Source organism: Narcine bancroftii, chromosome 2, assembly GCF_036971445.1.
Source record: "Narcine bancroftii isolate sNarBan1 chromosome 2, sNarBan1.hap1, whole genome shotgun sequence".
Lineage (NCBI taxonomy): Eukaryota > Metazoa > Chordata > Chondrichthyes > Torpediniformes > Narcinidae > Narcine > Narcine bancroftii.
In genome coordinates this window covers 210,924,064-210,996,152 of record NC_091470.1, presented here as the reverse complement: position 1 = coordinate 210,996,152, position 72,089 = coordinate 210,924,064, and the positions used below count along the sequence as shown (strand labels likewise).

The window sequence follows — 72,089 nt, the reverse complement described above, 5'->3', positions numbered from 1 at the left end:
GCAGGAGGAGGTTAGGGGAGCAATGGATCATAGATGACCAGCTGCCTGTTATTACTGATGATGAAAAGAACTGACGGAATTTCCCGCTCCTGCTGCAGTTGCTGGACATCCAGCATGGCACTGAATGGGAAGGTCAAAGATCATTTTGTTTTCCCAGGTCTCTGAACTGAGTAGAAGAACACAACCTTTCCAACAGAGCAGATGTAACTTGATTGTCACATCCAAGGCTGCACTGGTTCGGGTAAAAAACATTAACTCTACTTGCAAGACCACTTGCAGCTGACACATAAATATTGAGTTAGAAGGGCATTCAACAATGATCTGATTCTCAGATCTGAATCCAGAGAAACAATAAACCACAAGATATGTTTTAGGTTCCAGGATTTTCTTTTTACTTTTTAGCAATTTGGGTATCATCACTAATCACAAAAGACGGAAGTGGTGAAACTATCAGGCTTTTATTAAGGGTAGACTGGAACAGCATCAATCTCATTGACTGATCGAGGCAGAGTGAAATGGGCAGCGGGTAAAGGGCTATGGGTAGGATCTGTCTCAGGAGACGAGTCCAGCCGGCAGCTGCCAATCACAGCCCAACAGTGGTTTACCACAGGTATACATTACTTCCACTTCCTATTGAGCACTTATTTCCACTCTGCTTCCGAGGAGTCAAAAGATCTGTCTTGTGACAAAACGCAAAGAAATTCAGGGTGCATGAGGCTGAAATATATTTTTTAAAATTTAGACATAGCACGGTAATAGGCCCCTCCGGCCCACGAGCCCGTGCCACCCAATTACCCAAATTGACTGTGGGCAGACAGCAGAGCACCCAGAAGAAACCCACGCAGAAACAGAGAGAGTGTACCGAACCGCCCGACATAATTTTGGTTGACATGCAGAAGTGGCTCTAGTGAATTGTTACAAGCTTGGCTGCAATTTCACAAGAACTGGCTACACAGCTGCAAAGTCACTGATTTTTAGCACTCAGATAACTATGAATATCCATCTGCCTTTTGCATTTGTTGTCTCTTTTAATTTAATTTATGAATACCATTGTATATTTTTTAAGTACCTACTCAGCTGCAGCAAGTACAAATTCCACTGCAGATGTATCTTGTACAATGTGCATGATAATGCAAACATTATTGTCATTCTATGGAAATACCAGTGTGGTAGAGGCCCTTCAACCCACAATGTTTTGCCGCTCTATGTAAACTGACAGAGAAGTAAGATGGGTATCTGAGTGTCCATCCCCCATTCTTTACTCATGAAGAGTTTTGGCACAGAGTGACAGGGAGCGTCTGCAGAATGGCTTTGAATCGGGTCACTGGAACATATTCAAGAACTTATCCAGAGACTTGAATCAAGACATGTGTGGATGAGTGTGTGTCCACATGCAAATACCAGGTGTTCCCCAACCAGAAGCCTTGGATGGATCAGAGAATTTGTAACCCGCTGAGGGCAAGAACAAGGGTGTTTAAGGCTAGGGATCGAGATCTTTACAAGATATCCAGGTATGAGGTGAGGGTGGCCAAGTACGCGCTGAGGATGGCCAGGTACGAACTGGGGATGGCTAGGTACGAGCTGGGGACAGACAGGTATGAGGTGAGGAAGGGCGTCTCTGAAGCAAAGTGGCAATTCCGGAGGAAGCTAGAATCAGAGACAGAGACATGTCGGCTATGGCAGGGAATGCAGGACATTACAGCCTACAAAGCGAAGGTGAACATGATAGATGGCTGCGATGCTTCATTAACCAATGAGGTGAACACTTTCTATGTCCTCTTTGAGAACAGTAGCTACCAGAATCCCTGATAAGCCTGAGGACCCTGTGATATCTGTCTCTGAGGGCAACGTCAGAACATCATTCAAGAGGGTGAACCTTCACAAGGCATCAGGCTCTGACGGAAAACCTGGCAGGAGACTGAGAATCTTCATCAACCAACTATCTGGAGTGTTCACAGACATTTTCAACCTCCCATTGTGTCCGTCAGAGGTTCCCATCAGCTTCAAAAGGGCATCAATCATCCCAGACCCCTAGAAGAGGAGCGTGGGCTGCTTCAACAAAACCGCCCAGTAGCACTAACTTCTACTGTGATGAAATTATTCAAGAGTCTGGCTATGTCCAAAATTAACATGTAGCGAACCAAAGATCTAGACCCACTGCAATTCACCTATCATCAAAGTCGCTCCACAGCAGATGCAATATTGCCAGCTCTCCACTCAGCTCTGGATCCATTAGAAAACAACAATTCATACATACAGCTGCTCTTCATCAACTACAGCTCAGCCTTCAGTACCATTATTCTCTTAGTCCTGGTCAAGAAACTACAAACTCTGGGCCTCTGTACCCTCCTCTGCAACTGGATCCTTGACTTTCTCATCAGAAGACCAATTTGTTAGGTCTGCTTTGTTCATGAATGAGTGAGTCAAACACCAGACTGAGTCGAAATCAAGGTTCTTTGTTCTTTATTGTCGGATTGTAACACTTGCAACTAACAGTGTTAGTTGGAGAAGGCGCATTCTGCCGTTATCAGCAAGTGGTGTTTTTTATATACCTTAGGATACGTACTTAGTAAATTATCATACCATGACATTGTCCAATGAATAAACTGTTGCTGTCCCTCTCTGCTAGCCTCCTGCACATCAATTTGTCATCCCCACTCTTATCTTGAGAGTACAAGGTCACAACTGCATCTTGTTATGGCCCAGCACTGGGTGACTCCCTCTACATTCCCAGCTCATGATGTTTTTACCTAACAAATTCCAAGTACGAATTGGAAACAATGTCTCCTCCTCTCTAATCATCAAGTAGAGCCCACTGCTCTACTTGTTATTTACCCACATCTGTGTGGCCAGGCAGAATTCCAACGCCATATACAATTTGCTGATGACACCACAGTTGTCGGCAGAATCACAAACGACCATGAAGAAGCGTACAAGAGGGAAATAGATCAGTTTGTTGAATGGTGTAATGACAATAACCTTGTGCTCAACATCAGCAAAATCAAGGAGATGATTGTGGACTTCAGGAGGAAGTCACGGGAACACGATAATGCACCAGGCCTCATTGAGGGCTCGGTAATTAAGAACTTCAAATTCCTGGTTGTCCTGGAGCCTACATGTTGATGCAATCACAAAGGCTTGTCAGTGGCTATACTTTGTGAGGTGACTGAGGAGATTCGGTATGTCATCAAAGACTTTCATAAATATCTACAGGTGTACCATGGAGCATTTTGGCTGATTGCATCATTGATGTGCAGTATGGAGGCAACAACTCTCAGGACAAGAATAAACTCCACAAGGTTGTTAACTTGGCCTACGACACCACAGCCACCAGACTTCACTCCATCGAGGACATCTACATGAGCCGGTGTCTTAAAAAAGCATCCTCTATCCTCAAAGACCCCACCACCCAGGCCATGCCCTCTGCTACCATCGGGAAAAAGGTACAGGAGCCTAAAGGCAAACACTCAATGGCACAAGGACAGCTTCTTCCCCACTGGCATCAGATTCCTGAATAATCAATGAACTAAAGACACGGCCTTACATTTCATGCATTGTTATAACCATATAACAATTTACAGTACAGAAACAGGCCATATTGGCCCTTCTAGTCCGCACCAATTTACGTGAAACTCCACTAGTTCCACCTACCCACTCTCATGCCCATAACCCTTCAACCCCCTCACATCCATGTACTCATTGAGCCTCCTCTTAAATGACAGAATTGACCCTGCCGCAACTACTTCTTCCACTGAGCCACAACTCTCTGAGTGAAGAAGCATCCTCTTATATTACTACTAAAGTTTTTCCCCCTAACCCTTAACTTATGACCCCTTGTACCAATCTCCCCTACCCTCAAGAGGAAGAGCCTATTCACATTTATCTATTCCCTTCATAATTTTAATTACCTCTTTCAAATCCTCCCTCAACCTTCTACTCCACAACGAATAAAGTCCCAGTCTACTCAGTCTTTCTCCGTATTCTAGATACTGCAATCAGGGAACATTTTTGTAAACCTTCTTTGCACCCTCTCAACCTTATTTATATCCTTCCTGTAATTTAATTTTTATAGTATTGTTGTATGATGGTTATAAAATGAATGTTTGCACTACAAAGCTGCCGCAAAACATCATATTTCATGACTTGTTCATGATTCCGATTCTGAGGTCATGACCTAGGCCGTTAATAATGAGAATGCTGCTCTATCAATTTCTACCTTTCTCAGCGTGGGGATTCAGATGGACAAAGCACAGCAAGTCTGACTGTAAGAGGTGCTTAAGCAATTTCTGCCAGTGGCGAATGTGTCCACCTTGTAGCAGGTAAAAAGGAATTTCATGTAACATGACACTGTTTTATTGCCATGATAATAAACTGAATCTTGAATCTAGATGCTGCAGTTTACGCCCTCTTGTTTTCACAGGAAGGAAATCCCCTGTGAGTACATTGTGTGTAATGAATAACTGCCCTCCTGCATTACTGGTAGACTGGCATTTTCTTCATCATCTGCCATCAGCCACGTGCACTCCATAGCATCCCTGGGAACTGTGTGCTCCTGCTGCATGTTAACTCACTGTTTAGCTCCATGACTTAGGGAACTGGAGCTGGAGCTGGATGAACTCTGGATCATTCAGGAGACAGAGACAGTGATAGGAGAGAGTCACCTCCACAAGTCAGGAGGCACATAACTGGGTGACTGTTCAGAGAGGGAACAGACATTGCAGAGCACCCCTGAGGCCATTCCCCGCAACAAAAAGTATATTGTTTTCCTAACTGTTGGGGGGACAATCAACCAGGGACGTTGAGGTGGTCACGTCTCTGGCGCAGAGGCTGGCCCTTCGGTTCAGAAGGGAAGGTGTGAGTAGAGGAGAGCTACGGTAATTGGGGACTCATTGGTTAGGCGAATAGATTGGAGGTTCTGTGAATGAGATCGAAGCTCCCGGATGGTATGTGGCCTCCCTGATGCCAGGGTCTGGGATGTCTCGGATCAAGTTTACAGCATTCTGGAGGGAGAGGGTGAGCAGCCAGACATTGTCATTAATGTGGGGACCAATGACATAGACAGGAGTGGGGATGAGGTCCTGAAGGGGGAATATAGGGAGTTAGGAAAGAAGTTAAAAAGCAGGACCTCAGGGATGGCGATCTCAGGATTGCTGCCCGTTCAACACACTAGAGAGGGTAGGAACAGAAGGTTATGGCAGATGAATGTGTGACTGAAGAGAGGTGCAGGGGCAGGGGTTCAGATTTGTGGATCATTTGGAACTCTTCTGACCTGTAAAAAAATGATGGGCTGCACCTGAACTGGAGCTGAACCAATTTCCTGGTGGGCAGGTTTGCTAGAGCTGTTGGGGAGAATTTAAACTAATACTACAGATCTGGCCTCACCTGCACCTTGTACAGTTGCGGCATAACCTCCCTGCTTCTAAATTCAGTCCCTCCAGCAATGAAGGCCAACATTCCATTTGCCTTCTTGATAACCAGTGAGGTATCAACTCTGTCCAGATGCTCATAGATCATATGGATAGTTTTGTGATACACTTCAGGAGCTGAGCCAATTCTGAATGGTAACCTTAGGAATCAGTATCTGCCAAATGGACTATTGAATGTGCACAGTCTTGAACTTGCTTCATCTAATTTTAACTGCCAAAGTCCTGAAGATGCATCTAATATGCTGAAAAATTTTGCATTTTCAAACTGAGACATGATTTCTTCACGTGTTAGAAGCTTAAAGTGTTCTCTCTTTATTGCTCTGTTTAGATCTCTTGGATCCAGGCAAATTCTAAGCTTTCCATTCTTTTTGTCCACAGTGATGAGCATAATGGTAACTTTTAGCATGTTTTACCATATGCTGGACACTTTCTTGGTAGGTGTTGTGTACCACATTGATGACATGGCTTTCAATTGTCCCTTTCATTTTTGTTCACTGGCCACGCCTCTCTTTCCATTTTGGTGCTCTTTTTGTTAAATGGTTTATGTCTGTTCTTGCTCACTGCATCCATGTTGCAGCTAGTTTCACTGAACAGCACTTTTGCCTGTGATTGTACAGTTTCTGTAGCCCTACAGAGTGCTATGGCTTTTTCCATGTCTATATTTTGCTCTCTTAGCAGTCCTTCCCTGACCTGGAATGCACACACAAGTCTGTCTTTTATCAGTGAGTCAGTCAATCCACCAAATTCACATGTTTTGTTTCTGATTCTCAATTCAGTCACATACTGAGCAAAACTTTCTTCCATTTTCTGTACACATGAAAAATCTGTGCCTCTCAAATGCCACGTTATATTTAAGTATGCAGTATGCCTCAAACTGTTCTATTGTTTTTTCCAGTTCCATTTTGTCTCCTTCAGCAGCAAATGTGAAGTTATTATACACCTCCAGGGCTTCATCACCCATGACGTAAGAAAACTGACACTTCCACTTTATCATTTTTCTCATCAGCTCCAACTGCTACTAAATACAATCCAAAACATTGTTTAAATTTGTTCAAATTTTCAGTCACATTACCTGTCAGCTGAAGTTTCGCTGGTGGATGTAATCCTTCCATTTCTTATTGTGTTAGTTTCTCTTCACTGATCAGTTGCCGACTTTAGATTGTACCTTTTAAAGTATTTCCTTATAATTTCCTTCATCCCACTTCTGACACCATGTTTCATCTTGTATTCATATGTGTGAGTTCTTAGACAACACATGGATGAAGGAAAAGGTTCTTTACTTTAAAGTTGATATGAACAGCACATGTCAGGAGGCTGCAGTCTCCATTACAGATCTGCATACTGTGTGTTAGCCCCCTGTTGGCAGCCAAGTCTAATCAAACAGTAAAGCATTGCTAGTTGCCATGCAAACGTGATCACTATTGTTACAGGGGGTTTCCAGCATTTTACCCTTCCATGAGTGGAACAGCATCAGAGTAGTCAGGGAGGTCCGATCATTTATGGTCATAATCATCAATTTTATTTATTATTGTAACAGAGGTGGAAACATGATTAGAGAGCTTCGATGAAACAACCATAGATCTGGATAATGACGTTCAAAAGTGGAAAGAGGAAAGGCAGATTTTCAGACTGGAAATTTTCAGGATTACAGATTTTGAAGCTATTTAAATAAATCGAGATAGAAGGAATGTGTGGATTCATAAATTTCAACAATAGTCTCTGTACCTGAATTTAAAATGGAACTTTTAATAAGGAATTGTGAAATGAAGAAGTGAGCTTGCAGTTTCTTGTTTCAGGGAATGAATTATGCTTATTTTCAAATAGGCTGCCTGCGTCAAATTTTGACGAGCCCCTTGATCTTGATGTAATTGACAAAGAAACAAATGCATCAAATAATAATAAAAGTGTTTTAGTCTGAAGAAAATGGTTATGAATTATGGGAAATTATGAAACCATTTCTTGCTGGCAGATTTGTGTTGAATGTGTACAATGTCATTCCACAGTTTAGCAAGGTTAATGAAACAAATGATTTGAAATCTGGTTGACATAGCAACAATCTTCAACAAGCCACTTGCTTTAGATAAGGAAAAAGCATGAGAACAAATATTTGGCCATTTAAATGTTATATGAAAATTAAATTTTATTTATTTTATTCTGTCACAGTCAAAATTGTGATCATAAAATTATTGAAGTGAAACATGAAGATCTGTGGACATTGTGTTTGGAGTAAAAACAGAAATGCTGGAGGAACTCAGTGGGTCTCGCAGCATCCATGGGGGTAAAGTACATTACCGACATTTCCGGCCTGAGCCGTGTCCTGAGATAAGAAAGACACAAAACACCCTTGGTATATCTTTAAACCCTATGGACACCGTGAGATCCGCTGAGTTCCTCAGCATTTCTTTATTTTTACTTACCATAAAATTATTCACAATTTTTCAATGTACACAGAATTTGGAATGAATGGACAGTTGCAATTACGTGTGTAGTACATGGAGAAATAGAATTTTACAGCACACTCTGGCCCAACTCATCTATGCCGATATGAGCTAGTCGCAACCTGCTTGTGTGTGGCCCACATCGTTCCAAGCCTTTCCATCCATGTATCTAAATGTTGTATCTGCTGGCAGCTCAATTCCCATATCCACCACCCTCTGCATGAACAAGTTCACAAGATCACAAAATCACAAGTTAAAGAAACAGAAGAAGGCCATTTGGCCCATCAAGTCTGCTCTGCCACTCTACCCAGAGTTAAACCATTCTCATATCTAATTGTAAGTTTCAGCCTTTTCCCCTTATCCCTTGATACCCTAACTAATTAAATACCTATCAATCTCTCCCTTAAACTCCCCCAATACAGATACCAAAAGATCCCAGAATATTTCTGCTTGGCAATTTATATGATATCGACACTAAATTGAAGTTAGACAAATATCAATGAAACTTTTTGAGTGTGGAAATAGTGGTGGCATGGAAATGTATGGCAGTAACATGGAAGTCAGATAATTTTATAAGGTTGGATAGATGGCAGATGGAAATTCAAAATTGTATACCATTGGAAAAGATTACTTTTAATTTATGAACCTGAGAATTTTTGTATGATTTGGAAACCATGTATGCATTTCATCAGTAAGAGTCCATCCACATCGTCCATAACACCCATTCCTCCCAGTTAATATGTACAGGGTAGAATAATAGTTAGGAACATACGAATAGTGAATGATAAGTAAATTCAGGAGTTTTCTCTTTTTTCTCTCTTCTCTTTTTCTTTTTCTTTTGGGGAAGGGGAGATAAAATAAAAAAATATATATATAATTTTGTATCATTATATGATGAAGAATTGTATGTATGTATTGATGCAACGATCTGGCCTCCACAGCTGTATGTGGCAATGAATTCCACAAATCCATGACCCTCTGGCTAAAGAAATTTCTCCTCATCTCTGTTTTAAATGAATACCTTCTCATTCTAAGACTGCACCCTCTTGTCCTGGATTCACCCACCAAGGGAAAAATCTTATTCACATCTACTCTGTCCAATCCTTTCAGCATTTGAAATGTTTCTCTGAGATCCCCTCTCATTCTTCTATACTCCACTGAATAGATTCAAAGAGCCACTAAGCAGTTCTCATATGGTAGCCCTTGCATTCCAGGAATCATCCTGGTAAATCTTCTCTGTACTCTCTCCAACATTATTACATCCTTTTTTAAAACAAGGGGTCCAAAACTGCACATATTACTCCAAATGCGGTCTCACCAGTACCCCATGTTGCCCCATTAACAACACTTATACACTATTCCCCTTGAAATTAATTTGCTTTCTTTACTGCCGATCCAATCTGGTGGTTAACCTTTAGGATATCCTGCACGAGAACCCCCAAGTCCCTTTGCACTTCTGAATTTTGAATTTTCTTCCCATCCAAATAATAATCTGCCTGTTTATTTCTTCTTCCTAAATGTCCAACCGTACGTTTCTCAACATTGTATCTAATCTGCCATTTCTTTGCCCTCTCTCCTAAACTGTCCAAGTCTCCCCACAACCTTTCAGTTTCTTCAACACTTCCTACTCCACCACCCATCTTGGTGTCATCTGCAAACTTCGTCACAAAACCATTCAATCCATAATCTAACTCATCAATGTACATTGTAAAATGAAGTGGCCCCAACACCGACCACTGCAGACACCACTAGTAACAGGCAACCGACCAGAATAGGATTCCTTTATTCCTGCCCTTTGATTCCTGCCTATCAGCCAATGCTCCACCCAGACTAATATCTTTCCTGCAATTCTATGGGCTCTCATCCTATTAAGCAGCCTGTTATGCAGCACCTTATCGAAGACCTTTTGAAAATCCAAACATCCACAGCATCTCACTTGTCCATCCTACCCAAGATTATCTCAAAAAATTCCATTAGGTTGGTCAGGCAGGATCTTTCTTTCATGAACCCATGCTGGCTTGGTCATGCACCTTGAGGTCTTTCATAACCTCGTCCTTGAGGATCGACTCCAATAACTTTCCAACTACTGACATCAGACTAATTGGCCTGTAATTTATTTTTTTCTGCCTCATTCCTTTCTAAACAGTGGAATTACATTTGCGACCTTCCAATCCTCGGGCACCGTACCTGAGTCTTGATTCCTAGAAAATCATTTCGAATGGCTTCACAATCTCTAAAGTCACCTCCTTTCCAGTCCGGGAGACTTAGCTACCTTTAGTCCATTCAGTTTACTGAGCACCATCTCTCTAGCAATCCCAAATGAACTTCATTCTATTCCCGGAGACCTTTATCAGGTATATGGCTATGGTCTTCCTCAGTGAGACTGACTCACAAAACTAATTTGATTCCAGGGTTGGTGCCAGAACAAATGTCAGAGGGGGACATTAGCGAGTTAGAGGGGGGCTCATTCAGTGGATAGTGGATGGGGGGGGTGTGCTAGCTGGCACCTACCTGCCAATGGGGGGGTGGTTTGGGGCAATGGCAGTAAGTGCTAGCAGGAACTACCTATCTGTCACTGTGGGGTGGGGGGGGGGGAGTGTGATGGAGGGAGGGTAACGGGGAAGGGGATGGTGCGAGCCGGGACCTACCTGTCCACTGTAGGGGGAGGGTATCAGCAGGGACCTACCTGTCAATGGGGGAGGAGCTAGCTGGGATCTACCTGTCAATGAGGGGATGACAATGGGGGAGGGGGATCGATGCTAGCAGAGACCTACCTATCGATGAGGGGGTGAGGATGCCAGGACCTACCTGTCAATGGGTGGGGGGAGGGTGCCAGCCGGGACCTACCTGTCGATGGGGGGGTGTCCTACTCAGGACTTACCAGTCGATTGGGGGGGGGTGCTAGTCGGGACCTACCTGACTTTTGATGCATGCTAGAGGCTCAGCTGGGTGCTGGTGGAGAGTTGTTCGCATGTGTCAAGCTAGACGCTAGTTACACGAGAGGGGGTGGGCGTGGGTCTGATGGCAGGTCTGAGCGATGGCCGCGACCATATTAGGGGCACAGCATCTTTCTTTAGGGGCAATGCCTGTGGATCCCGCCCACCCCCACCCCCGGCGCTGACCCTGTTTATTTCCTCTGACATGTTTTTGTTATCATTATAATTTTTCCACCATCCTTTTCTATCGGTCCTATATCTACCCGTGTCTCTCTTTCACTCTATATATTTTTAAATACTCTTCCTTTTGTATGCTATTTGCCAACTTCACTTTTTAATTCATCTTTTCTTTCCTAAGTTGAGCTCAGAGTCCCATTAAATCTTTCCCCTTTTAAATCTGTGTCCTCTCATTTTAGATTCTGCGACACTGTGATAAAGGAGGTGACTATTTGCATTGTCCAGGCCTTCATGATTCTCCATGAAGTTCACCCTTCAGCCTTCTATGGCCCTTTTTCTCCAGCCTCTCCTTATAACTCAAGTCCTCGAATTCCGGTTACACCCTGTGAACCACTCTTGCCAGCGTAATGATGCCATTCCTCTAGCTGACCTCCCCATGATCTCAGACAGTTGTAACCTGATCTTCCGTCGGTAATATATCTTTCCCTCCTATAGACGCTAGGAGATCAGCTGACCTCCTCAAGCATCTCTGTGTTTTGACTCCCAACTTTTGTATTCAGTGTCCTGACAGCTGAAGGCAAGAATGCCAAATGTCTTTTCTGCAATATCATCTCCCAGGGACCCCTCGATCTCTCTGTTCTACAACATATCCAGGGCCCTGCCATTTACTGTAGAGCTTACTTGGGAGTGGATTGAATGTCAAATCTAACAGAAAAATAACAGTTGCTGTTTTAAAGATGGGAATTAGATTAAATAAGTCAATGGCCCAGTCTTTTCCAGGAACAATGAACAAAACAAGGTAAACAGCCAGAAAATGAAACTTATGCAGGAAGTATTTTAAATGAACGCCCTGCTTTGAAATACTCTTTCAGGAGATCTGCCTCAGGTATTAATAACTCAGTGTTTGGAGTGAATTGCAGGTCTGCATTTGGTCCATTTTCATCGATTGCTTGAACTGTCCACTTGGAACACTGGAGCCCCCGTCATGAAAACCATCTGTATGAAAACAAAATCTCTTTTCCATTCTTGTTTGGACTCTGGCAACCACCACCCGCCACCCACCCCCCCACCCCCCATTTTACTTTCAAAATAGAAATGTCACTTAGTGGCTGTGAGTGCAGCTTCTTTTGTAATTGAAACATGGTCAGAAAATTAATCCATTATGTTGTAAGACCTTAGGAAACAAGTTATGATAAAATAGTTGTTTCAGGTTTTTTTGAACCTCCTTTTTTTTAACATGTATGAACATGATCAATGGCTTCATATATTTAAAAAAAGAGACATCCCACTTAACTCTCAGAACTAAAGGTAACATGAGTAAAAAGATAGAATCCACACAGAAACATTTAAGAAATCTCCAATCAAAACCACACAACAGTAATCAAACGAGAGAGACAAAGTGCCGAAAATATAATACCTGTCGCCAAGTCTATTGGATTCACTTTTCTCAGATGCCAATATTTTCACCAATCCACAAAAAAATTAAATTAAACTATATTATGTATCCCTCATATAAGGCATAATTTTTCTACCCATTTCATTCTACTTTCAACACAGACTAACAAACGTAATAATAAGCTACCATTACATTTCATTATTATTGAATTAATTTTGAAAATGGAGGTACAATATTTTTAAAACTGAGAACATGTTGAGTAATAGATTTTCATTCTCAACATGGATTTACATGTCTAAGTACACAGAAGTGCACAATTTTTCATACCCAGGGGGTGGAACAATGAATATTGAGATGGATTCATACTGAATGCACAATGGGCCACATTGAATTCATATTTATGTTTTCCAATGGAGACCTTCTCAAGGAAGCCATTATTTTTCCAGTTGTCATGTATGGCCACATGAATGAAAAAGATCAAGTAACTCAATAGAAAGACGTGGACATATGATTTGGTGAAGTTTTCCTCTGAAGACAGTCTGAAAACCATCTTCAAATATGTGGTGCTCAAAATACTTCCTGAATTCCATATACAAAGTTGGGCTTGAGCATCATGTGCCCTATATTTGTGTCAATATCAGATGTTTACCTTTAGGTTCAATCAATGATACATTTTGTGTTTAAAATAATGCAAGTTTTATGTTGCAAATGTATAAAAATAAAGTTTCTTCTCGCACCAAAGTTAGCTACCACTTTGAAACATAATTGACAATTTTTCTTTTGTATTCAAAAAATAGAGTGGTATTGCAGTGTGAATTTCTTAAACCTTTTGAAGGATGATTGATTATAAAAACATAATTTCTGGGTAAGAATGTTTCTTTACTTTTGTTTAGATATTCAGCATGGTAACAGGCCATTTCGGCCCACGAGTCCATGTCACCCAATTAACCTACACCCCCGGTATATTTTGAACAGTGGGAGGAAACTGGAGCCCCCAGAGAAAACCCACGCAGACACGGGGAGAACGTTCCAACTCCTTACAGACAACGCGGGATTTACACCCCGGTTTGGCCCCGATCACTGGCTCTGTAAAGGCGTTGCGCTAACCGTGCCACCCAGAATTCAGTCTTGTCTGAGTCTTTGGCTTGGCTTCGCAGATGAAGATTTATGGAGGGGTAATGTCCATGTCAGCTGCAGGCTCGTTTGTGGCTGACAAGTCCGATGCGGGACAGGCAGACACGGTTGCAGCAGTTGCAAGGGAAAATTGGTTGGTTGGGGTTGGGTGTTGGGTTTTTCCTCCTTCGTCTTTTGACAGTAAGGTGGGCTCTGTGGTCTTTTTTTTTAAATTTTTTTATTTTTCACACCATAAATCATTTTTTCCTTTTCACACATATACAGTGCCATTTTCTCGCCCCCCCTCCCTCCTCCCATCCCACTCTCCCTACCTCTCCCCTCCCGTCCATTTAAGGTATACAATCTAGGATACATTAAACCAGTCAGACAATGTTGTCATTCAATAAAAATACGCCAGAAATTCTACTGAGTCCATTCTTTTCATTTCCTTTTCCTTCCGTTAACTTAGGTAATGATTGTCCCCGGTAGGTTTTCGCTATTGTATTTAATGTAAGGCTCCCATATTTGTTCGAATATTTCAATATTATTTCTTAAACTATATGTAATTTTTTCTAATGGAATACATTTATTCATTTCTATATACCATTGTTGTATTTTCAAATTATCTTCCAATTTCCAGGTTGACATAATACATTTTTTTGCTACGGCTAGAGCTATCTTAACAAATCTTTTTTGTGCATCCTCCAAATCAATTCCAAATTCTTTGTTTTTTATGTTACTTAGGAGGAAGATCTCTGGATTCTTTGGTATATTGTTTTCTGTTATTTTATTTAATATCTGATTTAGATCTTCCCAAAATTTTTTTTAATTTCTCACATGTCCAGATTGCATGAATTGTTGTTCCCATTTCTTTTTTACATCGAAAACATCTATCAGATACTGTTGGGTCTCATTTATTTAACTTTTGAGGTGTAATGTATAGCCTGTGTATCCAGTTATATTGTATCATACGTAACCTCGTATTTATTGTATTTCTCATCGTTCCGGAGCATAACTTCTCCCATGTTTCCTTTTTTATCTTTATATTTAAATCTTGTTCCCATTTTTGTTTAGTTTTACCATTTGTTTCCTCATTCTCCTTTTCTTGCAGTTTAATATACATATTTGTTATAAATCTTTTGATTATCATTGTATCTGTAATCACTTATTCAAGGTTACTTCCCTCTGGCAAACTCAAACTGCTTCCTAATTTATCCTTCAAGTAGGATCTCAATTGGTAATATGCCAGCGCTGTATCTTGAGTTATATTGTACTTATCCTTCATTTGTTCAAAGGATAAGAATCTATTTCCTGAAAAACAATTTTCTATTCTTTTAATCCCTTTTTTTTCCCATTCTCTAAAGGAAAGGTTATCTATTGTAAAAAGGAGTAACTTGTTTTGCATCAATATTAGTTTTGGTAATTGATAATTTGTTTTATTTCTTTCTACATGAATCTTCTTCCAAATATTGAGGAGATGATGTAATATTGGAGAACTTCTATGTTGTACCAATTTTTCATCCCATTTATATAATATGTGTTCAGGTATCTTTTCCCCTATTTTATCTAATTCTAATCTGGTCCAATCTGGCTTTTCCCTTGTTTGATAAAAATCTGATAGGTATCTTAATTGTGCGGCTCTATAATAATTTTTAAAGTTTGGCAGTTGTAAGCCTCCTTGTTTATACCATTCTGTTAATTTATCTAGTGCTATCCTCGGTTTCCCCCCTCTCCATAAAAATTTCCTTATTATTTTCTTTAACTCCTTGAAAAATTTCTCTGTCAGTTGTATTGGCAATGCCTGAAATAAGTATAATATCCTTGGAAAAATGTTCATTTTAATACAGTTTATCCTTCCTATTAGTGTTAGTGGTAAATCTTTCCAATGCTCTAAATCATCCTGTAATTTTTTCATTAGTGGATAATATTTGAGTTTATATAGTTGGCCGAGATTTTTGTTTATTTGTACACCTAGGTATCTTATTGATTGCATTTGCCATCTTAATGGTGATTCCTTCTTAAATTTTGAGAAATCCGCATTATTCATAGGCATTGCTTCACTTTTATTTACGTTTATCTTGTAACCCGACACTTCTCCATATTCCTTCAATTTCTTATATAATTCTTTTATTGATAGTTCTGGTTCTGTTAAGTACACTATAACATCATCCGCAAATAAACTGATTTTATATTCCTTGTCTTTTATTTTTATTCCTTTTATATTATTATCTGTTCTTATCAATTCTGCTAGTGGTTCTATAGCTAACGCAAACAATAAAGGTGATAGTGGGCATCCCTGCCGTGTTGACCTGCTTAAGTTAAATTGCTTTGATACATGTCCATTTACTGTCACTTTCGCTAACGGTCCCTTATATAATGCTTTAATCTTCTCCGGTAAACTGAATTTTTGCAATACTTTGAACAAATAATTCCATTCTACTCTGTCAAAGGCCTTCTCTGCGTCTAAAGCAACTGCTACTGTAGGTGCTTTATTCCCTTCTACTGCATGAATTAAGTTAATAAATTTACAAATATTGTCTGTTGTGCGTCTTTTTTTGATAAATCCAGTTTGGTCTAAATTTACCATTTTTGGTACATACTCTGCTAATCTGTTTGCTAATAGTTTAGCTATTATCTTATAATCTGTGTTAAGTAAAGATATTGGTCTATATGACGCTGGTGAGAGTGGATCTTTCCCTTGCTTTAGTATTACTGTAATTATTGCTGTTTTACATGAATCTGGTAAGCTTTGTGTTTTATCAATCTGGTTGATTACTTCCAGGAGGGGCGTAATTAATAAGTCTTTAAATGTTTTGTAGAATTCTATTGGGAATCCATCCTCTCCTGGTGTCTTATTATTTGGTAATTTTTTTATTATCTCTTGTATTTCTACTATTCCAAATGGCTCTGTTAATTTATTTTGTTCCTCTATTTGTAGTTTTGGTAGTTCAATTTTAGTCAGAAATTCATCTATTTTCCCTTCTTTCCCTTCGTTTTCAGTTCGGTATAATTGTTCATAGAATCTCTAAAGTTTTCCTTAATTTCTTTTGGATTATATGTAATTTGTTTGTCTTTTTTCCTTGATGCCAATACCATTTTCTTAGCTTGTTCTGTCTTAAGCTGCCATGGTAGGATTTTGTGCGTTTTTTCACCTAGTTCATAATATTTCTGTTTTGTCTTCATTATATTCTTCTCCACCTAATATGTTTGTAGTGTTTCATATTTTATTTTTTTATCTGCCAATTCTCTTCTTTTAGTTGTATCTTCCTTCATTGCTAATTCTTTTTCTATATTTACTATTTCCCTTTCCAACTGCTCTGTTTCCTGATTATAGTCCTTTTTCATCTTGGTTACATAACTTATTATTTGCCCTCTAATGAATGCTTTCATTGCATCCCATAGTATAAACTTATCTTCCACCGATTCCGTATTTATTTCAAAATACATTTTTATTTGTTTGTCAATAAATTCTCTAAATTCCTGCCTTTTAAGTAACATGGGGTTTCATCTCCATCTATACATTCTTGGAGGGATGTCCTCTAACTTTACTGTCAATATTAAGGGTGAATGGTCCGATAGTATTCTAGCTTTATATTCTGTTTTTCTTACTCTATCTTGCATACTAGCTGATAACAAAAATAGGTCTATTCTTGAGTATGTTTTATGTCTAGCCGAGTAATATGAATATTCCTTTTCTTTTGGGTGTTGTTTCCTCCATATATCCAAAAGTTGCATTTCTTCCATTGATTTAATTATAAATTTGGTTACTTTGTTCTTGCTGTTAATTTTTTTCCCAGTTTTGTCCATATTTGAATCCAAATTCAGGTTGAAATCCCCTCCTATTAATATGTTCCCTTGCGTATCTGCTACCTTCAAAAAGATATCTTGCATAAACTTTTGATCTTCTTCGTTAGGTGAATATACATTGAGTAGATTCCAAAACTCCGAATATATCTGACATTTTATCATTACATATCTCCCTGCTGGATCTATTATTTCCTCTTCTATTTTAAATGGCACATTTTTACTAATTAATATAGCTACTCCTCTTGCTTTTGAATTATACGATGCTGCTGTTACGTGTACTACCCAATCTCTCTTTAATTTCTTGTGCTCCAATTCAGTTAAGTGTGTTTCTTGCACAAATGCTATATCAATTTTTTCTTTTTTCAGTAAATTTAGCAGTTTCTTCCTTTTAATTTGGTTATGTATTCCATTAATATTTAAAGTCATATAGTTCAACGTAGCCATTTTATACTTTGTTTATCTTCCCTTTCCGTTTCTCCATCATTAACTTTCCTCCTTATCCATTTCTGTTTTCTTGTTTTAAACCCTTTATAAGACAACATTCCTATAACATCAAACATTTTCCTTATTCTCCTATTTAAAACTTCTTTAGCCCCAATCTCCCCTTCCCCTCCTGAGTTGTCCTTTATCCCTTGTCGGACCACCACATCTCCCCTCTCCATTTGGATTTGCGAATTCACTCGCAAGCGTCAGCTGATTTTGCAGTGACCGCAACTCCTCCCCACCCAGCCCCCCCCAGAAAAGATTTCACTTTTCATATGTAACAAAGGTCACTCTTTTAGTTCCCTCCTTATTCCCTCTATTCCATTTCCTTCCCTTATTAATTCTTGTCTATACTCTCTATATTTTCCTCTAAATACGGATACATTCATGTATGCACATTATACATATACACACATATACCTCTTTACCCACATACATATAAATCGTGGTCATTTTTACTCTTATTACATACCTTCATCTCTCTGGTTGTTTTGTAGTTGTTCTGCAAATTTCCTTGCTTCCTCTGGATCCGAGAATAGTTTTTTTTTCCCATAAGATCGTTTTCGATGTATTGAACTCCTTTCTCTTCTTCAGGAGTTCAAAACTTATGTGTCTTTTTAGTTCGCAGTCTTTTGTACTCTCGTTACATGTCTTCATCCCTCAGTCTATTTTGTAATTGTTCTGCAAATTTTCGTGCTTCCTCTGGATCCGAGAATAATCTGTTTTGTTGTCCTGGAATAAATATTTTCAATACCGCTGGATGCTTTAGTATAAATTTATACCCTTTCTTCCATAAAATCGCCTTTGCTGTATTGAACTCCTTTCTCTTCTTCAGGAGTTCAAAACTTATATCTGGATAAATGAAGATTTTTTGCCCTTTGTACTCCAGTGGCTTGTTGTCCTCTCTTACTTTTTCCATTGTCTTCTCCAGTACCTTTTTTCTTGTAGTATATCTTAGGAATTTTACTAAAATAGATCTTGGCTTTTGTTGTGGTTGTGGTTTAAAGGCCAATGCTCTATGTGCCCTTTCTATTTCCATTTCTTGCTGTAGTTCTGGACATCCTAGGATCCTGGGGATCCAATCTTTTATAAACTCTCTCATATTCTTGCCTTCTTCATCTTCCTTAAGGCCCACTATCTTTATGTTATTTCTTCTGTTATAATTTTCCATTATATCTATTTTCTGAGCTAACAGTTCTTGTGTCTCTATAACTTTTTTATTAGATTCCTCTAATTTCTTTTTTAAGTCCTCTACCTCCATTTCTACTGCTGCTTCCCGCTCTTCCATCTTGTCCATTCTCTTTCCCATTTCTGTTAAGGTCATATCTATTTTATTCATTTTCTCTTCTGTATTGTTTATTCTTCTTCTTAAATCATTAAATTCTTGCGCTTGCCATTCCTTAAATGACTCCATGTATTCTTTAATAAGAGAAAGTATATCCTTTATCTTGCCTTTCCCTTCTTCTTCTCTTTCACTGTACTCCTCCTCTTCCTCTTCTTCTTCCTCTGGGTTGGCCATCTGTTGTTTCTTTGTTGCCCTTTTCTTCTCTTCTTTCTTGTTTTCGTTGTCTTCTGTGTTCTCCTCTTGCTGCAGGTGTTCTGCAGCTGTCATTGCCGGCTGTGGAGATCGACTCCCCAGCTGGTCACCCCTCCCGTCGGTGTGTTTTTTTGCATGCGCATCGCGCATGCGCGAGGAGTCACGCATGTGCGGTTGCGCACTTTTACTCGGCTCAGCGAGCCATTTTTGTAGTCCACTTTCTAACGACCTGAGGGAGCGGGTTTCTCTCTCCACCGCGGGTCTCTTCAAACAGGTAAGGCCTTCTCCTTCTTCTTCCGTTGTCTTCTCTTCCTCTCTTCTTACCGTTGATTTTGATTTTTCTTTTTACGTCGCCATTTTCTTTCCACCTTTATACTCACTTTTCTTTACTTTTTATTTTTGTGCCTTTGTGTTTTCCTTCGTTTTTTCCGACTTTTCTGGAGAGAGCCGGAGTTCACCGTCCGGCCACTACTCCATCACGTGACTCCTCCCCGCTCTGTGGTCTTCTTCAAAGGAGGTTGCTGCCCGCCGAACTGTGAGGCGCCAAGATGCACGGTTTGAGGTGATATCAGCCCACTGGCGGTGGTCAATGTGGCAGGCACCAAGAGCTTTCTTTAGGCAGTCCTTGTACCTCTTCTTTGGTGCACCTCTGTCTCGGTAGCCAGTGGAGAGCTCGCCATAGATCACGATCTTGGGAAGGCGATGGTCCTCCATTCTGGAGACGTGACCTACCCAGCGCAGTTTGATCTTCAGCAGTGTGGATTCGATGCTGTCGGCCTCTGCCATCTCGAGCACTTCAATGTTGGAGATGAAGTCGCTCCAATGAATGTTGAGGATGGAGCGGAGACAACGCTGGTGGAAGCGTTCTAGGAACCGTAGGTGATGCCAGTAGAGGACTCATGATTCGGAGCCGAACAGGAGTGTGGGTACGACTAATCTTTGTGAAGTTTTTCAGTTGGTTGTTTTTCCAGACTCTTTTGTGTAGTCTTCCAAAGGCTCAATTTGCCTTGGCGAGTCTGTTGTCGATCCTTGCATCCGATGAAATGGTGCAGCCGAGATAGGTAAACTGGTTGACCGTTTTGAGTTTTGTGTGCCCGATGGAGATGTGGGGGTGGGGCTGGTAGTCATGGTGGGGAGCTGGCTGATGGAGGACCTCAGTTTTCTTCAGGCTGACTTCCAGGCCAAACATTTTGGCAGTTTCCGCAAAACAGGACGTCAAGCGCTGAAGAGCTGGCTCTAAATGGGCAACTAAAGCGGCATCATCTGCAAAGAGTAGTTCACGGACAAGTTGCTCTTGTGTCTTGGTGTGAGCTTGCAGGCGCCTCAGATTGAAGAGACTGCCATCCGTGAGGTACCGGATGTAAACACCATCTTCATTGTTGAGGTCTTTCATGGCTTGTTTCAGCATCGTGCTGAAGAAGATAGTAAAGAGGGTTGGTGCAAAGACACAGCCTTGCTTCACGCCGTTGTCAATGGAGAAGGGTTCGGAGAGCTCATTGCTGTATCTAACCTGACCTTGTTGATTTTCGTGCAGTTGGATAACCTTGTTGAGGAACTTGGGGGGGGGCATCCGAGGCGCTCTAGTATTTGCCAAAGCCCTTTCCTGCTCATGGTGTCAAAGGCTTTGGTGAGGTCAGCAAAGATGATGTAGAGTCCTTTGTTTTGTTTTCTTGGAGCTGTCTGAGGGCAAAGACCCTGTCAGTAGTTCCTCTGCGCGAAAGCCACACTGTGATTCTGGGAGGACATTTTCGGCGACACTACCTGCAGCTTCACAGATACGTAAATCACACAAACCTATAATGTGTATAATGCGCTGGATGGGTCACGTCTCCAGAATGGAGGACCATCGCCTTCCCAAGATCGTGTTATATGGCGAGTTCTCCACTGGCCACAGTGACAGAGGTGCACCAAAGAAAAGGTACAAGGACTGCCTAAAGAAATCTCTTGGTGCCTGCCACATTGACCACCGCCAGTGGGCTGATAACGCCTCAAACCGTGCATCTTGGCGCCTCACAGTTTGGCGGGCAGCAACCTCCTTTGAAGAAGACCGCAGAGCCCACCTCACTGACAAAAGGCAAAGGAGGAAAAACCCAACACCCAACCCCAACCAACCAATTTTCCCCTGCAACCGCTGCAATCGTGTCTGCCTGTCCTGCATCGGACTTGTCAGCCACAAACGAGCCTGCAGCTGACGTGGACTTTTTACCCCCTCCATAAATCTTCGTCCGCAAAGCCATGCCAAAGAAAGAAGATAATGTGTATCCTAGTGAAGATTTTGCTTGAAATGGAGAGCAGCGTGATTCCCCTGTAGTTTGAGCAGTCTGATTTCTCACCTTTGTTTTTGTACAGGGTGATGATGATGGCATCACGAAAGTCCTGAGGTAGCTTTCCTTGGTCCCAGCAGAGCTTGAAAAACTCATACAGTTTGGCATGCAGAGTTTTGCCGCCAGCCTTCCAGACCTCTGGGGGGATTCCATTCATACCTGCTGCTTTGCCACTTTTTAGTTGTTCAATTGCCTTATATGTCTCTTCCCGGGTGAGGACCTCATCCAGCTCTAGCCTGTTGAGGGAGCTGGAGCAGGGCGGATTCTTGGACTGAGCGGTTGGCACTGAAAAGAGATTGGAAGTGTTCTGACCATCGGTTGAGGATGGAGATCTTGTCGCTGAGGAGGACTTTGCCGTCTGAGCTGCGCAGAGGGCTTTGGACTTGGGGTGAGGGGCCATACACAGCCTTTAGAGCCTCTTACATCCCCTGAAGTCGCCAATGTCCGCGCTGAGCTGGGTTCGTTTGGCAAGGCTAGTCTACCACTCATTTTGGATTTCCCGGAGTTTGCGCTGAAGATGGCTGCATGCGCGACGGAAGGCTCGTTTCTTCTCTGGCCAAGACGGCTTTGCAAGGTGAGCCTGGTGGGCAGATCGCTTCTTTGCCAGCAGCTCCTGGATTTCCTGGCTATTTTCGCCGAACCAGGCCTGGAGGAGAAGCCCAGTACCTCTTCAGTGGATTGCAGTATGGTAGTCTTCAGCTGATCCCAGAGGGTTTCAGGGGACGAGTCCGTGAGGCGGATTGCATCCTCAAGCTTTGCTTTGAGGTTTGCCTGGAAGTTTCCTCTCACTTCGTCTGACTGCAAGTTTCCAACATTGAAACTCTTTCTGGGGGCTTTACTGTTCCTGGGCTTTGGTTTGAAGTGAAGGTTGAGCTTGCAGCGAACCAGCTGGTGGTCAGTGTGGCATTTCGCGCTGGGCATGACCTTGGTGTGGAGCACATCTTGTTTGTCTCTTTCTCGCACCAGGATGTAGTCCAGGAGGTGCCAGTGTTTGGATCGGGGATGCATCCAGGTAGTCTTAAGGCTGTCCCTCTGCTGAAAAAGGGTGTTTGTAATGACAAGCCGCTGTTCTGCGCAGAGCTCCAACAGGAGGCGCCCATTGTCGTTGCACTTGCCGACACCATGCTTGCCCAGGATTCCTGGCCAGATTTCTGAGTCTGCCGACGCGAGCGTTGAAGTCGCCAAGGATGACAACCTTGTCGGCTGTAGGGGTGCGTTGAATGAGGTTGCGCAGATCAGTGTAGAACTTGTCCTTTTCTGCTGGTTCCGCCTGGAGGGTTGGAGCAAAGACACTGATGAGGGTGATGCGATGCTTGTTTTGAAGGAGGAGTCGCATGGACATGATCTGGTCCAAGTGGCCTGTCGGGAGGTTTTCAAGTTTGGAGGCAATGGAGTTCTTGACCATGAAGCCAACACCAGATAGGTGTCGTTCATCCATAGGCTTGCCAGACCAGTAGAGTGGGTACCCGCGCTGTGTTCTTGGAGGCTGCCTACATCTGCCAGGCGGACTTCACTGAGAGCGGCTATGTCGATGTCAAGTCTGAGGAGTTCATATGCGATGAGGGCAGACCGACGTTCAGGTCGGTGGCTGTCAGCCTTGTCTAGCATGGTTCTGATGTTCCAGCATGCTAGCTTGAGTTTGTGAGCATATTTTGAGGGGGAGGATGTGGAGGGGGAGGACATGGACCTGTCCTCGGGCCTGCGCAAAGGAGCTTTTAGGTGGAGTGCAGTGTGCGCAGTACTGGCCCCACCCTTTACACCCATGGTTCGTGTGCCATGGCCAAGCAAGCTGGGACGTAGCAGCGAGGTCCTTGGATTGTTGGTTTTATATTGGAGTGGCCTTCTCCTATGCAGGTTTCTTACCCAGGCTGGAGGGGCCTGCCTCCCCTCCTAGGTCGGACCATACCTGGTCGCAAATCACCTGTGGACATGGCCTAGGTAAGTTTAATTGGGTTCTCTAACTACCTCTGAGGTAGATCAGGGACACTTTTGGATTCTGACGGGGTTGACCGAGTCACACCCTTTCTTACTGCTGTGTAACTGGGATGTAAAATGTAAAAAGCGAGGAGGAGGCGGCGGCCCCGGCCTTGGTAGAGTGAAGCAGGCGGTGGCCCCGGTCCGGGCAGAAAGAAGGAGGCGGCGTCCCCGGTCCGGGCACAGGGAAAGCGGCGGAGGCCCCGGCCCCAGTCCGAGTAGAAGGTAGGCGGCGGCAGCCCCGATCCGGGCAAAAGCCAGCTTTAAACATATTTTAAATTTAAACATATTTTAAATAGCAAATAGTGAATTTACCAGTTTTTGAGAACTACTTGTTATTTTTGATGTCTGATAGTCAGTTTCTCATACATATATTTTTAATAGTTTAAAGCTTTTACAAACTGCCAATAAACAAAAATAACATAGACTTCCCATTTAACTCTGCATAATTAACAGAAACTTTAATCCAATATGGGAGTATGGATATCTTTTGGACAGCACTAGTTTCCAAAATAAAAGATTTTAAAACCAGAATAAACGCAGAAACCAGAATTTACTTTTTTGTGTGAAATTCCTTGTTTGTCAATGAACCAATTTTAGTGATTTGCACTGGATTAAAAAATGAACTCTTAAACTGATGGCTGAAATGAGTGTTGTCTAGTGAAATTTGGGTCTATTGAATAAGGTATGACAATTCATTCTTATGCAACTGTGAAAGCAAGGAAATAACCAGTGTCATGTTCCCAATTTTAACACTCATTCACAAAGACTGTTGTGTTCAGTAATGATGGCTGAAAAACATTAGTTGCAACCCATACTCAATGTCAGCAAAATCATTGAGCTGATTGTTGACTTCAGGAAGGGAAAATGAGAGGTGCATGATCCAGTGGTCATTGGGGAATCAGAGGAGGGGGATGCTGGAGATCAGAGGAGGGGGATGCTGGAGATCAGAGGAGGGGGATGCAAATCAGAGGAGGGGGATGCTGGAGAAACTCAGCAGGTCAAACTATCTTTGCCATTTCTTGCGAGTCACTATCTCGGAGGACCTTTCCTGGACCCAACACAAATATGGCATCATGAAGAAATAACATTTCTACTTCCTCAGGACTTTGTGGACGTTTGGTATGACACTGAAAACCATGGAAAATTTCTATAGAGGTGTGGTGGAAAGTGAGCTGATTGGCTGCACCGCGGTTTGGTAAGGGGACACCAATACCCCTGGGAAAATTAATAGACACAGCCCAGGACATCACAAACAAAACTCTCCCCACCATCGAGAAAATCCACAGGGAACATTGCTGTCGGAAAGCAGCAGCAATCATCAAAGATCCACACCACCCAGCACACACTCTGTTCTCGCTGCTGCCATCAGGAAAGCGGTATCGGGACCACGAGACTCACACCACCAGGTTCAGGAACAGCTGCTACCCCTCCAGCATCAGACTCCTCAACAACAAACTCAATCAGGGACTCATTTAAGGACTTTTACTTTTGCACTCTATTGATTTTCTCTCTCTGTTTTGGGCAGTCAGTTTGTTTATATTTCTCGATTTGAATCTAAAATCAGAGATGGTGAAAAATTAAAAATAGTATTAGATTACAGTGGAATATCATTGAACTTTTTCACAATCAGAAAATCTTGGGATAGATTGAAATATATAATTTCCAGCTGGAGATGCATATTCAATTTGATTTAGATATCTACAATAGAGTGTACAGAAACCTGCCTGCATAGAGGTGGGAGTGATTGGAGAAATAACTGTTAGACTAGTCAGAAATAAGTTTTAAAAATGTAGACATAGCGTCGATGCTACATGAGTGTGGAGTTAGAACCACACAGTCAGAGAGACAGACACATACACACATCCACACACACACACCCACACCCCCACACCCAAACACACAGACATACATACACACCCATAGATACACCCACAAACACACACTCACACATACACACACATACACACACACACCCATACACACATTCACACCCATGAACATTCACACACACACACAAACCCACACAGACAGACATACACACCCACAAAACGCACACTCACACACACACACACATACACACACACCCAAACACACATTCACAGCCACGAACACTCACACACACCCCCACACAGACAGACATACACACCCACAAAACGCACACTCACACACACACACACATACACACACACCCAAACACACATTCACAGCCACGAACACTCACACACACCCCCACACAGACAGACATACACACCCACAAAACACACACTCATACATACACACACACAAACCCACTCACACTCACACACACACACACCACACACACACACTCACTCACACACACAAACCCACACAGACAGACATACACACCCACAAAACGCACACTCACACACACACACACATACACACACACCCAAACACACATTCACAGCCACGAACACTCACACACACCCCCACACAGACAGACATACACACCCACAAAACACACACTCATACATACACACACACAAACCCACTCACACTCACACACACACACCACACACACACACTCACTCACACACACAAACCCACACCCACCCACCCACCCACACACAAATCCACACCCACCCACCCACACACAATCCACACCCACCCATCCATACACACACTCCCCCTCCACCAGAACTGCCGATTGGAGTGTCTGTGGCTGCTTCGGATGGCCTACCTCTGTGTTGCGGGAGCTGAGTCTTGATTAGCTGACTAATGTCTAAATGGGCCAATTTCAGGTGGTCGAGTGTGAAGGTTTCCACTTTGCTGTCAATATCCAATATACACGTCAACCCATTATGGCAGACAACCCTGTATGGTCCCTTGTATGGCTGTTGGAGGCGTTCCCAGAGCAGTAATTAACTATTTACAATCAGGCAAAGTTCTTGGTCCTGAAGGTCTCCCAGCTAAATTTTACAAAATCTTTTTCTCAATTACTACCACCCTATTTAGATTCAGTGTTTTCTGAATCTTTTACTGTTGGGAAATTACCTGCTACTTTCAATTTCACTTATTCCAAAAAGAATAAGGATTTGATTGTTCTTCATATAGGTCAATTTCAGTTTTGAATGCTGATTCTAACATTTTGTCTAAAACATTGGCTGTAGGTTGGAAAACATGGTGCCTCTTATTATTTCTGAAGATCAAATCAGGTTTATTAAAGGTTGTTATTAACAGTTTAATATCCATTGCTTATTGAATATTCTCTATTCTCCTCCTATCTCATCCTTTGAGTGTGCTATTTCCTTAGATGCCGAAAAAGCTTTCGACAGGGTGGAATGTGACTATATAGTTAAAGGTTTATAAAAAAATTAATTTTGGCCCTAAATTTATTAATTGGATAACATTTATATATTTATCTCATGTTGCCTCAATCCTTATCAAGTCCTTAAAATCCAAACCTTTTAATCTTTACCATGGAACTAGGCAAGGTTGTCCTCTTAGCCCTTTGTTATTCAATTTGGCATTAGAACCATTTGCTGTGGCCTTTCACCAATCTAATGATATTTTTGGAATCTTAAGAGGTGGAAGTGTTCATAAGGTTTCCTTATATGTGGATCATCTTTTGCTGTATGTTTCAGATCCTAATTGTTCAATTCCATCCATTTTGTTATTGATTCACAAATTTGGCCAATTTTCAGGTTATGTGAGTTGCATGTATTGAATTCTTCTGGTTCTTTAAAATAGCTAAAAATTGTGTTACGAGGTCTTTATCTCTTTCAATAAATCACAGAACTCAAAACGGTCAACCAGTTTACCTACCTCGGCAGCACCATTTCATCTGATGCAAGGATCGACAAGGAGATAGACAACAGACTCGCCAAGGCAAATAGCGCCTTTGGAAGACTACACAAAAGAGTCTGGAAAAACAACCACCTGAAGAAACAAACAAAGATCAGTGTGTACAGAGCCATTGTCATACCCACGCTCCTGTTCGGCTCCGAATCATGGGTCCTCTACCGGCATCACCTACGGCTCCTAGAACGCTTCCATCAGCGCTGTCTCCGTTCCATCCTCAACATGAATGACTTAATCACCAACATCGAAGTACTCGAGCTGGCATAATCCGAAAGCATCGGATCCAAGCTGCTGAAGACCCAATTGTGCTGGGTGGGTCATATCTCCAGAATGGAGGACCATCGCCTTCCCAAGATCGTGTTCTATGGCGAGCTCTCCACTGGCCACCGAGACAGAGGTGCATCAAAGAAGAGGTACAAAGACTGCTTAAAGAAATCTCTTGGTGCCTGCCACATTGACCACTGCCAGTGGGCTGATATCGCCTCCAACTGTGCATCTTGGGGCCTCACAGTTCGGTGGGCATCAACCTCCTTTGAAGAAGACCACAGAGCCCACCTCACTGACAAAAGACAAAGGAGGAAAAACCCAACACCCAACCCCAACCAACCAATTTTCCCTTGCAACCGCTGAAACCGTGCCTGCCTGTCCCGCATCGGACTTGTCAGTAACCAACGAGCCTGCAGCAGACGTGGACATACCCCTCCATAAATCTCCATCCACGAAGCCAAGCCTAAGAAAGATAATACATGATATCCATTTAATAAAATATGGATGTCTTTCTGGCTATAAAGTTAATTGGGAAAAAAGTGAAATATTACCGGTAAGTGAAGGAGATTATTCAGTTTATAAGAATATTATTAATTTGAAATGGACTGATCGAATTAAATATTTGCATATAATTTTGAAAGTTAATTATCAATCTTTATATAAATTAAATTATGTTACGTTAATAAAAAAAATTAAATCTGATTTGATTAAATGGAAAGATTTACCTATTAATTTATTGGGTAGGATAAATACAATTAAGATGAATATTTTTCCGTGTATTTCAATCTATTCCGTATTTACTTGATAATATTTTTTTCCAGACTTGAATAAAATGGTTAGGGAGTTTTTATGGAGAGGTAAATTTTCGAGAGTAGCTTTGAATAAATTAACTTGGAAATATGAGTTGGGGGGATTACGTTTACCACATTTTCAGAATTATTATGAAGCAGCCCAACTTAAATTTATTAGTTAATTGATGGATTTGGTAAGGCCTCCAAGTTGGGCCAAAATTGAGATGGCAAATATATCAATTTTTGTTTAGATGGAATATAAATTTGTTACAACAATATAATGTGCCTATACTAAAACATTTAATGAAGTTATGGCTCTAGAGGTAAATTATTGGCTTTGACTCCAATAATCAACTTATTTCTTTTTCAATACGTAATCGAAGTTTATTGCATTGGAGATTTAAAGGTGTGAAAAATTTGGGAGATTGTTTTAAAGAGGATACATTTATATCTTTTAATCTGATGAGGGACAGTTTTGGTATTGATAAGAACTCTGTTTCTCTATTATCAAATTCAATCTTTGGTAAAAAGTATGTTTGGTAGAGATATGATTTTACCTGAAATGACTACATTTGAGACTTTGCTTATGAAGGTACCAGAGAAGGGTTATATTTCATCTATGTATCAAATATTACAGGATGGTATGGATAAAAAGGGTTGGGATAGATCTAAAAGTAAATGGGAAGCGGATATTGGTTTTATTTTTTCCGAGGATGATTGATTAGATATCTGTTATGATAGTGTAACTAGATTGATAAATGCACGTTATGCAATGATTAACTATAATTTTTACATCAATTATACTTAACACCTGAAAAATTAAAAAAGTATGGTTTTCATGAATCAGATTTGTGTTTTAGATGTGGCAATACAGTTGGAACTTTTTTTCATGCTGTTTGGTCATGTATACATATACAATCTTTTTGGAAGAAAATTCAATTGTTTTTAGAATACCTGTATAAGATTAAAATACTTTTAGATCCGACAGTTCTTTTATTGGGTAGTTTGCAACCTCTGAAAGGCTTGGGATTAGATAAGTTTCAGCTTGCTTTTGTATATTTAGCTTTATCTGTAGTGAAAAAATGTATTGCTAGTACGTGGAAAGATACAAATATGATTGATATTAATAGATGGCATAATGAGATGAGATATTGTTTAATAATGGAAAAAAATTATGTATGTTTCACGTGACAATTATAATTTTTTATTAATAAATGGTTATTATATTCAGAATATTTACATTTCAATTTATATTGATTAGATCTTAATATGTATATTTAATTTTTCTTTCATATTTTTTCTTTTTTTCTTTCTTTAAGGCTCTCCTTAGGAGAGTTGGCTGAAGGGGGGTGGGGTTCTTTTCTTTTCTTTTTTTTTCTATATATAAAAAATAACATTCATGTTTATGGTTAATTGTATATGTCATATACTATTCATTTTTTGAATGAATAAATAAAGTTTAAAAAAAAACATGATATCCATGATGAACAAATTGCAAATCAAAATAAATCAAGAATATTTGAATTTGTAATTCAAGGAAGATCAGAATGTTTGAACAAAATGCCTTACTTGAAAATATCTACAAAAATGTATATTATAAATATTAAATTTAGCTGACAATTGTTCAAAAGAGGCAAAATTATCTCAAATCTTTATAACTGGTTTTTCCCTTGGTTCCTTTTTACCCTTTTCCTTTTTAAAATTGACACATAATCTGATAACGAGAAACTATTTATTGTTTAGTGGTCTCTTTCAATGTCCTTAATTGGGAAAATTAATGTTTTTAAGATGAATCTTTTATTTAACTTTGTGTACATTTTTCAAGCTGTTTCTGTTTTTATTCCTGAAACTTGATTCCCATGACTCAATTATTTCCTCTTATAGTTGGAAAAGTAAGCATCCTCATCTTAATAAGTTTTTCTTCAAAACCTTAAAAAGAAATGTGGTTTGGCTACAGTGCAAATATCATAGAACTTTTTACAATCAAAAAAGCCAAACTGGATTGAAATATGTAATTTCCAACAATTTAGAGCTCGAGATGAATAGTTAGAGATGCATATCCATCAGAACCCTGTTCCCGATCGCTGGCGCTGTAACGGTATTGTGCTAACCACTATTTATTGAGGAATGGAGAGGGAAAGAGGAGGTAGGTTGGTGAAGGGAGCACTGAAACAAGATTTTGTCTTGTATGAGGGTAACTGTGATACGAAATGCTTCAATTGCATGATACTTTCTGTCTGTAACTGCTTTATATTTCAAAGTCCACAGACATGTGCAAGACACTATAACACCCCAGTTCCTTGATCCAGAATCAGATTCCTTCTGGAGCGAAAGGGAGTAAATTAAACAGGCAACATCCTTTCAATTCATACAAATAAAATTTATGATGTGAAGCCAACAAATTTCTGAGTTATAAGAATGCTTGAGCGTAGAAATAGCGAAAGAGAGTGAATAATTCCCATTTTGTTCAATACATAATTTATTCCTTTTATGTAAGCGAAACATCTTCCACACAAGTGGGAATATTGCAGATTTTGCTTGGATCTCTGGAACGCTAAGTGATGGCAAGGTGCTCTGGCTCAAGAGGACTTGTGATGAACCTTCATCAACCCTCATCTTACAGCAGAACCATCAATGAATGGCCATACAATTATCCTTAATCTAATTTTGCTATTTGTGAAGATGGGGTGATGAGAAGAAAATATTCACAATAAGACATTTGTAACTTTTGACACCTAATCTGTATCATTCCTTAAAGCCTGAATCTAACACAGACAGCTGAAAAAGGTGGTTATCTATAATGGGACTAGCAAGAGAAAAACTGTTATAACCAAAATATTTTCTAAATTGAGCCCATATTCTCATTATTGGATTATGTGTCAATTTAGAAATGCAAAAGGGTAAAAAGGAACCAAGAGAAAAACCAATTATAAAGATCTTTCTATTTGAGATAATTTTGCCTCTTGAATGATTTTGTTCAGTCGAAACCTTCTGATATTCCTTAAATTGCAAATTCAAATATTCTTGATGTTTTTTAAAATTTGCTGTTTGTTCATAGTGGGTATCATGTATTATAGCAAGTTATTTTGTTTAAGATCAGCCTCAATGGCTGTGAATGATTAGGAATGTGATTTGAAAATAAAATTTTCAGATGAAGATTGGTACTCTGCTCTTCGATAGCTTAATGATTCTTCATTTTGTGCAAGGCGTTGTTTATTACAATTTAAGGCAGTACAAAGAACACATATGTCCAAACTGAAATGATCTTGCTTTATCCATTATGTGAGAAGTGTAAAATTTTTGAAGCTTCTTTGATTCATTTGTTTTGGGAATGTCCCAATTTGGGAAGATTTTGGGAAAACTTTTATCAACCATTTTTAAGATCAAAATAGAACCCTAACTGCCTTGTTTGGTTTTTCTTGTGAACTGGATATACCTTTGTCCGCATCCCAGGAGAAAGTTTTACCTTTTATAATGTTGATAGCCAGGCAAGCAATTTTATTGAAATGGAAAGATGACTCTTCTCCTACTCGTACCCAGTGGTTACATGATGTAATGTCCTACTTAAGCTCGGAGAAAATTAGTTGCAACATTAAAGAAATAAAGTTTCAATTTGTGGGGCCTATTCATAAATTACTATCATGATTGGAAGATTTAAGAAGTTTGGATGCTCTGGACATTCTCTGAAGGTCGCTCTTTACATCCTTTTCTACAAGGGTGGTAGGGATGTGGAATGAGCTTCCGGCAGACGTAGTTGAGGCGGGATCATTGGTTACATTTAAGGATAGACTGGATAGTTACATAGAGAGGAGAGGACTGGAGGGGTATGGACCGGGTGCTGGTCAGTGGGACTAGGAGGGTGGGAATTTGTTACGGCATGGACTAGTAGGGCCGAACTGGCCTGTTCTGTGCTGTCTTAGATATAATAATAACTGTGCTTATATGGTTATATGGTTAAGGTTCCCTTGATTAGAGGGAGGGGATAGATTAGATTCAGTTTTAATTTTTTTTCTTTTTTATTCTATTTTTAGATTAACTTTTTAATATGGGTTTAAATATGGTTATCAAAGACCATATCTCATTAGACAGAATTTACACTTTGTTTAGATCAAGGGATTGTCTAATGTAGTTGGTTTCTATCAAGAATGATTAAATAAATATTGTTAAATAAACAAATATGGATAAGTTTTTGATTTACATTTATATTAATTTGTGATATGTATATGATATGACCAGTTATTTGTTTTATTCGAGGATTTTGTATGTAGGATTTCTATGTTAAACTCAAAAAAGAAATTTAAAAAGAAAAAAAGACATTTAAGAACATCATAAGAGCATGATAGGTGCAGGAGTCAGCCATCTGCCCATCGAGCCTGTTCTGCCATTCAATGAGATCATGGCTGATCTGATGATAGGCTCATCTCCACCTACTGGCCTTTTCCCCACAAGCTTTAATTCCCCGACTATGTAAAAATCTATCCAACCTCGTCTTAGATATAATAATAACAGTCAACAGGAGACACAGTGGCAACTTTCAACAATCTAGAGTGGATGATCCCGATGGAGTTGGTTCTATAAAACTTTGTCAGGGCAACAGAAGATCAGTGAAGAAGCATTTTAAAGAAGCTTATGAATCGCCTGTCTAGGAAACTGAGAACGAAGTGTTCTTTATAAGCAATGTAAAATTATTAATTTGACTCTGTGGAATAGATTTTGAAGAGAAAACCAACACGCATTTTTTAGGTTATTCAGATGTTAAATGTATTCCGAATTCCAGTTATACATACATTTTACATATTAATTACAGCTTTGAGGCTCTAAATCATTGAATGAATCGTCAGCTACTGGTTCTCAAGGCACATCTCAGGTTTCAAGGTTTTTAAGCATGTAAATTCTTTAGTCTTCTTGTGGCAATGAAGCTTTTATAAAGTGCAAACAGCATTGATTTTTCTGTAAGATCGTGGTCTAATTGATTTTTTTTACTTCACGCAGTTTTCCATTTTTCTTCCTTCTGATTCATTTGAATGGATACTTTTGGCGACATGAATGTTGACTTCCTTTGTTGATAATTTTTTGGCATCCCATGTTTTCTTCTATGTAAGGAGAGAAAAAGTTCAAAAAGAATTAAGATCATCAGATTACAATAAAGGAAAACAAGATTACAATGAAGAACAGATTGCTGGATATTGACCAAAGCTTCTGTCCAATATGTTAAGCAGCTTGACATTCACACAGATAAAACATTGATGAAAAACAAATATCTGAGAATAGTTACATGTCTCCATGATCCAGTTGAAGAATCTGCAAAATCTTAACAATAAGAGGGTAGGGGTTAACACCCATACGTGGAACAGGTGACCTACAGGTGATGTAGTAAATTGTTCCTGTGCAATTTTGTAAAGTGGGCCTTGTTAGTTCGAATGCAGGAGTGTAGACCTCACTGCCAGTGGGGATATTGTTGTGACTGTTGGGCTGAGTGTTGATAAATCTGCGGAGCTGTACTCCATGGTACTCTGTGAAGTTTATTAGAAGCTCCTCTTCTTAGTCTGGTCCAATAACTATGAATTATATAAGTTCTTGTATTAGCTGGATTGAATATGCAATCCATTTGTTTCTCAACATTGTACATACATTTACATTTTAGGACCCCAATTTGAGGCTCCAGTACAAACAAGCCCACACAGGAGACTGCAGATGCTGGAAAGTGGAGCTAAACACATTCTGCCGGAGGAACTCAGCAGGTCACACTGCATCAGTTTGGGCCAAAACATTGACCATTCTTTCTCGTCCACTGATGCTGCTCAGCACCGAATATCTGATTTTGGGCACTGGATCTGGTCAGTACCTGACCACAATTACTCCAGCTTCACTCTAACCCTAGGTTTGACCAGCGAGTCAAGTAAAAGTTGGCATTCAAGAGAGCAAGTTAAACAAGGAAGTCTGCAGATTCTGTGACTGTAGTTCAATCCAGGACATGCTGGAGAAACCCAGCAGGTCACACAGATTATGCAGCAAATATTAAAATAATAATGGTCAAACATTTCAAATTCACACCGACATGTCTGTCCATGACCTCATGCCCTGTCAAATCAAGGCTACCTGTAAATTGGAAGATCAACCCCTGCCATAAATGCTCGTGGAATTGTTACATCTTTTTGACCAAAAAAGGGGAGTTTGACTTTCACTCGGGTCAAACCTTTGACATCAGTAAGTACCTGCGTCATTCAAGGTGTTAGAAGCTCAGTTGGCCAGGTCCAGGTGGTCAATCAGCAGTCAGGGCTTCAGGAATTTGAATGGGCAGCAGGTGGGGGAGGATCCAAGGTCGGGAGCTCAGATGGGTGTTGGGGGTCCGGATGGGTGGGCAGCGGATCGTCGAGAGTTGGGATGGGTGGGCAGCTAGGGTGTTAGGGGTCTGGATGGGTAGGAAGCCAAGGCATCAGGAGCTCGGACGGGTGGGTGACCAGGGTGTTCGGAGCTCGGACAGTCGGGTGACCGGGGCGTCAGGAGCTTGGACGGGTGGGTGACTGGGGTGTCGGGAGCTTGGACGGGTGGGTGACCTGGCTGTCGGGAGCTCAGACAGGTGGGTTGCCGGAGTGTCGGGAGCTTGGATGGGCGGGTGACCGGGGTGTCAAACAAAAGGTGTTAATTGGAAAGGCGATAATTGATTTTGGCTCTTTGAAAGGAGATAGAGGAAAAGGGGAAGAGATTGGGATTACAGAAACATGGCTGCAAGGTGGGCAAGCCTGGGAACTTAACATCCCAGGGTATACAATATCTAGAAGGGATCGGCAAGAAAGAAAAGGGGGTGGGATAGCATTGATGGTGAGAGAAGGGACCGACACAATTGACAGGAAGGATATTAACTCGGAAGATGCGGAATCTATATGGGTAGAACTGAGGAATAGCAAGGGGTGAAAAACATTAGTGGGGGTGGTATATAGGCTTCCAAATAGTAATGTAGTGGTGAGGGAAGGCATAAAAAGAGAAATTAGAGAAGCGTGCAATAAGGGAACAGCTGTCATCATGGGAGACTTTAATTTACATATAGATTGGACTAGCCAAATTAGTAAAAATACTGAGGAGGAGGAATTCCTTGAATATTTAAGGGACGGTTATCTAGACCAATATGTCAAGGAATCAACTCGGGGAGCAGGTAATTTTAGACTGGATATTATGCAATGAAAAGGGGCTAATCAGCAATCTTGTTGTACGAGGCCCTTTGGGTAGGAGCGATCACAATATGATCGAATTCTCATTCGACATGGAGAGTGAAGAAATTAAAACCGAGACTAAGGTCCTGAATTTAAATAAAGAGAATTATGATGGTATGAGACGGGAGTTGAGTAAGATTGATTGGGTGGTGTTTACGGGAGGGGTTGATGGTGGATAGACAATGGAAAACATTCAAAGATCTAATGGAAGAATTGCAGAAATCGTTTATATACCGATTTGGCATAAAAATAAACCAAAAAAGGTGACTCAACCGTGGATAACAAGGGAAATTAGAGACAGCATTAGGTCCAAAGAGAAAGCATATCACTTGGCCAAAAAAAGTACCAAATCCGAAGACTGGGAACAGTTCAAGATGCAGCAAAGGAGGACAAGGGGATTAATCAAGAGGGCAAAAATAAATTACGAAAGTAAGCTTGCGGCAAACATAAAAACCAACTGCAAAGGTTTTTATAGATATGTCAAGAGGAAAAGATTGGTGAAATCCAGAGTAGGACGCTTGTAGTCAGAATCAGGGGAATATATAATGGGGAATAAGGAAATGGCAGACCAATTAAATTCTTACTTTAGTTCTGTTTTCACAAGAGAAGATACAAATAACCTCCAAAGGACGTTTGGGAAACATAGAGCTGAAAGAAATCAGTATCTCTAAGGACATGGTCTTGGGGAAATTGAAGGGATTGAAGGCCGATAAATCCCAAGGGCCTGATAATCTACATCCTAGGGTACTTAAAGAAGTGGACATTCAGATAGCAGATGCTTTAAGAATTATTTTCCAGAACTCGATAGACTCAGGATCAGTACCCATGGATTGGAGGGAAGCTAATGTTACCCCACTATTTAAAAAGGGGGGTAGAGAAAAAGCGGGGAATTATAGGCTGGTGAGCCTTACATCAGTAGTGAGCAAAATGATGGAATCCATTATTAAGGATGTGATAGCGGAGCATATGACTAGCAGAGAAGGGATCGGACAGAGTCAACATGGATTTACAAAAGGTAAATTGAGCTTGACAAATCTATTGGAATTCTTTGAGATGGTGACAGATAAAATAGATGGGGGAGAGCCAGTGGATGTGGCGTACCTGGACTTCCAAAAGGCCTTCGATAAGGTCCCGCATAAATGACTGGCTTACAAAATCAAGGCTCATGGGATTGGCGGCAAAGTATTGATATGGATTGAGAACTGGCTGGCAGGTAGAAGACAGAGAGTTGGGATAAATGGCTTGTTTTCTGAGTGGCAGCCGGTGACCAGTGGGGTGCCACAGGGATCTGTACTGGGACATCAGCTGTTCACAATTTACATTAATGATCTAGATGAGGGGATTGGATGTAATATCTCCAAATTGGCAGACGTCACTAAGCTAGGAGGGGTTGTGTGCACTGAAGAGGGGGTCAGGAAGCTCCACTGTGATTTGGATAAATTGAGGGACTGGGCAGATACATGGAAAATGCACTACAATGTGGATAAATGTGAGGTTATCCACTTTGGTAATACAAACCGGAGGGCAGATTACTATTTGAATGGCAATAGATTGGGAGATGGGGAAGTGCAGAGAGACCTAGGGGTTCTTGTCACCAGTCACTGAAGGCGAGCATGCAGGTACAGCAGGAGGTTAAAAAGGTAAATGGTATGTTGGCCTTCATATCAAGAGGGTTGGAGTATAGGAACAAGGATACCTTACTGCAGCTCTACAGAGCCTTGGTGAGACCACACCTGGAGTATTGTGTGCAGTTTTGGTCACCTTATCTAAGGAAGGATGTATTTGCAATGGAGGGAGTGCAGAGGCGATTCACCAGGCTGATACCTGGAATGGCAGGAATGACTTATGAGGAAAGATTGTGCAATTTGGGATTGTACTCGCTGGAGTTTAGAAGATTGAGAGAGGATCTCATAGAGACATATAAAATTCTGGCAGGACTGGACAGAATGGATGCGGAAGGGATGTTTCCAATGGTGGGGGAGTCCAGAGCCCGGGGCCATGCTTCGAGGATAATAGGCAAACCATTTAGAACCGAGATGAGGAGGAATTTATTTACCTAGAGAGCAGTAGAGGCATGTTCATTGAATATATTTAAGAGGGAATTAGATATATTTCTTCAGTATAAGGGAATTAGGGGTTACGGAGAGAAGGCGGGGACGGGGTACTGAACTTTAAGATCAGCCATGATCTCATTGAATGGCGGAGTAGGCTCGAAGGGCCGAATGACCTACTCCTGCTCCTATCTTCTGTTTCTACGAGAGAGAGAGAGATAGAGAGAGAGAGAGAGAGAGAGAGAGAGAGAGAGAGAGAGAGAGAGAGAGAGAGAGAGAGAGAGAGAGGAAAGGAGATAGAGGAATGACCTCACCGTTCTTCCAAACATATCCAATGAACAACTTTACCTGTTGCTCAGGGCTCGTCCCCCTCCCATTGTCCCCTTTCTCTCCCCAGCCTCTATTCAGACATCTGCCTGCTTTTTGCTCATACCTTGAAGAAGGGCTTAGGCCTGAAACCAATAATATATCTTTACCTCCTATAGACATTGCAAGACTGGCTGAGTTCCTCCAGTGTTTACTGTATGTTTTCACTAGTATCTGGATTCGGTCATCAGCAATTGATCAACAATTATTCACCAGTAAGCTACTTGCAATTATTAGCATGACTCAGTTTTCATCCACCCTTAATCCAAGCCGGGCCAAACAACTGATTGCAAGGGATGAGTTGAGAATAAATGTCAGCAGGGAGTTGGGTCTCCGGCTGATCGAGTCATCAGCCCACCCCCAGGCAGCTGCTTACAGCGACTGCACATCCAGGGGCATCGGCAGAGCCCAGCACTCTGCCGATTATCCCTCCCAGAGGAGGGTTGGCGTCAGCGCCTCAGAGGTGCTTCTGCTGCATTCAGGGTGAGTACGTCTTTAGCCGTACTTTAGGGGGGAGAGATTATGCGGCTTTACACTGGGGTGTTCAGGCTACCTGAAGGGGCCTATTAACATCAAGGCAGCAATTGAGCAGGACTTACATAAAGAACACCACATGAATGAGTATCAAAGAGAACTTATTCCAATGGAATCATACCTCATTAAGAGGTGTTTAGGAGACCTGTCATTCAGCCCAAAATTTCACGGCAGGAGCCCCCTGGTAAAGTGTTCCAGGTCTAACCATCTTTAGCTGTTTCACCAATGGCCTTTCTTCCATCATAAATGGGGCATGTTACCTATATTACACAAGACTCAGCTCTATAATCAAAGAAGCTGTGGCCAAAGGCAACAGGCCTCAAAAATGTCAGGTAACGATTGTTTCCAACAAGCCTTAAGATTTTTTTGCATATGGCCATTGACATTTAATTCCATTAAGCAGCTTCTTAGAAATGGAATAATGATGAGTTTATTGTCAGACACATTGTTCAACATGTTTACTTAATGCTGGTGAACAGATAGGTTGTAAAAAAAACACAGCAGAACAAAATCAACTATAATATCTGTTAATTGAATTAAAGGGACAAGTACAAAAATAGATAATAAATTTTCAGTAATCCAAGAGCAAAAAAAAGTGACTTAGCAAGACTTGACAGTCAGTCCTTTTGTAATGCAGCACCTGAATAGTGTAACAAGGGCTTAGGAGCTGTTGGAAAGAAACTGTTCTTGAACCAGAAGTGCTGGACCTTCTGTGTGAAGGAAGCAGTGAGAAGAGGTTGTGACCAGGGCAATGGGGACCCTTTATAATATTGGCTGCCTTCTTGCGGCAGTGCCGCACACAGATGCATTCGATGGATGGGAGGTCAGAGCCTGTGATTGACCAGAGGGATGGAATGTCTCTCATTGGGTGAGACCAAATGTATTAATGTCTCAAAGTTTAGTTGCCAGTTATGCTTCTTTGTCAGAATACTGTGTTGGTAATAGTGTCTGTGCCACATGCCTGCAGGCATACCGCAATTAAAAACTGAGGCAAAATTATAAAAGATAGGAACTGGCAGTTCTGCCACAGACAGATAGGCTGCATCATACATTATCTACCATCTACACTGCAAGTTGTTTAGCAAGGGTCTCTCAGAGCACTTCTGGACCTGACAAGAACTACCTCAGAGGACTGGTGAATCAGACACGTGAGTCCCTCATTTCAATGAACATACCTTCATGATTTGGAAATCACTGTCACTAGGTCTAAATCTTACAATTCCCTTCCAAAACATGGTGAATGTACTTTGACCAAAAGGATTGGTGTTTTGCTGAGGTTCAGTCCCCAGAGTGATGGACATGCGGGCAAAAGCATCTGGCATTCCAGGCACAGCCCGTGAAGTGAATCTCTCTCACTATTTGCTGGCTTCTGGAAAAAAGAATGAAATTTATTGTGCTCTCTTGAATAAAGAACAGTAATGAACATTTTTATGCACAGTTTATGGCAATTTACTCCATTTGCTTATTCTCCATGCTGTACAATAATGCACTCATGTCAGGAAATTTATTACTAATTTTTCTTTCCTTCTTATTTATTTATCTATATATTTATTTATTTATTGACATACATCACGGATACAGGTCCTTCTGGCCCACGAGCCTGTGCCGCCCAATTACATTTTCTGAAAGCCCAGTTTACATGTAAAAATATACCTACAAGGCTCGATGCTCATTTGATTTTTGAACCTTCTCATGTGCTTCAGACAGAGCTGTCATTATTACCCATCTGCAGGGATATTTTTATTTAAAAACATACATTTCTGTTGAAACACTGCACAAAAACTTGAAAGACAGTGTGAAAGAGTATACAGAAATGTTTTTGAGAGATAAATTGGGAAAGGTTTGTTTAGAGTAAGTCACATACAACCACTTTATTGGAGCTATACTGGAGCTATGCTAGACATAGTGGCTTCTCACACCTTTTTGCAAGAGCTTTGAAGGGTGATCAAGAGACTTCACTAATGGATTGTTGCTTACCAAAGCAACAGATGGAAAAGAATGCTGGCTACAGGAGAGTTTTGCTATTAAAGAGGGTCATGTGGTTTTGCAAGCAGAGAGAGTCAAACAGGCTTTCTTTTAGTTATGGAGTGTGTGTGAGAGAGAGAGAGAGAGCGAGAGAGCGCAGCTGGAACTGAAACAGGAAAAGCTGGCAAGAACCCCCAGTGTGGAAGATGGCCTAGTCACAGCCTTTGTGGTTCATGCAAGAGGAGAGCACTGGCTGTTTAATATTTCACTTGGAATAAGAGAAACAGAAAAGAACTCTGTGGTGACCTGAAAGAAAGAGGTTATCATGTGGAGATCCTGATGGGGCAAGTTCCATTGGCTCTATATGGAAGTGCATCAGTCGTGAATGCCTTGGAACAACAAATCTCTCTCTGAAAACCAACAAGAACCTTCCTGAGGGGTAACCATTTACCCTTGGAGCATGAAAGCCTGGTGAACTTTACAAATATTACATTCTGTGCACAGTATAAGAATTTCCTGCAACCAATGAACTTGGAGGAATGAGAAGTGAGATTTGACTGTGAAAAAAATAAATTTTCTGAACTTACACACATATTACATACACGTGCAGTTAGAATTAAAAGAGGGTTAAGTTAATAATAGATAAGTTAAAGTGTGATTCTGTTTTCATGCTTAAAGATAATTAAAAATAACATTTGTTTAAGCAATCATTTGTCTTGGTGAATATCTACTGCCGCTGGGTTTATGGGTCCTCTGGGCTTGGAACAACAGTCATTTTGTTGTCACCCCCTCTGATGGTGTCACCTGGTGCAGTCCGCACCCCCCCTCATGACACCACTGTCCAGTTCAACATATCCTTGACGAACAAGAGTGAGCGAGGACAGAAGGCCCCTCATTCGGAATTTTGAGGATATGTGTTCAGGTTCATATTTCCATGTTTAAATTAGCCTTCCAAAAGCAGACAGGTTTCTTTCTTTAGCTTGGCTTCACGGATGAAGATTTATGGAGGGGTAATGTCCATGTCAGCTGCAGGCTCGTTTGTGGCTGACAAGTCCGATGCGGGACAGGCAGACATGGTTGCAAGGGAAAATTGGTTGGTTGGGGTTGGGGGTTGGGTTTTTCCTCCTTTGTCTTTTGTCAGTGAGGTAGGCTCTGCGGTCTTCTTCAAAGGAGGTTGCTGCCCGCCGAACTGTGAGGCGCCAAGATGCAAGGTTTGAGGCGATATCAGCCCACTGGCAGTGGTCAATGTGGCAGGCACCAAGAGCTTTCTTTAGGCAGTCCTTGTACCTCTTCTTTGGTGCACCTCTGTCACGGTGGCTCAAATGCTCAAATGAACGTTAAATCTCCCAAGAGTGATGGTCAGATCTTCTGTGAAGATTTTGTTCGACCCAAACCAAATTTAAATGCTCTCGTGTAAACTTCAGACCGCATCTAGAGGAGTCTTCCAAATATTTCCTGGAGAAAATTATGAGACTCAAGGAGAAATGTGAAGCATTTAAATTGGATGTCAGAATCTCAACCAGAATTTATTCTGGAATATATTATTTTGCAGCAGAACCACCACTTAACAAAAGTAATAAAAATAGTGCACGGAAAGTTCAAGTCAGGCCGGGTCTGTGGTTCATTGATCATTCAGGAATCTGATGGCAGTGGCGAAGAAGCTGTCCTTGTGCCATTGAGTGCTCGTCTTTAGGCTCTTGTACCTTTTCCCCGATGGTAGCAGAGTGAAGAGGGCATGGCTTGGATGTTGGGGGTTTTTGAGGATAGAGGCTGCTTTTTTAAGACACCGCCTCATGTTGAAATCCTCGATGGAGTGAGGTCTGGTGCCTGTGATGTCACAGGCTGAGTTAACAACTCTCTGGAGTTTATTCTTGTCCTGAGAGTTGGCACCTCCATATCAGGCAGTGAGTGATGCAACCAGCCAGAATGCTCTCCATGGTACACCTGAAGAAGTTTTTTTAAATTAAAAAAATTTAGACATACAGCATGGTAAAAGGCCATTTCTGCCCATGAGTCCATGCTGCCCAATTAACCTATAATGGAAGGAAACCAGAGCTCCCGAGGAAAACCAGCACAGACTCAGGGAGAACGTACCAACTCCTGGCAGACAGTGTGGGATTCGAACCCTGGTCCAGATTGCTGGTGCTCTAAAGACATTGCACCAACCATGCCACCCCAAAATGATTACATTAGTAATAAGGTGATGTACCAAATCTGCTCAGACACCTCACAAAGTATAGCCGCTGGCGAGTCTTCTTTGTGACGCATCTACATGGAGGCTCCAGGACAGATCTTCGGAGATGTTGACACTCAGGTATTTGTTTTTCACTCTCTCCAATATTGAACCCTCAATGAGGACTAGACAGTCTTCTCCTGACTCCCTCCTGAAGTCCACGATCATCTCCTCAATTTTCCTAACGTTGCAAGCAAGGTTGTTGGTGTGACACCACTCAATGAGCTGATCCATCTCCCACCAGTACACTTCATTGCCATTTGTGATTCTGCCAACAACCATGGTCTCATCAGGAAATTTGTGGATAGCATTGGAATTGTGCCTGGCCAATTAGTCATGGGTGTATAATAAGTAGAGCAGTGGGCTGAGCACACATCCTTGGGGTGCACCTGTATTGATGATCAGTGAGGAGGGGACATTGTTTCCAATTCGTACTGACTGGGGTCTTCTGATGAGGTCCAAAGAGAGAGCATATCAATTGGCCAAAAAAAGTACCACAACCAAAGACTGGGAGCAGTTCAAGATGCACCAAAGGAGGACAAAGGGATTAATCAAGAGAGCAAAAATAAATTACGAAAGTAAGCTTGCGGCAAATATAAAAACCGACTGCAAAAGCTTTTGTAAATATGTCAAGAGGAAAAGATTGATGAAATCCAGAGTAGGTCCTTTGCAGTCGGAATCAGGGGAATATATAATCTTTGGCTTGGCTTCGCGGACGAAGATTTATGGAGGGGGTAAATGTCCACGTCAGCTGCAGGCTCGTTTGTGGCTGACAAGTCCGATGCGGGACAGGCAGACACGGTTGCAACGGTTGCAGGGGAAAATTGGTTGGTTGGGGTTGGGTGTTGGGTTTTTCCTCCTTTGTTTTTTGTCAGTGAGGTGGGCTCTGCGGTCTTCTTCAAAGGAGGTTGCTGCCCGCCAAACTGTGAGGCGCCAAGATGCACGGTTTGAGGCAATATCAGCCCACTGGCGGTGGTCAATGTGGCAGGCACCAAGAGATTTCTTTAGGCAGTCCTTGTACCTCTTCTTTGATGCACCTCTGTCACTGTGGCCAGTGGAGAGCTCGCCATATAACACGATCTTGGGAAGGCGATGGTCCTCCATTCTGGAGACGTGACCCACCCAGCGCAGCTGGATCTTCAGCAGCGTGGACTCGATGCTGTTGGCCTCTGCCATCTTGAGTACTTTGATGTTAGGGATGAAGGCGCTCCAATGAATGTTGAGGATGGAGCGGAGACAACACTGGTGGAAGCGTTCTAGGAGCCGTAGGTGATGCCGGTAGAGGACCCATGATTCGGAGCCGAACAGGAGCGAGGGTATGACAACGGCTCTGTATACGCTTATCTTTGTGAGTTTTTCAGTTGGTTGTTTTTCCAGACTCTTTTGTGTAGTCTTCCAAAGGCGCTATTTGCCTTGGCGAGTCTGTTGTCTATCTCGTTGTCAATCCTTGCATCTGATGAAATGGTGCAGCCGAGATAGGTAAACTGGTTGACCATTTTGAGTTTTGTGTGCCCGATGGAGATGTGGGGGGGCTGCATAGGAATATATAATGGGGAATAAGGAAATGGCAGACTAATTAAATTCTTACTTTAGTTCTGTTTTTACAAGAGAGGATACAAATAACCTCCCAAGGAATTTGGGAAACATAGAGACTAATGCAAGGGAGGAACTGAAAGAAATCAGTATCTCTCAGGACATGGTCTTGGGGAAATTGATGGGATTGAAGGCAGATAAATCCCAAGGGCCTGATAATCTACATCCTAGGGTACTTAAGGAAGTGGCCATTCAGATAGCAGATGCTTTAAGAATTATTTTCCAGTACTCGAAAGACTCAGGATCAGTACCCATGGATTGGAGGGTAGCTAATGTAACCCCCATATTTAAAAATGGGGGTAGAGAAAAAGCGGGGAATTATAGGCTGGTGAGCCTTACATCAGTAGTGGGCAAAATGATGGAATGGAATCCATTATTAAGGATGTGATAGCGGAGCACATGACTAGCAGAGAAGGGATCGGACAGAGTCAACATGGATTTACAAAAGGTAAATCGTGCTTGACAAATCTATTGGAATTCTTTGAGATGGTGACAGGTAAAATAGATGGGGGAGAGACAGTGGATGTGGTGTACCTGGACTTCCAAAAGGCCTTTGATAAGGTCCCGCATAAATGACTGGCTTACAAAATCAAGGCTCATGGGATTGGGGGCAAAGTATTGATGTGGATTGAGAACTGGCTGGCAGGTAGAAGACAGAGAGTTGGGATAAATGGCTCATTTTCTGAGTGGCAGCCGGTGACCAGTGGGGTGCCACAGGGATCTGTACTGGGATCCCAGCTGTTCACAATTTACATTAATGATCTAGATGAGGGGATTGGATGTAATATCTCCAAATTTGCAGATGACACTAAGCTAGGAGGGGTTGTGTGCATGGAAGAGGGTGTCAGGAAGCTCCATTGTGATTTGGATAAATTGAGGGACTGGGCAGATATATGGCAAATGCACTACAATGTGGATAAATGTGAGGTTATCCACTTTGGTAATACAAACCGGAGGGCAGATTACTATTTGAATGGCAATAGATTGGGAGATGGGGAAGTGCAGAGAGACCTAGGGGTTCTTGTCACCAGTCACTGAAGGCGAGCATGCAGGTACAGCAGGCGGTTAAAAAGGTAAATGGTATGTTGGCCTTCATATCAAGAGGGTTTGAGTATAGGAACAAGGATACCTTACTGCAGCTTTACAGAGCCTTGGTGAGACCACACCTGGAGTATTGTGTGCAGTTTTGGTCACCTTATCTAAGGAAGGATGTTCTTGCAATGGAGGGAGTGCAGAGGCGATTCACCAGGCTGATACCTGGAATGGCAAGAATGACGTATGAGGAAAGATTGCGCAAATTGGGATTGTACTCGCTGGAGTTTAGAAGATTGAGAGGGGATCTCATAGAGACATATAAAATTCTGGCAGGACTGGGCAGAATGGATCCAATAATGGGAAAATCCAGAACACGAGGCCATGGTTTGAGGATAATAGGCAAACCATTTAGGACTGAGATGAGGAGGAATTTCTTTACCCAGAGGGTGGTGAATCTGTGGAATTCATTGCCACAGAGGGCAGTAGAGGCAGGTTCATTAAATATATTTAAGAGGGAATTAGATATATTTCTTCAGTATAAGGGTATTAAAGGTTACGGAAAGAAGGCGGGGACGGGGTACTGGACTTTAAGATCAGCCATGATCTCGTTGAATGGCGGAGCAGGCTCGAAGGGGCGAATGACCTACTCCTGCTCCTATGTTTCTAAGTCAAGGATCCAATTACAGAGGGTGGTGCAGAGACCCAGGGTCTGCAGCTTGTTGACCAGCACTGAGGGAATGATGGTACTGAAGGCCGAGCTGCAGTCGATGAAGAGCAGCCATATGTATGAATCGCTGTTTTCGAAGAGATCTGGAGCTGAGTGGAGAGCCAGCGCTATTGCATCTGTCATGGACCGATTATGACAATAAGCGAATTGCAGTTGCTTATATTGGAAAAATTGAAGGAAGCCCTCTCGTATCAAATCTTCGGAATCTCTGAATGGAATTCTAATTGAATGAAAAATGAATAATTTCAGCATTTGTAACCTTGTCAGCATAATGTAAACCTACCTCATATGTTAGAAATATATGTCCTTTCTGTAGTGTAGCTCCTGGGACATGTGTTAACTGTTGTTTCCCACGGTGTGTGTTTGTTCCAACTGTAGATGTCCTTTTGATGGTGCTCATTTTTTCCTTTCCAGTTGAACACAAGGTGACGCGGGTATGAGTTTGAGTGCTTCCTTCCGAAGTGTCTGTTGAGAAGAAGATTATTTAAGACTGTTATATGAATAGCCTGTGAATAAAAATTAAAAATACTGGATGAAAATAAACCATTTCACATAAAGCGCTCATTCAGTGGAATATACATAGCCTAAACCTATCCCAAGTTTAATTTGTATTGCATTTCACTAGTTTTTCAGGAATGCCTTACAGTGGGCTATTATTATACAGAAGCCAAATAAACATGACTTAATCCTGATATATCAATGCAGGGCAGTGGTGAGGCTACACCACTAGTGTGTACTGTTTTGGTGTCCTACCTTTAAGGAGGGATGTCCTGCACTGGAGGCAGTTCAGAGAAGATGCACTAGGTTGTTTACGTTAGTAATAAGGTGATCATAATCAAACATATGAATTTCAACCATGAAGCTGAGTGGTTAAAAAATCTATAGCAGCCTTAATTATATTCAAAAACTAAATTAAACACTCAACATGGTAACAGACCCTTCTGGCCCAAGAGCTCATGCCACCCAAATGCACCCATTGACTTACAACCCCACAAAAACATGGAGAGAACATACAAACTCCTTACAGAAAGCAGCGGATTCGAACCCTGGTCGCTGGCGCTGTCACAGCGTTACGTTAATCTGTACGCTAACTGCGCCACCCCTTGAGGGAACAAGTACAAATGTGTTGCTGCCAGGATAAGATCAAATCTGATCTTATACCTGGATCTTATACCTGGAATGGCAAGAATGACGTATGAGGAAAGATTGCGCAAATTGGGATTGTGCTCGCTGGAGTTTAGAAGATTGAGAGGGGATCTCATAGAGACATATAAAATTCTGGCAGGACTGGACAGAGTGGATGCAGATGGGATGTTTCCAATGATGGGAAAATCCAGAACCTGGGGCCATGGTTTGAGGATAATAGGCAAACCATTTAGGACCAAAATGAGGAGGAATTTCTTTACCCAGAGGGTGGTGAATCTGTGGAATTCATTGCCACAGAGGGCAGTAGAGGCAGGTTCATTAAATATATTTAAGAGGGAATTAGATATATTTCTTCAGTATAAGGGTATTAAAGGTTATGGAGAGAAGGCGGGGACGGGGTACTGGACTTTAAGATCAGCCATGATCTCGTTGAATGGTGGAGCAGGCTCGAAGGGGCGAATGACCTACCCCTGCTCCTATCTTCTATGTTTCTATGGAAAGTCTCAGTTCTGTGAAACTTTTTATGTTCCTGTATGCATGGGTAATTAGATGGAGGGGCCTTTATAAACAAGATTTATCGAGGACAGTCATTCTCACAAATGCAGTGTTTGATCCAAAATGTCTGAAGGCCATATTGTATATATATATAATATATATATAGCATGCTGCATTCAGTTCTGAAGGGTCCCTTGGACTGTGACACAGCATCGGGTGGCACAGTTGGCGTAGTGGTTAGTGCAGCGCTGTTACAGCGCCACCAATTGGGACTGTGGTTCAAATCCTGCGCTGTCGTCAACACAGTGTTCTTTTTAAATTATTAATTACTAATAACACCTTATCTAACTTATCTAAACTTAACCCCCAACTATGTACGGATATACCTAATTGTGCATGTGTGATACCCAAACCATTACAGCTTAGGCACAATTTGGAACATTATTCCAAAGTCAATCTTAGAAATTCCAGTGTTGACATGAAGACTCTTAAACTGAGGCAAAGAAGGAGGTGGGAGAGACGGAGAGAATGACTGCTGTAAACTCACGAAACCTGGACGAGGTACTTCCAGAGCGAATGTCCTTTCACACGGACGGTTGTCACAACTCCCCTTTTCTTTTTCTAGGGGAACCAAAACAAGTGACTTTCACCATACTTCCAGAACCCAAACATGGTTCAGTCCAAGTGACCCTTCTTTTGGTCATGGTGTGCTACTCCAATTCCCCTTCCAAATGACCCTTTGTTTGGTCACGGTGGGGAATCAAAACTTCACCTGACAGGGAGAAACAAATCGCCTATTACCACATGGAGCCACTCCAGGACAGTTTTCCTTCAGATACTGCTGCTCAACATGCTTTTAAAATGCTGGCTAATCACACAGTGTGCTGCTCTGTTCAGTGTGTCTTTCGCAGATTCTTCCCACCTGGCTCCCTGGAAAAGCAACTCATTTCCTCTCTCTTCATCGAATCATTTTTTAGCATAGTCTATTCCTGATTGTTGCCAACTCAGTTCTCTCCAAAGCTGTGCAGGTTTGCAGTTTGATTTGTTAACTCTTAAAGTGACAGTCCCACTAAAATTTTGAAAAAAACAGGAGCTAGTAATAATTGAGATGTTAAAATGTGCCAGAATCCATGGGAGTGGAGGAATGGGACAAACTGCACTGTTCTGACTTGTCAGCCATTGTTCTTCAATGACCCAACGGGTTCAGAAAATCCCGCTTTCCCCTCTATGCTCAACATGTAGAGCTAAGTGATCCAAACAACACTTCTAAAAACTTACATTGGCAATCAATCAGCAGGTCAAAAAGAAAATTTGCTTGCAACTGTAAAGAAATCCTTGGCAGAGACAATCTGAACAGCTCCTTGCTTGAACTAGAACTGGAGGCATCAGCAGTCTGAAATCCTGATTTCCCAAGCAAGACTTCATCAAATGCTCTGTAAGGTCCCAATGTATAGGGGTACAATCACGTCAACAATGTCAAAACTTTTACTACAGTCATCCTTCAGTATTCCCTGCAGAAACCTTATCCTGGTTAGGTCCCTGGAGAGCACTGCCATTCATCCTATTGCCCTCTCCTTATGTTCTTCCCTCTCTAGGGTGAAAAAATCTCATGTTCGTCACATAACCCTACCATCAAATACCCTAGTCGGAAGTCACATCACCTACCAATCAAAGTTGGACTCTGGCCACCCATTGGTGCACACCTGACCAATGGCCCCTTTAATCACCAAGCGATTACCTGGGCCTCCAGCTTACTGTGCTACACATAAAGTCAACCATGTGGAGCAGCTCTTCCTCTTCAGCCCGGAGACAAACCCTGCTCACTCCAGGTTGCAGACACAGGACAATGCTGGAGGAGTTGTTGGTAAGGTGTGCACTAACACAGAGATCGGGGCTGTAGATAGTATCTGAGCAGTCCCACATTAGACAAGGAATGGTGGGTAGTGAAATGTAGGCCTTGGTTGTAATATTGGTAATCGTTGTATCTGATGTGTCTGGGTTGTACTGTGTTGTGTGATGGAGAGTGCTAGTGTGTGCTATCCCTGTGGCATTTCCATTATGTGTGTTTTAATAAAGATTCTTCCTGGTATGGCCTGTGTTCAGACTCATTGCTCTTTGAACCCATCAAACTTATTTCCCTTCCCACACAACACCCTGTATCTGGAGTAATATAAAATGTGAGCATTTGAGACTGCAATATACCTCCAGATTCTGAATCAGCTTTATCATGCCCCTCAACACACATTTGATTTACCATGGACTTACACTAAAGGGTAAATTACATTAGTTAATTAATCTACAAGCTCATCTTTGAGATGCAAGAGGAAATGATGGCAGGGGAAATCCATATACTGACTGAGAGAATCTGCAAACTCCACACAACCATGATTGAAGTCAGGATCAAACCTATCCCTTTATCTTTTTTTTAAACTTTATTTAAGATTTTATAACATGAATAACATATAGGATTACATTAAAAAAATTAAGAATAAAATAATAAAATTACAATACAATATCAGTAATCTAAATAAACTATACCCTCCCCAATAATTATTACACATTAATAACCCAACTCAAATTAGTCCAACCCCCCCTTTCCCCCCCAAAATAAAGAGTGAAGAATTAATAAAGTTAATAATATATGTGAGAAAAAAACCCACTTAAAAAAAAACCAAAAACATAACCGATTAAAATACTAACAAAAAGAAAAGTAATTAATACTAAGATATCAGACTTAAAAAACATATTTAAATCAAGTTAGTAACATTATCTATCAAAAATTCTTAAACAATAATCAATTCTTAAAAAAAAATCGTAGCATGAAAAAATAGATGAAAAAAAAACTTTCTCTATAGAGATAAACCTTCACCAAATATCAACTAACTTCACATCTATCATCATATTAGTCACATAAACCACCATCTTAAAACAAAATTCAAACCTCATTAAGCATTGTACAATTCAATTTTAGTACTCTTCCACCATTTTTCCCTTTTACTCTTGAATAGTTATCCAATAAAAGCCCCAATACCACATTTAAATATCCCCAATCATTACGTTAAAATTCAGATATCCAAATAATAAAAACACATCTACAACGAAATCTATATCTTCAACAAATGGAGCATAAACCACAAACAAAATTCAAGCCTCATTAAGAATTGTACAATTCAATTTATAAGTTTCACCATTATTCCCTTCGTTCTATAACTAAAATAGCAAAATAATATACACCAGAATTAGCACTCCTTTCACCTTAAAGTTAAAGAAAAAATATTAAAAAAAACTTATCCATCCCATTCACATTTAAATTTCAGATATTCCTTATCTACTGAATAAACTTTACAAAAAAAAAACATCAATTTTTAGTTTTTTAAACAATCAAATACTTTCTTATGCTTTTTTTTATATTTAAACAAAAAAAAACCCCTTCATTCTTTAATCTAATAATACAAAAAAAAGGAAAAAAAAAGCGGGTAGGAGGTTAAAAATATCCCCTCCCGTCTAAACCGTGCAATGCGGTAACTCCCAAAAAAAAATGGGTGTGAGATAACTCACACGTAGCAGATGACTTTCAGGAAATAGTGCCTATCCAGTTCTCTCCCCCAACGCTCTCTTCATCTTAAACTAACATCATCATTATTTAATATCCCTTTTTTTAAAAAAAAACATTAGAAAAAAAAAGGATAACTCTTCTTTTAATCAGCTCCAACTGCCGAGTCACCATTACAACCATTCCTTCTTGGAGCACGGCTCTTTTCTTCCATCTCTTGTCTCCTTAGAGATCGCGGCGGACTATGTCTCTGTTGAAACTGAGTAATTGGCAGCTCTTGAGCAAATGCTATAGCTTCCTTTGGAAAATCAAAGAACTTTGGTTGGCAACCATCTTGAAAACCCTTCAAAACAGCTGGATATCTAAAGGTTGCCTTGTAACCTTTCTTCCACAACAACTCTTTAGCAGGATTGAATTCCCGTCGTTGGAACATAACTTCTTGACTCAAATCCGCATAGAAGAAAACTCGATTATTTTGAATCATCAAGGGTGATTTTCTCTGTTGTGCATTTCTAATAGCCACTCGTAAAATTATTTCTCTGTCGTAATAATTCAAGCAACGAACCAAAACAGGTCTTGGACTTTGACCTGAAATAGGTCTTCTACGCAGGGCTCTGTGAGCACGTTCCAGTATTATACCTTCCGGGAAATGTTCTTGACCCAGCACCTGCGGAATCCATTCAGTAAAAAATTTTCTTGGGTCTGGTCCCTCCATACCTTCCGGCAAACCAATAATCTTTATTTTGTTCCGTCTGGATTTGTTTTCCAAATAATCAATCTTTTTCACCAAATTTTTATTTTGAGTTTGTAAGTCTTCGACCATTTTGGTCACATCAAAAACTTGATCCCGTATTTCGTCTATATCTTCTTCACACGAATTAAATTTATCTCTCAATTCAAGCTTAAAAGCTCCAAACTCAGCCATCTATTGAGAATGTATTTTCACCAAAGTATTAAACCTAGTACCAAGTTCAGTCATAATCTTGGATAATCCCTGCATTGTATAAGATAGTTTAGATTCAAGATTCACAAAAATCTTTTCAATTGGAAGAGATTTTGGCTCAACAGATTCCTGCTTCTTCTCCAAAGGATCTTCTATTCCTTCCTTCATTCTGGTTGCCTTCCTTGTAGTATGACTGCGTGTGGAAACCCCAGCCACAGCCTCTCCAGCAATGACTGGAGGACGCTGGCCGGGGTTTTACCCAGTCCATAATGTATTAAATTCTCCCAGTACATCAAGTTGTATAGGTTCTTGTATCTCAAGAGATGCAATTTGCAGCGCCACCTCTACAGTTGACAAATGCCTTTGAGTAACTCTTTGTTCTAAAGGCTGTTTGGCGCCCTCTTTAGGGGGCTCTACCGATGTAACAGAGCTCTACATCCGAACACTGTACCTCTCTCCTGGGATCCATTTCACACTGAGTCCTGGTGTCTTTCCTGTAGGTAGGCTCCAAAACTTGAACTTTTGGAAAATGTAGTTTTTTGATGATCTGTTGTCGTTTTTTTTTGCTCTTTTCCACCAATTGTACCATCATAAGTTAAATTAACAGCACTGAAATTATCTAAACTTTTAAAGAATGTTAACAGGCATTTCTAGACAAAACAATAAGATAGAGTCAGGAGAGGACTGGAAGGCACATCTGATCCTTATGCCATCTTGCCACACCCCCCCATCCCTTTATCTATTGATTTATTTATTTGTACGCTTGTCTACTTCTTTATGTGTAGGTGTGTGTATATACAAACATTCACACACACACACACTGTACATATATTATCTGTCCTAAATGTTATTTATTTATTTATTTACGCGCGCGCGCGCGTGTGTGTGTGTGTGTGTGTGTGTGTGTGTGTGTGTGTGTGTGTGTGTGTGTGTGTGTGTGTGTGTGTGTGTGTGTGTGTGTGTGTGTGTGTGTGTGTGTGTGTGTGTGTGTGTGTGTGTGTGTGTGTGTGTATATCATTTGTCTGTATGTTTGTTATGCCTGGTTGTGTGTCTGCGTGTTTTGCACCAAGGACCAGAGAAGACCATTTTGTTGGGTTTTACTTGTTCAATCGGATGACGATAAACTTCACTTGAACATTTTGTCTGTTCTATATGCTTTTTATTTATTTACATGCGTATGTATCATTTGTCTGGTTGTGTGTCTGCGTGTTTTGCACCGAGGACCGGAGAAGGCCGTTTCGTTGGGTTTTACTTGTTCAATCGGATGAGAATAAACATCACTTGAACATTTCTCCTTCTGCTATTCTCGCAACCACCCACCAATCTATATTTTTAATGTTTCTTCAAGTTTAAGACAGACGTGGAACTACAAAAATGCCCTTTATCCATAGCAATAACTCAATTAAACAGCAGTGGTTGATATTCCGAGGTATCAGAATTATACCACAAGATGCACTCAGTTCTTCAATGTACCTTGATTCACTGCGATTCTGAAATTGAACAGCATCCCTGAGATTGATGAGGCATATTAAACAGTTCTTTAATCTTACATGGACCAAAAACCCTTTACATCCCTCTGCTTTCATAACGTTTCTGAACAAAAGATCCTCTCCATTAGAAAGAGGAACTTGTGTCACATCATTCTCTCCAAAGTAACAAGTACGTTGCATAACAGTTCCAGTTGTGAGTCATAAGCCTGGGCATCACTCAGTGATACAAGGAGATGAACATTGAGACAATGCCCTGTCATTTTGGCAGAGAACAGAATAAACAAGTTAAACCACTCAATACAAAACAGGAATGCCAATCCGAATAAGAAATTCGCCTCCAAAGTCAGAATCAAAAGGTTACAATTAATGGCTTCTTTTGAGGCTATGTTCCCTTGTTCTGGTTTCACCCTCCATTCAAAACAACCTCTTACTTCTATCCATTCTTTTCATTATTTAAATGAAAAGGAGACATACAGCACGGTAATAGACCTTTCCGGCCCATGAGCCCTGTGCTGCCCAATCACACCCAATTCACCAACAAGCCCTGTACATTTCGAATGGTGGAAGGAAACCAGAGACCCCAGAGGAAACCCACACAGACACGGGAAGAATGTACAAACTCCTTACAGACAGTGCGGGATTCGAACCCTCACCTTGATCACTGGTGCTGTAAAGGTGTTGTGATAACAGCTACACCACCGTGCCGCGCTTAATACATTTCCATGAGATTCCCCCACCCTCCCCCCTTACTATTCTAAATTCCAATGAGTACTGGCCCCAGACGACTCAACCTCTCCTCATAGGCTAAACCCCATATCTCCAGAATCAACCTGGTGAATTTCTTCTGCATTACTGGCAAAGCCAGTATATAATTTCTCCAGTAAGGAGAGCAGAACTGCACACGCTACTCAACCCTGTGCAGTTGCTGCAAAATCTCCCAGCTTTTAAGTTCAATCCCTCCAGAAATGAAGGCCAACATACCATTTGCCTTCTTGAGCACCAATCCTGGAGGTGCTGGGCCCATTGTTGTTTGTCATTATATCAACAATCTAGATGATGATGTGGTCAAATGGATCAACATGTTTGCAGATGACACTAAGAGGCATTGTGGGCAGCATGGAAGGTTTCCAAAGCTTGCAGAGGGACCTGGACCAGCTGGAAACATGGGATGCAAAATGGCAGGTGGAGTTTAATGCAAGCAAGTGTGAGGTGTTAACAATAATGTGGCACCTACAAACCAAGTTCATGTGAATCATGCAGGTAACTTTTCCACTCAATATGGTGTCATCAGTGAACAGATTGCCAACAATTTAATAGGCATCGGTCGACTAAACATCTAGATTTATTTTACATGGAAGGTTTGGGTGTTTCTCATTTTCAAGTTAGAATTAATAAATGATAAAGCAAACCTAGCCAAGAGTAGCCAAGAACGACAAAGCCAAACTAAGTTGAGAATTAATTAATTGTTTCAACAACACCAATTTCATTGTGGTAAATGGATACTCTTATTACTTTATGATCTATTAATTTAAACAACTCATGTCATTCATCACTCAGGCTTGCAAATTGTTTGACTGGGAATCTAAATCATTGTCTAAAACCACTTGCATATTTGTGTTTCTGTCATTGCTGGAATACTTGTTTAAGATTCATGCATAATGGAGCCATGCATCGACTTGTGTCCAGGTTACGTTCTGGAAGTGTGGACGCAAATTGATTTGGACGTAAGTTGATCATTATAGGTGAAATATACTGTACAACGTAAGATACTATGATACACATACATATTTACATAAACTTCTACATTGTACATACACATGTCTAAGTACCATAGTTTAACAGCCTGGGCAATTTTTGTTCGATTTTTCAAGGCTGTGGTTATGGTTGAGTGAGACCATCCCATGCCATACACTGTAATATTTACAGTTTTACCACTTTCATATTGCATTATCACTTTTAGTTTCTCTTCCAAATTGATGGCAACCTTTTTGTCTTTGGTTCTCCCAGAGGCTTGCTTTGGGGGTGTTTCGGGGCCATGATGGCTTGTATATTTTCAGATAAAATTTTTATTAAGCCCTTATGGTGACCTCAGGACGTATATGCGGTTGGATGTTACTCGATTGGGCATATGTTGATTTATGGCCATACATTAATAATTATACTACAAAGAATTGCCTGCCTTCTCCTTGTTTTCTGAAAGAGCTAGAATAACAATATAAAACTGTGATAGTACTGTTTACGGAGAAGGAGGGCCAGGCCATAGTCGAAGCGATATATCGTTGGAGACACTACCTCAATGGCAGGCGCTTTACACTGCTGACTGACCAACGCACAGTCTCGTTCATGTTTAGCAGCACCCAGTGAGGTAAGATCAAGAATGACAAGATCGCTAGGTGGAAAATCGAACTCTCCACCTTTAATTATGACATACTGTATCAGCCTGGTAAGCTCAACGACCCGCCAGACGCGCTCTCCAAGGGGACTTGTACCAACATACAACTGGACAGGCTGCAGAGACTCCACGAGGAGCTCTGTCATTCAGGGGTCATTAGGTTCACACCGTTAAGGCCTTCAACCTGCCCTACATGGTCGAGGAGATTCACTCCATGACCCGAGCCTGCCCGGTGTGCGCTGAGTGCAAGCCCCACTTCTTCCGCCCAGAGAGCACCCAAGACATCAAGCCACCCGGCCATATGAATGTCTAAGTGTGGACTTCAAGGGGTGCCTACTGTTGACCAACCATAACACCTACATTCTTATAGTGATCGATGAGTACTCTCGCTTCCCGCTTGATGTGCCCTGCTCAGACATGACCGCCTTCTCAGTCATAGAGGGCTAGCACAGCATCTTTGCCATCTTTGGGTACCCCAGTTACATCCATAGTGACCGGAGGTCCTCTTTTATGAGCGCTGATCTGCAGCAGTACCTCCTGGAGCATGGTATTGATTCAAGCAGGACTACCAGCTATAACTCACGTGGTAATGGGCAGGTCGAAAGAGAGAATGCCACCATCTGGAAAGCGGGCATGCTTTCCCTCTGGTCCAAAGGCCTCCCCACCACTTGCTTACAGGATGTATTCACTAACGCCCTACATTGCATCCACTCCCTCCAGTGCAATGCGACGAACATCACTCCCCATGAAAGGATGTTCTCTTTCCCAAGAAGATCCGAATCGAGAACAACCACGCCGGCGTGGCTCATGGTTCCTGGACCTGTCCTCCTGTGACAACACATCCAATACTCAAACAATGACCCTCTGGTTGACCGGGTGACGCTATTCCGTGCGAAGTCGCATTATGCATACATTGAGTACCCGGATGGGTGGGAGGACACAATCTCGGTAAGGGACCTAGCCCAAGCCAGAATGGACCCGGCATCGCTCCCAACCCAACCTCCTCCAAATCCTTCTCCCCTAGCTCACATGCTTGAACAGAGGGATCAGCACCACCCCACCAGTGGCAGTGGCAACAACTCAGTCCAGCCTGTCGACAACGCCATTGGGGAATTGAGCGAGGCGGTGTATGCACCAATGATCCCGCCAGCAACATGACCCCAGCGGCCCCAATCCCAGTACCACAGCGGTCGCGCTGGATGATCAGGCCCCCCAACCGTTACAGCCCCTAACCTCCCACCAGTCTTTCTCTTACCCCCCTGACCGTTACAGCCCTTCATCCATCCCAGGGTCAGTTCTAAAAGAAGGGGTGAATGTGATAGTACGGATTCTATCACCAATGTATATATGTGTATATTGAAGTATAGGATGGCTGTGATTGGCTGAGAGTGTAGCCACGCCTACTGGCAGGTCTTGAAGGGTTGCTCCTAGCCAGACCCAGATCATTCTGGACTGGTCGACCTACATGTGATACGCTCCAGTCTTTTGGTTAATAAAAGCCTTGGTTCAGATTCTTACGATGTGCACTACAAAAACAAAAGCAGTTTCAGCAGTTTCCACCTTTGAAAGGCATGTGGCAATGTGTCCTCATTACCGCAATGTCATCAAATTGGGCAGTTTGGACAGAAAGGCATTTGAATCATTCAGTATGGAGCTCGGAGTATGATCCTTTAGCTCATTGGATATTTGTGTCAAAAATCCACTGGGTCATTCTCTCCCAATGCCCCTGAAGCAGCCTACTTTAAATTCACCTGTTTCTTTCCATGATGTCACAAGATCATAAGATAAAGGAACAGAAGTAGTACATTCAGCTCATCAAGTCTGCTCTGTCACTCCACCATGAGCTAAACCATTACCACATCTAGATCCAAATTCCAGGCTTTTCCATTGATACCTATCAATCTCCCCTTTAAATTCCCCCAGCTGTACGTGGCAACAAATTCCACAAATCCACGACCCTCTGGCAAAAGAAATTTCTCCTCATCTCTGTTTTAAATGGATACCTTCTCATTCCAAGACTGCACCCTCTTGTCCTGGATTCACCCACCAAGGGAAAATCTTATTCATATCTACTCTATCCAATCCTTTCAACATTCAAAATGTTTCTCTGAGATCCCCTCTCATTCTTCTATACTCCACTGAATAGAGTCGAAGAGCTGCCAAACATTCCTCATATGTTATCCTCGCATCCTGGTAAAACATCCTGGTAAATCTCTGGACTCTCTCCAATGATATTACATCCTTTCTAAGGGCCCCAAAACCAATTTTCCAAATGAGGTCACGCCAGTGCCCCACAGAGACTTATCAACACTCTTTACTCTTATACACTATTCCCCTTGAAATGAATGTCAACATACCATTCACTTTGTTTACTCCCGATCCCACCTGGTGGTTCACCTTTAGGGTATCTTGAATGAGGTCCCCCAAGTCCCTTTGCACTTCTGAATTTTCTCCCCATCCAAATAATAATCTGCCTGTTTATTTCCTCGTCCAAAATGTCCAACCGTACGTTTCTCAACATTGTATCTCATCTGCCATTTCTTAGCCTTCTCTCCTAAGCTGTCCAAGTCTCCCTGCAACCCTTTGGTTTCTTCAACACTTCCTACTCCAAGACCCATCTTGATGTCATCTGCAAACTTTGCCACAAAACCATTCAATCCATTATCTAAATCATCAATATACATTGTAAAAAGAAGTGGCCCAAACACCGACCCCTGCAGACAACACTAGTAACAGGCAACCAACCAGAACAGGATCCCTTTATTCCCATGTTTGCTTCCTGCCTATCAGCCAATGCTCCACCCAGTCTAATATCTTTCCTGTAATTCCATGGGTCCTCATCTTATTTAGCAGCCTGTTATGCACCACTTTATCAAAGACCTTTTGAAAATTCAAGTATACAACATCCACAGCCTCTCCCCTGTCCATCCTACTTGAGATTTCCTCAAAAGTTCCATTAGGTTGGTCAGGCAGGATCTTCCCTTCATGAACCCATGAACCCTTGGACCGATCAAGTCATGCACCTCAAGGTATTTCATAACCTTGTCCTTTAGGAACGACTCCAATAACTTTCCAACTTTCCGACGTCAGACTAATAGGCCTGTAATTTCCTTTTTTTTCACCTCTCTTCTTACTTAAGCAGTGGAATTACATTTGTAACCTTCCAATCCTCGGGAACTGTGCCTGAATCTATTGATTCCTGGAAAATCACTTCCAATGGTTTCACAATCTCTAAAGTCACCTCCCTCAGAAACCATGGCTGCACCTCATCCGGTCAGCGAGGCTTATCCACCTATAGTCTATTCAATTTACTAAGCACCATCTCTCTAGTAATCCCGACTGTATTTCATTCTATGCCTGGAGACCTCTATCAGATATATAGCTATGGTCTTCATCAGTGAAGACTGGCACAAAATACTCATTAAGTTTCTCTGCCATCTCTCTGTTACCCATTATAATTTCTCCAGCATCATTTTCAATAGGTCCTATATCTATCTACCCATTTTTCTCTTTAACTCTTTCTTCTTCTTTGGCTTGGCTTCGCGGACGAAGATTTATGGAGGGGGTAAAAAGTCCACGTCAGCTGCAGACTCGTTTGTGGCTGACAAGTCCGATGCGGGACAGGCAGACACGATTGCAGCGGTTGCAGGGGAAAATTGGTTGGTTGGGGATGGGTGTTGGGTTTTTCCTCCTTTGCCTTTTGTCAGTAAGGTAGGCTCTGCGGTCTTCTTCAAAGGAGGTTGCTGCCCGCCAAACTGTGAGGCGCCAAGATGCACGGTTTGAGGCGATATCAGCCCACTGGCGGTGGTCAATGTGGCAGGCACCAAGAGATTTCTTTAGGCAGTCCTTGTACCTTTTCTTTGGTGCACCTCTGTCACGGTGGCCAGTGGAGAGCTCGCCATATAACATGATCTTGGGAAGGCGATGGTCCTCCATTCTGGAGACGTGACCCATCCAGCGCAGCTGGATCTTCAGCAGCGTGGACTCGATGCTGTCGACCTCTGCCATCTCGAGTACTTCGACGTTAGGGATGTAAGCGCTCCAATGGATGTTGAGGATGGAGCGGAGACAATGCTGATGGAAGCGTTCTAGGAGCCGTAGGTGGTGCTTTATATATTAAAAAAAAACCTCAGTATCTTTTTGTATGTTATTTGCCAATTTCTTGTCATAATTCATCTTTTCTTGTCTCTTTCTGTAAGTTTAAAAGTTTCCCAGTCCTCTGTTTTCCCACTAATTTTTGCTTCCTTGTCTGCCCTCCTTTTTGCTTTTATTTTAGCCTTAACCTCTGTTACCCACATTTGTGCCATTTTTCCATTCAGAATTTTCTTTTTCTTGTAGAAATATCAACCCATTCTGCTCTGCCGTCACCCCATCTACCTTACTTTTCCAGTCAACTTGGGCCCGTTCCTCTCTCATCCCACTGCAATTCACTTTGTTACACTGAAATATTGACACGCTTGATATCAGCTTCTCCTTTTCATATTTGAAACTGAACTTGATCATGTTATGATCACTACTTCCTAAGGATTCCATTATCTTTAATTCATTACACAGCATCCAATCCACAACTGCCGATGCCCTAGTGGGCATATCGACAAGCTGCTCTAAAAAGCCATCCTGTAGGCATTCTACAAACTCTCTCTCCTGAGAGTCAATAGAAATACAGAAGCCCTCTGTTGATTCATTGTCACCCGTTTTGTACTACACAAGCATCTTCATTCAGTGCAACTCATAGAGTATTCCAATAACCTTACAAGTAAAATAATTTGCACAAACATTTCTCCTTTTGTTAATAGAAATTATAATTTCTGTAACTAGAAGAAATTATCTTTATTGAATGGAAAAGATAAAATGGCACAAATCTGAAGGTAAACATAGTTATTTACAGGTAAACATGGTAATATAGAAGTAAGCATGGTTATGTAGAGGTAACATGGCTATATGCAGGTAAACATGGTTATGTAGAGGCAAGCATGGCTATGTACAGGTAAGCATGGCGATGGGCAGGTAAACATGGCTATGAACAGGTAAGCATGGCTCTGTACAGGTAAACATGGCTATGTACAGGTAAGCATGGCATTGGCCAGGTAAGCATGGTTATGTACAGGTGAGCATGGCTATGTACAGGTATGCATGGTTATGTACAGGTAAGCATGGTTATGTACAGGTAAGCATGGTTATGTACAAGTAAACATGGCACTGTACAGGTAAGCTTGGCTATTTACAGGTAAGCATGATGATTGGCAGTTAAGCATAGATATGTACAAGTAAACATGGCTATGGGCAGGTAAGCATGGCTATGTACAGGTAACATGGCTCTATACAGGTAAACATGGCTATGTACAAGTAAGATGGCTCTATACAGGTAAACATGGCTATGTACAGGTAAACATGACTATGTAGAAGTAAGCATGGCTCAAGCCTGAGGGTTCCAGTAATCATCTCTTTGGAGAGATTGCAATGAAGATTCTGTGAGTACTTTATTATGGCAGTTGAATGAAGCCAGTGATTTGGAGTAAGTTTGTCCATAAGGAATCACTGGTGGTGAGCAGGGGAGTTTTACTCATACAAGACACGCACGGAATAGATTGAATTTCTAGTTAGTAAATAACACAGAATATGGATTCAGAAGTTCAGAGTAAACTACTAAAGCATTATGCAAGTGGACCAGGGGCAATTAGGAAACACCAAATGAGTGATTTAGAATATTTCCATTGTTTATGTCAAGGTTGAAGGTATAATATTAATTTATATTCTTGCATTATTGACACTGAGGCAGAAATTGCTTTTTCATATTCATTATTTTGAATATGTACAGTGAGAAAATGGTGGCACTGCCTGAGCCACTGTAACGGCAACGCTGCCTTCAGTGCAGATCCGTGGGGAGCGAGGAGCAGAGATACAGTGCTCCTGTGGGATCCAACTGCTCATCCAGCTGCCGTAGCTCCATATAGGCTTTGAACAGCCCGTTAAATGAGCTGACTGTATTTAAAATCCTGCGACCACAGGGTCTGCGCCCAAAATGGCGGCGCCTGAGATCGGCAGCAGCCACGAGGGGTTATGGACTCCAGGGGAGCATAGGACTGATGCAGGGCACCAGAAAATGGGGAGGTCACCTGTCGAAGAAGGATAGGCAAAGGATTCGACCCATGGGACAGTGACCATGGCAGTGGGAGAGGGCTCTGCAGTTAAAAGACCCTTGCATTCAGTGGGCTACTGGCGACTCAAGGCGAGGGACGTACAGAGGATGGGGGGGGGGTGGTTGTTGGAGACCACTGTCGGGTGACTTGCTCAGGCTACAGTCTGCTGGAGACAGGTTCCAAACTGGCTGAAGGGGTAGCAGGTATCGGGGCCAGGATGCGATGGGGTCCCTGACCACGTCAGAGGGTTGGATCTGGAGCTCGGGTCGCTAATGATTTGGAGGCTGCGGAAGGGCTGGAGGTGAATCTACAGACACTCGGAGACTCCGGGGGGGGGGGGGTGGATCTCTTTTGCTTCTCTCTCCCTTCCCGTAAGAGGCAATTCCAGCTGATGGCGAATCTGTCGGCCTTACAGCAGGCAAAAGCAATTTTGGGTAATGTGACACTGTGTTATCACAAGACAATAAATTGAATCTTGAATCCTGCATGTATTACCAATCCTTAAATGTGCTGGAACATCAAACTGCCTTCTGAGATTGATGAGGAAGAGTCTCACTCAACAACATTGTCTGGTAGTTCCACCCTTTGCAGCTCACTCCACTGATAGAAGGGTGGGAAACGTGCATTGGGTAACGTGGGAACTGGATGGGAAGGTGCATATGGCGAACTGTTCTGTGTTGTAAGTGGTTATATGGTTACTCTGTCCACACTGGATCCGCGCTGTCCGTGGTCCTCTGTCCACACTGGATCTGCACTGCTGGCCGTCCAAAGGTTCTGCCTGCACTGGATCTGCTCTGTCTGCCTCTCCCCCCCCCCCCCCACCCCGTTTCCATACATATAGATCTGTTCATCATCAGAGCTTACATATATCTTAAGTATGTAGAGTACAGTTGGGGAAGCTACGTTTTTATTTATATAATAGTTTCTTTTATGCCCTTTTCTGTTCCTTTTTTTTTAAACTGTATCTGGGGCCCTATGTGGTCCAGGTGTGGCTTCCAGACCTTAACAAAAGTGTTATATTTATTCTTTAAGTTATATGTGATTTTTTTTTCCTATGTATACAGCTGTTCATTTCCGCAGTCTATCGTGTGGGGAGTCAGACTTCCAAGTGATCGCGATACACTTTTTTGCTACCGCCAGTGCTATTTGTATAAATGAGATTTGATATTTGATCAATTTGCCACAATTCCATGAAATTACCTAATAGATACTGCACTGGGTCGCCCATGAAGGCCACTCCTGTTATCCTGGTTAATTTTTCTGCGATTCCTTGCAAAAGTGGCCTCACTTTCACACACAACCACGTAGCATGTCGAAAAGTTCCTGTTTCAGTCCCACATTTGAAACACATCTCTGAAATTTCGGCTTTTGATCTGTGTAATTTTTGTAGATTAAGATATAATTGGTGTAAAAAATTGTACTGAACCAGTCCATATCCTGCATTTATAATTGACATAGTACTGTCCTTACACCAAGTCCGATTCCCAACTTTCCCTTGATCTCTGCAACCCTGGTTTTGCATATTTGCTCTGGAGAGTAGTATATTGTTATAATAAATTGGGGTGTATTCCCCATCCAAACTGTTCGGTCAGTTTCACTAATTTCAGGAGATCAAGGTTGGTCCCCATCTTTCTCTTAAGAATGATCTAAGCTGGAGAAAACAGAGTCCCATTGGCCTCTCCATATTTGTCTTTTAATTGTTCAAAGGACACAAGTTCCTTCCATGTTACAGTCTTCAATATATCTTATACCTTTGCCATACCTTGAATTTAATATCCTACTGCCCATGTTCATAAGCATTAACACATTTTTACATAGTGATGTTTTTTTTCCTATACATTCATTAACTTCTTGCCACGTTCTATTAGAATGGGGTTATCTGCCTTTTCTTGAGGGATTTGAAACTCCATTTATAAATAAAGTTCTTTGCTTCCCCCTTCTCCATTGAGAACATTCCCATTTGAACCCAAGACGGGGGGTTGTCTTCAGTGAAGAAGGCTGCAAGAAATCTAGCCTGTGCAACTAGGTAATATTGTTTAAAATCTGGAAGTCTAAGTCCTCCCAGTCACAGTCCCGTGTCAGTTTTGCCAAAGCAATTCTCGTCACCTTATTATTCCATAGGAACTGTCAAATATGGTTGTTTGACATCTCAAACAAGCTTATTAACAGGTAGGGAATAAAAGGTCTGTGTATGTCTGCAATAAACTATATAACTATATAACCACTTACAGCACAGAACAGGCCAGTTCGGCCCTACTAGTCCATGCTGTAACAAATCCCCACCCTCCTAGTCCCACTGACCAGCACCTGGTCCATTACCCCTCCAGTCCTCTCCTATCCATGTAACGATCCAGGCTTTCCTTAAATGTAACCAATGATCCCGTCTCGACCACGTCTGTCGGAAGCTCATTCCACATCCCTACCACCCTTTGCGTAAAGAAATTTCCCCTCATGTTCCCCTTATAATTTTCCCCCTTCAATCTTAAACCATGCCCTCTTGAATCTCCCCCTTTCTTAATTGAAAAAGCCTATCCACATTTACTCTGTCTGTCCCTTTTAAAATCTTAAACACCTCTATCAAGTCCCCTCTCAATCTTCTACGCTCCAGAGAAAAAAGCCCCAGTCTGCACAACCTTTCCCTGTAACTCAAACCTTGAAATCCTGTCAACATTCTCGTGAATCTTCTCTGCACTCTCTCTATTTTGTTTATATCTTTCCTATAATTTGGTGACCAAAACTGTACACAGTACTCCAAATTTGGCCTCACCAATGCCTTGTACAATTTCATCATAACCTCCCTACTCTTGAATTCAATACTCCGATTTATGAAGGCCAACATTCCAATTGCCTTCTTCACCATACCATCAACCTGAGTATCAGCCTTGAGGGTACTATTTACCACAACTCCTAAATCCCTTTGTTGCTCTGCACATCTCAATAGCCTACCATTTAATGCATATGACCTATTTAGATTTGCCTTTCCAAAATGTAACACCTCACACTTATCTGTATTAAATTCCATCAGCCATTTCTCAGCCCACACCTCCAGCCTTCCTAAATCATCTTTTATTCTACGGTAATCTTCCTCACTGTCCACAACACCACCAATCTTTGTATTATCCGCATATCCAATTCTCCACCCCTACTTCCAGATCGTTAATATATATAACAAACAATAGTGGACCCAGGACCGATCCCTGAGGAACTCCACTAGTCACCGGACTCCAATTGGACAAACTATTTGCTACCACTACTCTCTGACACCTCCCATCCAACCATTGCTGAATCCATTTCACTATCTCCTCATTTATACCTAATGCCTCCACCTTTTTTCCTAACCTCCTGTGGGGAACTTTGTCAAAAGCTTTACTAAAGTCTAAATAGACAACATCCACAGCTTTCCCTTCATCAACCTTTTTATGTAACCCCCTTGAAAAACTCAGTCAGGTTTGTCAAGCATGATCTACCCCTGACAAAACCATGCTGATTACTCCCTAGCAATCCCTGTACCTCCAAATATTTGTAAATACCATCCCTCAGAACACTTTCCATCAACTTGCCCACCACAGACGTCAGACTCACGTGCCTATAATTCCCAGGTTTACATTTAGACCCTTTCTTAAACAGCGGAACCACATGCGTCACCCTCCAATCCTTTGGCACTACCCCCGTGGCCAGTGGCATCCTAAATATCTCTGTTAATGGCCCCACTATCTGTCCACTAGCCTCCTTGAGTGTCCTTGGGAATATTTTGTCCGGTCCCGGAGATTTATCCACCTTTATCTTTTTCAACACAGCCATCACTACCTCCTCGGTTATCCTTATATTCTTCATTACCTCCCCACTATTTTTCTTTACCTCAACTGGTTCAATATTTTTTTCCCTAGTGAATACCAAGGCAAAGAAATCATTCAAAATTTCCCCCATTTTCTCTGACTTCTCACTCAGCCTATCTTCACGGGGTCCAATTTTATCCCTCACTAATCTTTTACTTTTAATGTACTTATAGAAACCCTTTGGATTTATTTTTACTCTGTCTGCCAAAGCCTCTTCATGCCTTCTTTTGGCCTTTCTAATTTCTTTCTTAAGATTCCTTCTACACTCCTTGTAGTCCTCCTTCAAATTGTCAGCTCCCTGTTCTTTATACCTCTTGTACACCTCCCTCTTTCTCCTAACCAAATTTCCAATATTCCTCGAAAACCAAGTCTCCCTATGACTTCCAGCCTTTCCTTTGATCCTCACTGGGACATAACTACTCTGTACCCTCAAAATTTCTTTTTTGAATATCCTCCATTTTTCATTTACACCCTCATCTGAAAATATCCTGTCCCACTCAATACTCCCAAATTCGTTCTTATTCCTTCAAAATTTGTTCTTCTCCAATCCAGAACCTCAAATTTAGGCCCCTCCTTGCTCTTCCCTAAAATTACCTTAAAACTAACAGAATTATGATCACTAGACCCAATTGGATCTCCAACATTAATGTCTGATACCTGACCTAGCTCGTTCCCTAACAGGAGATCCAGTATTGCACTGTCCCGAGTCAGTTCTTCTACTAATTGATTCAGAAAACAATCTTGAACACATTTAATGAACTCTAGCCCATCCAGCCCTCTAACTGTATGGGTATCCCAATCAATGTGAGGGAAGTTAAAATCTCCCATGATCACTACCCTATGATTCTCACACATATACGTTATCTCTCTACACATTTGTTCCTCTAGTTTTCTTGACTCATTTGGTGGTCTGTAATACACCCCTATTAGCACCCTCATCTCCTTCACCCCTCAATTCCACCCAAACAGCCTCACTGGACGATCCCTCCAGACCATCTTGCCACCTCACGGCAGTAATGTCCTCCTTAACAAGCAGAGCAGCTCCTCCCCCTTTTTTACCCCATGATCTATCACATCTAAAACAAATGTATCCTGGAACGTTAAGTTGCCAGTCCTGCCCCTCTTGTAGCCAGGTCTCACTAATTGCCACAATATTGTGACCCCAAGTATCTGTCCATGCTCTAAGCTCATCTACCTTGTTCACTATGCTTCTTGCATTAAAATATATGCATTTCAGAGAATGATCCTCATATACATTCTCTTTTCTACCTTCTACTCTAATCTCCATCCTACCTTTGTTATCGTTTTTATTTTTATCTTGGTGGCCATGCTGCCTTGACACTGCTCTCACACTCTGTTCCCCACCCCCCTGCCAAACTAGTTTAAACCTTCCCCCACAGCTCTAGCAAATCTGCTTGCCAGCACAATGGTCCCCCTCCAGTTTAAGTGGAGTCCGTCCCTTTTCTACAGGTCCAACCTTCCCCTGAAGAGATCCCAATGATCCAGAAATCTTATCCCTTTCCCCCTGCACCACCTCTTTAGCCACGCATTCATCCTCCACATCCTCCTATTTCTACCCTCACTAGCGCGTGGCACCGGCAGCAATCCAGAAATTACTACCTTGGAGGTCCTGTTTTTTAACTTCCTACCTAATTCCACATAATCCTGTTTCAGGACCTCATCCCCACTTCTAGCTAAGTCATTGGTCCCCACATGGACCACGACTGCTGGTTGTTCTCCTTCCCCTTGCAGAATGCTATGTACTCGATCAGAGATATCCCTGACCCTGGCACCAGGGAGGCAACATACCAACCTGGATCCCCGATCTCGTCCCACAAACCTTCTATCTGTCCCTCTGACTAACGAGTCCCCAACTACAAGTATCCTGTTCTTATCCCTCCTTCCCTTCTGAACCTCAGGGGCAGCCCCCGTGCCAGAGACCTGACCCCAATGACTCATCCCTGATAGGCTTTTCCCTCCAGCAGTATCCAATGCAGAATACATATTGCTGAGTGGCACTTCCACAGGGGTACTCTGCACTGGCACTCTCCCTCCTTTCCTCACAGTCACCCAATTCCCTGACTCCTGCCTTCTAGGGGTGACTGTCTCCCTGTAACTCCTCTCTATCACTGCCTCTGCTTCCCTTATGATCCTCAGTTCATCCAACTGCACTCAAGCTCCCTAACACGATCACTCATTAATTGGATGCACCTTTTGCAGGTGTAGTCATCAGAAACAGCTGTGCTGTCTCTGATTTCCCACATCCCACAACTGGAGCACTTGACTACCCCAACTGACTCCATTTCCTCCTTTCTTTATATAAATACCCTTCCCACACAAGTCCCTCGAGCCAAAGTCCTAAGACCCCACTCCTTCACTGGGCCACTCACTCACTGCGCCACTCCTCGCTGGCTGCTCCCTCCCTTTCTACTCCTTTTATTTGCCCTTACCAATTAACTCCCAGCTCCTCTGGGACTTGAACAACAGCTGGCAGCACGAATCTGGTGTGGACAGCATACAGCATGGATCTGGTGCAGACAGAGTCCCTGGACAGTGGACAGCATGGATCCAGTGTAGAAGGAGCCCCGGGACAGCATGTGGACAGAATGCATAGACAGCACAGATCCAGGGCGACGGAGCCCCCGGAGAGTGGATCCAGGATGGAGAGAACTATCTGACAGTAGACAGCGAGGATTCATTGTGGAGAGAGCCCCTAGACAGAGCTGATCCAGTGCAGATGGAGCCCCTAAAACAACAGACAGTGTGGATCCAGTATGGACAGAGTGCCGAATAGCCAACAGCATGGATCCAGTGCAGACAGCATAGATCCAGTGCAGACAGCATGGATACAGTTCGGACAGCATGGTTCCAGTGCACACGGAGCCCCTGGCAGCAGATAGGGCTAATCCAGTGTGGTTGGAGACCCCGACAGTGGACAGCTTAAATTCTGTGGGACAGTGGCCCCAGCAACGGACAGCGGGGATCCACAGACTCTGACAGCAGACTGCGTGAATCCAGTGTGGACGGAACCCCCAACAGTGGAAGCATGGATCCAGTGTGGATGGAGCAGCCGTCAGTGGACAGCACGGATCCAGTGCAGACAGAGACCTCGATAGCGGATAGTGCAGATCCAATGCAGTCAGTGACCCCCGACAGCACACAAGCGCGGATCCAGAGTGGACAGAGACCCCGAGAGCAGACAGCGTGGATCCCATACAGACAGAGTCGCCCGACAGCAGACAGCGCAGACCCAGAGCAAACAGTGACCTCGACAGTGGAAAGCATGGATCAAGAGCGGACAGAGCCGCTCAACAACGGACAGTGCGAATCCAGTGTGAATGAAGCCCCCGACAGTGTGGATCCCGAGCAGACAGTGACCCCCAACAGTGGACCGCGTGGATCCAGATTGGAAAGAGACCCTGACAGTGGACAGCACTGATCCAGTGCGGGCGGAGGACCTGACAGTTAACAGCGTGGTTCCCGTGCGGACAGTGACCCTGACAATGGATAGCGCGGACAGAGACCCTGATAACGGACAGTGCTGATCCAGTGCGGATGGGGGACATGACAGATCCCATGCGATCAGTGACCCCAACAGTAGTCAGCACGGATCCTGTGCAGACGGAGACCCTGATAGCGGACAGTGACCCCGGCAGTGGACAGCGCGGATCCAGAGCGGACAGAGCTGCCCGACAACGGTCAGCGCGGATCCAATGCGTAAGGAGACTGGGGACCGCACGGAACCAGTGCGGACAGAGACCCCTGGAGGAGCGGGCAGTGTGGACAGAGATGTTGAACAGCGAAGATCCAGTGCGGGTGGAGATGTGGGACAGAACAGATCCAGTGCGGACAGAGACCCAGCGGGGACAGAGAAGGCCCGAGAGAACGTGGATCCAGTGCGGACTGAGACAGCGAACAGCCCGGATCCGGTGCGGGCGGCGCGGCCCCGCTTACCTGGGCCGTTGTCCGAGGCTCGGGGCTCGGCTCCGGCCACCACGGGCGCCTCCGTGTCCGTGTTGGTGAGCCACGTTGACTCGGTCTCCCTGGTCCAGCTCTCCAGGTAGCGGGGCTCGATGGTGTCGGCCCGGCTCCCTCCGCAGCCCATGTCGAGTCCTCCAGGCTCGTAGCGCCCGCCACCCACGGTCACCAAAGCGCGGCTCCCGCCGTTCGGGCTGCCCGCCTCCCGGGGCTCATCGTGGCTCGGCCGAAGCCCCAACGCCCAGCCCGTCACTCCGTCCCTCGACTGGAAGGGCCGGGCTGTGCGGCGCCGCTCGCTGGTTGACGTCGGGCTGTGAGCCGACACGGCGCATCACCCCCATTAGCATCCCCACTGGAACCCCACAACGGAACCCCCCTCCGGAACTCCCCACTGGGACCACCCCTCACCGGAACCCCTCCACATGGACACCCTACTAGTGCCCCCCCCACCAGGAACCCCCACCATAACCTCAACCCCACTGGGAGCATACACCAGGACACCCCCCCCCCCGCACCATGACAACCCACCGGGAACTCCCCCACCAGGACCCATACACCAGGATCCCGCCCACCGGATCCCCCCACTTGGACAACCCACCAGAACCCACACACCAGTAACCCCCCCACCCCCCAACGGGACACCCTCCCACCGGGATTCCCCCCCCCCACCGGGACCCACACACCAGTAACCCCCCCACCCCCCAACGGGACACCCTCCCACCGGGATTTCCCCCCCCCCCACCGGGACCCACACACCAGTAACCCCCCCCCCCGGGAATCCCCCACTGGGATCAACCCAACTCCTGTTCCCATTCCCCTTTGTGATTCCCCAACTCCTGTTCCTCGTGGACATCAGTACAGAAATAAATATCCTCGCCCCCCACGGCCTACAACACCTAGAACTCCAAGCTGGGCCCAGCACTGAGGGTAGCGATACGAACTTAAGGCACCCTACGATTTGCTGGCCACCAATTTAAGTGGACTTTTACTGTCACAGTTGTGGTGCAACCGCTCCTTAGAGCTGATTTTCTGCGTGTCCACTGCCTGCTGGTAGACTTGAAAGGAAGGCATTTGGTGCATGTCTGAACTTTTCAAACAATGCCCCAGGGGGAAGCCAAAGTATCAGACCTCGCTTCGACTCCATCACGCTGTTCAACAACACCTACACATGTATCCTGGTGGAGTTTCCCTCAATCGTGGTGCCACAATTCTCCTCCATGGAACCAAAGCATAGGGTAAGGAACAGATCCTCACCAAGGGGCCCCCACTCCACACCAGGGTGTGTCCCCTCCCTCCCCCAAAAAAACTTGCACTACCAAAGTGGAATTTAAGAAAATGGAGTTGGGATTAGTGTGGTGGCGAGAAAGCCCCTGGGTCTCTTCCCGTACATCGTCCCGAAGGCAGTAGGAGAGTGGAGGCTGTGTGGTGATTACCGATGCCTCAACAAGGCCACCACCCTGGATAGATACCCCGTTCCCCATATTCAAGACTTTATCGCCAACTTACATGGGCATTGGTGTTTTCAAAGGTCGATTTAATCAGGGGTTATCATCTGATCCCAGCGCATCCCAAGGACATATCCAAAACTGCCATAATCACCCCCTTCGGCCTGTTCCAATTCGGGCTTAAGAATGCTGCTCAGACTTTTCAGCAGCTGATGGACATGGTGGGTCGGGACCTCCCATTCCCATTCATTACTTGGATAACATTGTTATTGCCAGCCACAACCATTGAGAGCACATGGCCCACCTCAGACAACTATTCACCTGCCTGCAGGAGTTCAAGCTGATCATCAACCCCGCCAAGTGTTAGCTCAGGTGGGACACAATTGAAATCCTGGGGCATCAGATCGAAGGGTACAGGGCGAAGCCATTGCCTGAGAAGGTGGAGACCTTAGGCGGTTCACA

General features: G+C 42.6%; 1 protein-coding gene across 2 annotated transcripts; it reads right to left on the bottom strand.

Moving 5' to 3' along the window:
• Positions 1 to 33,229: 33,229 nt before the first annotated feature.
• LOC138755054 (brain and acute leukemia cytoplasmic protein-like) lies at positions 33,230 to 70,523 on the bottom strand. Of its 2 annotated transcripts, none has more exons than XM_069920244.1 (3): positions 70,159 to 70,515; positions 46,493 to 46,674; positions 33,230 to 33,587 (listed from the first exon to the last, which is right to left on the bottom strand). In XM_069920244.1, exons 1-3 carry the CDS (start codon positions 70,307 to 70,309, stop codon positions 33,474 to 33,476), a joined length of 447 nt encoding a protein of 148 aa, XP_069776345.1. In that variant the 5' UTR covers positions 70,310 to 70,515; the 3' UTR covers positions 33,230 to 33,473. The 2 variants fall into 2 exon arrangements, with proteins under 2 accessions (XP_069776345.1, XP_069776344.1); XM_069920243.1 differs by lacking the exon at positions 33,230 to 33,587 and adding an exon at positions 39,832 to 40,025 and having other exon boundaries at positions 70,159 to 70,523.
• Positions 70,524 to 72,089: the final 1,566 nt, after the last annotated feature.

What these genes read in the sequence shown, in the direction of transcription:
- LOC138755054 (XM_069920243.1), bottom strand. Translation starts at nt 70,309, where the DNA reads ATGGGCTGCGGAGGGAGCCGGGCCGACACCATCGAGCCCCGCTACCTG. An exon ending in AGCCTCGGACAACGGCCCAG is followed by an intron (nt 46,675 to 70,158) that starts GTAAGCGGGGCC and finishes TCTTCTCAACAG; the next exon opens with ACACTTCGGAAGGAAGCACT. An exon ending in ATATATTTCTAACATATGAG is followed by an intron (nt 40,026 to 46,492) that starts GTAGGTTTACAT and finishes TCTTTTTTCCAG; the next exon opens with AAGCCAGCAAATAGTGAGAG.